Source organism: Callithrix jacchus, chromosome 1 (genome assembly GCF_049354715.1).
Source record: "Callithrix jacchus isolate 240 chromosome 1, calJac240_pri, whole genome shotgun sequence".
Classification (NCBI taxonomy): domain Eukaryota; kingdom Metazoa; phylum Chordata; class Mammalia; order Primates; family Cebidae; genus Callithrix; species Callithrix jacchus.
Genome location: NC_133502.1, coordinates 104,692,253 through 104,764,341, shown reverse-complemented (window position 1 = coordinate 104,764,341; position 72,089 = coordinate 104,692,253). Strand labels below are relative to the sequence as shown.

Sequence of the window (72,089 nt, the reverse complement as noted above, 5' to 3'; positions counted from 1 at the left end):
CCCCATACCAAATAAATCTGAATACTTGAGGTGGGATCCAATAATCAGTACATATTATTACAGCTATGAAAAAAATGAACATGATTAAGTAAAACTATCTCACTACCTCTTTGGGTGGCGGGACTACACATTACTTTTTTCCACTTTTTAATTTTCTTTGCAATTTGAGCTTTTTGTGATAAATGTGTATGGTTTTTATTATACATAAGTCACCAATTGACTTTTGCTTTAATAAATACATTATTTTTAATTTTTTGAGGGTGTAAGAAAAATAGTAACCATATCAACCAGTTTTTCCAATACTTTTATGCCTCTGTGGATGAGCCCAAGAGGCTTGTGAAGGAAGTGGAAAAGCTGATTCCTACCTTCAAAGATTTAGCAATGACCATATCAATAAGAAATAAAATGAGGATCCGGTTTCCATAGGGCCACTGATGAATAATATCTCAAGAGCAGATGAATATTGTGGGTGGCTAGTAAACGGCAGCTGCAATAATATCCCCTGCAAATCCTTCAGGTTTATACCTGATGTGAAATTATGATTATGTGACAAATGAAAATCTTTCTTTCTTTTTTTTTTTGAGACAGAGTTTCGCTCTTGTTACCCAGGCTGGAGTGCAATGGCACGATCTCGGCTCACCGCAACCTCCGCCTCCTGGGTTCAGGCAATTCTCCTGCCTCAGCCTCCCGAGTAGCTGGGACTACAGGCGCACGCCATCATGCCCAGCTAACTTTTGTATTTTTAGTAGAGACAGGGTTTCACCTTGTTGACCAGGATGGTCTCGATCTCTTGACCTTGTGATCCACCCACCTCGGCCTCCCAAAGGGCTGGGATTATAGGCGTGAGCCACTGCGCCCGGCCAGCAAATCTTTCTTATGCTGTTCCTTGACAATTTTGACTGAAGAATCAAGATACACTATCAACTGCATTTCAAAGTGAGTTGCTAAAACAAAATACAAATTTTCAAAAGAAATATCTGAACACCAATGACAGAACTCATCCCTCACACACATTTAAAATATAAAGAAAATGAAGTCCATGGTGAGACTAGGAGGAGGATTTTGGAGATAGATATGGGAGTGCTAGATACCTCAACGAGGGTGAGGAATAGAAAATGTTTCCCTCTTAATGGTTTTAAGAAGCCCACATAGAGAATTCAAGATGTGCTACATTCAGTTTAAGGCAGCAGTGCCCAATCTTTTGGCTTCTCTGGGCCACACTGAAAGAATTGTCTTGGGCCATACATAAAATACACTAGCAGTAGCTGATTAGCTTAAAAAATCGCAAACAAATCTCATAATGTTTTAAGAAAGTTTATGAATTTGTATTGAGCTGCATTCAAAGCCATTCTGGGCTGCATTCAGCCCACAGGCCGCAGGTTGGACAAGCTTGATTTAGGGGACTATACTGGTGTCTGATTCCCACTGAGAAACATAAACACAGTGAGATAGAAATGTTTAGAAGCTGATCTAGGAGAGGTGGCTGTGACCAAAGAAAGTGTATTTCCTGAGAAACAGGTTTGTATCATTACTTGAGAGGCAGGCAGTCTGGGAGCATGAAGAATCTTTCTGAGGCTGTCTGAAGACTAATTGAATGCAGCAGAAGGAAGCTAGCTTTGGGTCACTGGATGGTGAGAGGTTGCAAGAGGAGTTGCAAACGGAAAGAGACGCATCCCCAACAATGGCAGCTTTCATGAGAACCCACAGAAAATTCTCATAAGAGAAAAGAAACAGCTTCATGCTCCGGCAAGCAGAAGCCATCCACTGACAACATCAATCAAATAAGAACTTTCTTGCCCTTTTCACTTCCTTTCTCACCTCCCAGTTCCAGCCTGAGGAAGCCAAGACAGCCTTGATGGGCAGATGGAGGAAAAGTGCTGTGGGTAGGACAGAAAATTCGATCATGTCCTGAAACAGTGCCATAGTGGGAAAGGCAGGATGATTTACCTTTGAATGAAGATTAAAGTTTTGATCATCACGTGGGACTGTAGGAGTTTTCAATCAGGAGAGAGGAAGAACAAAAGAGTTAAGGGAGTGCTGGGAAATAAGGAATTGTTTTACAATTCCATCACATGAGTTGTGTTTATTCCACATAGCGGTTACACAAAAGAGGGCTTTTCAGATGCCCATATCCCTTGCCTCAATCATTTCACCACAAAGAGTGTCCTGCTGTAGCTCTGTAGTCGAAAGGAGTTTTTTTTGGTTTGTTCATTTGTTTTCAGAATAGATGTTCATCTTTGCTCTTGGAATGTCACTCCAAGGTTTTCTTGGTTAGGCAAATCTAAGGAAGGAAGGAAGACTCCACTGTCTTGTAATTAAGATATACTAGGACTTTTATCTCCAGAAGGAAAATGGAGCAATACTGTCCCCATGCCAGCCTACCCTTATGAATTAAAGAGGTCCATGACGCTGGGTTGAGAGCCAGTAGCAGGCTAGCCAATAGAGTCATTGAAATAAATTAACCACGGTACATCTGGAGAAGCAGCTTATCCCTAAAACCCAAAGTGCTGAAGCCTGAGACTCAGGTCTATTCCAGCCCATAAGCGTGTAATATATATAGTGGGTCGCCTTCTCTTGCAAGAGTGCCAAGGTTATGGAAGGGCTCTGGTCCAGCTCAAGGAGCTCCGGCAGCTTCAGAGACACCTTACCTGTGTAGCTGTGTGTGTGTGTGTGTGTGTGTGTGTGTGTGTGTGTGTGTTTAAGATGGAGTCTTGCTCTGTCACCCAAGCTGGAGTGCAGTGGCGTGATCTTGGCTCATCACTTCTGCCTCCCAGGTTCAAGTGATTCTCCTACTTCAGCCTCCTAAGTAGCTGGGATTACAGGTGCGTGCCACTATGCCCAGCTAATTTTTGCATTTTTAGTAGAGACAGGGTTTCACCATGTTGGCCAAGCTGGTCTTGAACTCCTGACCTTGTGATCTGCCTGCCTTGGCCTCCCAAAGTGCTGGAATTACAGGAGAGAGCCCGGTCCCTGTGTAGCAGTTTTTACCTTCATGAGGCCTGGACTTTCAGGTGGGGAAATTTAATGGAGGGCCTTGGAGCTTCTGCCTTAGTGACTCAACCAAGTTCCAGTGCCATCTCACCCAGCACTTTTTTCAGCTCCAAGGGACAGCCTTACTGTGGTTCCATCCCCTGATCTGAGGCCAGGGTGCCTTAGATGCTTTAGGAGCGGCCAGATGAGCACTTGAAGGGCCTTCTGATGGGCATCATGGGTGCCTTGTCTCTAAATACAACCTATGCCTTCTAAGATACTTTCTCAGCACCACAGCTGCTCCATGGGTGTGGGGCTTCGCTGCAACATCTACACTTCCCACCCACAAAGCTAGTGCCTAGAAGTCAGCGGCCCTGCCATAGGGTCAGCACACCAAGGCCCTCAGTCCCACAGTGGGACTCCTCCCTCTCAAGGCATCTGCAAGACTAGTTCTCACTGACTGTAGGAAGAGGAGAGGCTGGGATATTTGGAAAGAGACAGGCTGGGACTCCTGACTGACGCTGTAACTGCCATTTGGGGGCACTGGCATTTCGCTCTAAAAACAAATTGGGGCAGTCACTCTTCAAAAGCGGGGCTGAGAGGACTGAGAATGCTGGCCTTTGGTACGGTCTTACTCTCCTCATGGGCACTATGGACATTTTGAATTCTGGACATTTTGATTCATTGTTGCAGAAGGAGAAGAGGAGAGTGCTCCTGTGTCTAGTAGGATGTTTTACAGCCTCCTTCACTTCTACCCACTAGATTACAGTAGCACCAACACACACACATGCACACACACACAGTGGCCACAAGTAAAAATGTCTCCAGACATTGCCTAATGTCCCCTGGCTGGGGGATAAAACTGCCCTTGGTTGAGAATCATAGAGTTAGGGTGAGAACCTCTGCTTAATAACCATCTTCAAGTGTATGAGCCTGCTATTTTACTTTAACTACAGTATTTCTTCCCTGCCTTATGCAGGTGTAAAATTTCAATCTCCTTGCTACTCTTTTATGGCTTGATGAGCATTTAAGATGACCTCTCTGTGGTTCAGCATAGCCCTGAATTGGTTACTTGCATCACTGGTGAAGATGAATTTTGTTTACATCTTCCAGGCTTCATTCAGGCGGACCCTATTTCAAAACCACCCTTTTACAGAGCTAACCGGAGGCACTAAAGGAAAAGCATGTCACTTAAATAGGGAACTCAGACTGTTACAGGGAATTATTTCTTGTGGAAAATGAAAGAAAAAAAAAAAGCTTCTTGTGCTGAGACGTATTGGGAAGGACAAGGAGTAGGCCAAGTGGGAGGGCTCGGAATGAGCCTATTCTCCTGTCCCTTCTGTGGAAGACCTAAGCTTTAGTAAACCACATGAGATTACCGAGGCTAGCGCTTAACTTGGGGTTCACAGGGTTTGTAGGCTTCAGCCAATCCTGAATTTCAGTTCTTTCACTGAAGTTGTGTGAGAGTGCTGAGTTTATATGAGTGTTTTTCTGGGAAAAGACATGATTCTCAAGGAGATTCATAATCCCACAGCTTCAGATTCTTGCTATTTGAAAGTGTGATGTGAGAATCATCTGTATTGAAAACGTCATAAATATTTGTTAAAATGTAAGTACCAGGTCCACTCATTCAGAACTTTTTTTGATAAATAAACAACAAAGACCTTTTTTAGTATCAGTAGGTTGCAAATTATAGCATGGGTCATACTTATAGTAAGAAATGTATTCATTGTTTATCTGCAATTCAAATTTAACTAGGTGTCCTGTATTTTGATTTACTAAATCTGGTAACCCTAACTGATAATGGGATGGAAAAAACTCCTTTTTTTTTAAGAACCTCAATGCAAGGGCTGTTTTTCCATTAATAAAATTAATATTATACAACTGATGATTGGACAAGTGAGATTATATCACTTGCTCACTAAGACCTGGAATAGACTTCTAGTTCCAGCATAGAGAGGATTTTTACAGTCATTGGAAGCAACCATGTGCTTTATACTCTAGAGTTTTGCAATGTACAGTGTTCAGGGGAGTAAGTTTTTGTTTGCGCACTCCAGCCTTGCAATTTCTGACATTACTGATGTCTCTTTGTGGTCTTAAGCCAAGAAGTCTGGTTAAAATGTTGCTGAGGAAGGGTCAAGAAGGCAGTGCTTTCCTTTCTGTTTTAGAGCAGACGCTAATAACCACCCTTTTGGTAAAGGAACATTGCCACCTAGCAACAGAATCAAGTATTTTCCTGTGGGCTCCAGGCAAAGGATTGACTCCAATCGCACATTTTCGCACATTTTCAAGTGCACAGATTTGTGAATTTGGGTTTTGGTTGCCTTCCACTTAGCATTCAGCATTTGTAAGCTTTCCACAAAATGCAGGGAGAAAAAGCCATTTGTCAGTAGAGCGTGAGTTTGTAAGAGGCAAGTGGGAAAATCTTTTTGAAAGGCCAGCAATATCAGTAAGAATGGATTCTCTGTAGTATATACTGGCAAGTAGGAGAGTAAAACAAGGAAACTGAGTGGACTTTGTTGAAAGAAATGTCTTTCTGCCAAAAACTGTGTGGATGGAATTCCTATTTATGTTGTAATTTGTAAAATGACTGAGTTTTAGATGCATGCACGAGGCTGAAAAAAATTACTAGTAAATAGTACACAGAATCTCAGATATAAAAATAACATGACTCAGAAGCATTAAATTTGGCCCCCATTTGAGATGCAAGGATCAACTAAGTGCTCCTTAAGTCCAACTAATTCTGCAGTCTTCAAACTCACATCAGGGATTCACGGTCTCATGGTCTCACGTGTGTTTCTCATGTAAAGGATAAATCTTACCATCACAAAAAAGAAACTATTTAGTTAGAAATTTCTAAGTGTTTGATGAGGGCCTTTTTTCTTCTTCTTTTGCTTAATAAGGGGGCTGTTACTAGTAAAAAATAATTCTTTTCAACTTGCAAATTTAATAGGCATTCTTGGCTTAGTGCCACCTGTTTTAATAAATAGGCCCGTGTGAGCTGTGGCAACAAGGATTATGTTGCTATTATAAATATTTATTGTCCCTTATTTGATGCTGAAAAATCCAGATTCCAGAGTAGCGTAGTCTTACAGTTGGTTACTAAGTATGGATATGTTTTGCAAGTTCATACAACCTCCATCGGTGAGATTATTTTACATAATAGAAAAAATTTTTGAACATTTTAACTTTCAATTAAAACAGTCACCTATTACTTCTTGAACACTTAAAATAAGTCAGACATGGAGCTACAAGCTTACATAAATGAGATGGGTATGATTATGCCCATTTTACGGATAGAAAATAAAGTTTGGAGAATTTAAGGAATTTGGCTCAGATCATACAACCGGTGTCAGAGGTACACTTCTGTGCCACTGGTTGGTCCTCCAGAGGGTGGGAGAGTTACCTCACCAGCAAAGGAAGTAGTTCAATTCTTTCAGTACTTAGCTACATCTTTACTTAAGCCAGGCTGAAACTTAACACCTATGTATCTAGCCAATCTGCTTCATACTGTGTCCAGAGAGAAGGACGGTTGAACTCAAAAGAAATACACAGCAAGATCCCCAGGTCATGATCGAATTACGAAAGGGGACCCTACCACAGGAGATTCCAAATGTCTCAGGCAGGATAGTGGACACTGGATAATGTTCCAGTAATTGAATGTTGCATAATAAACCACTCTAAAATTTAGTGGATTAAAAGAGCAACTATATATATTTTGCTCACAAATCTGCATTTTGGAGCAGGGGTGAGTAGGGGTGGTTCCTCTCTGCTCTACTCAGCTTCAGCTGCCACAGATGAACGGCTGGAATTGGAATCACCTGAAGGCTGTTCCCTTAAACGTCTAGCTGTGGGCTGGACCTTCACTGGGGCTGTCAGTCAGAAGTTTTATATGTGGCCTCTTTATGTGTCCTAGGCTTCCCCACAAAATAGTATCTGGGTTCCAAAGGTGATCATCTATTAAGAGAGAGATTCAGGCACAAGTGAGATTTTCTTTTATGACCTAACCTTACTCTCACTGTCAAGGGTAACCCCTGGAACCTCTGAAGGTGACCTTATTTGGAAATCACATTTTTGCAGATATAATCAAGTTGAAATGAGGTCCTACTATATTAGAATGGGCCCTAATCCAATGACTGGTGTCCTTATAAGAAGAGGAGAATTTGAACACAAGATATACATGGGGGATAATGTCATGTGCCAGCAGAGGCAGAGATTGGAATGATGATCTACAAGCCAAGGAATGCCAAGGATTACTGACTACTAACAAAAATGAGGAGAGAGGCATGGAAAAGATTCTCCCTTGGAGCCTTCAGGGAAAGGGGGAAACTCTCTGCAGACACCTTAATTTCTGACTGCTGGCCTCTTGAACTCTGAGAAAATAAATTTCTGTTGTTCTAAGCAGTTCCAGAAGGAGCCAACCCTGCTAACACCTCGATTTCAGATGTCTAACCTCAGAAACTAAGAGAATACATTTCTGTTTTGTTTTGTTTTTCTTTTTTAAGGTACCCAATCTATGGCACTTTGTTGCAGGAGCTCTAGGAAATGAATGCATTCATGTTACATTCCATTCACCGAGACAGCAATGGATTCCACCCAACTCTAAAGGAAAGGTAATACATCTTTAACATTTGGTGGAGGGTAGCAAAGCTCTGGAAGACAACGAGGAACTGGGAAATAGCACTATGGTCATTTTTAGAAAATACAAGCTATATCCCAGGACATAGAACATGATTGCGTACATGTATACATGCTTAAAATGGGGGTAGGATCTGAGACATGCATCATTAAGCAAGTTCATCATTGTTTGAACATAACAGAGTGCACTTATACAAACCTAGATGGTAAAGCCTACTACACACCTAGGTTATCTGGTACAGTTTATGGCTCCTAGGCCACAAACCTGCATAACATGGTATTCAACCCAGATGAGTGAACAGTTTGCATCTGGGACAAGATCTGACATATTGTCCTTTAGCATGGCTAGAAAAGAACCTGCTCCAAACTGGTCAGTGCTTGGTCTGACAATATCCATGAATGCAGATGTTGTGGCTGCATTCACGTATAAAGCCATTCACGCTCCTGTCAGGACAGCACTCAGGTGATGCACATTGATTGGGTCAGGCACAAAGTCATGTGGCCTGGATCAAGTTTGGTGGGGAAGGGAAGACAAAATGGGAGACATGTTAAATTTGATGGTGATATTCTCATTTCTTCCCTCTGTTGCCTCATTCTTTCTCTTTTTTGCCCCTTTTCCTTTCCCCCTCAACCCATCAATCTTTCCCTTACTCTCTCATTTTCCTGCAGGTTCTGTGTGGCTGCTCCAAGAATGCTCCCACCATAGAGAGATGGGTGATCCCTTTGTTCTGCATGAAGTCACCAATCCAGGCACCATGGAGGGACTCAGCAAAGAGGGCCTCCCCTTTGAGAAGATGCCTAGCCAGCAGGGACCTCATGCTTGAATTCAGATGGGGTTGCCAGACAGATGGACACTCCAGACATGACAGCTCCTCCTCTAAGGCTTTGCCTGGTCTTTCCCAATCACACCAGAACAGCACCCCACCCACAACACACACCCTCACCCAAGGCCAACCAAATCTGTGTCCACTGCACACTGGCTATGTTCGCTAGCATACAAAAGCAGGGGCAGTTTTCAGAAAGATATTCTTGTTCCTGACACCCTGCAGGGCTATTGTCATAGTTGCCAAGGATGGATGATCAAGTGATCTGGCAGAGGCTAGAAGGAAATTTTTGTGTCCCTGGCTAAAGAGTGACCTGGGTGTCACTTGGGGATCTGTAAAGATTTCTTGCCCAGGAATAAAAATATAATGTCCTGTTTCCCTCCCAGCTCTGCCAAGACTTTCATCTGCCTCCCACATCCTCTGCTGCTGTTTTATTGACTACATACTATTCCATAAAATGGAGATAGCATAATTTGTTTAACCATTTTCCTATTAATTAAACACTGATTCCTAAAAGAAAATACTTGAGGAGAAAATGACACAAAAACCTTCTTTATATATTAGCATGAGTATATTCTCTGAGGCAAATAAAAAGAAGGTTATTATTTTAGGATGAAGATGTGTAGAGATAAGTAGAGCAATCTGTCCAATGTTGAACCTAAGAGAACATTTCAGGGATATTCTATCTAAGTGTGGATGAACAAAGGTCTGGGAGTCAGGCCAACATGAGCATGAAGGTTGAACAGATGTTGCAATTACAAATCAGTACAAATCTTTGGGGGAACTTCAGGTTATTTTACAATGTGTATGTTGTATGGTTTTCAGCTGTCAGCTTGCTATGCTGGCCTCTGATGCACACCAATAATACAGATGAGGAAAATGAAGACTAAGGTTGCACAATCAGCAGGTGGTAAGACCAGAATTTGAATCAGAGTCTGACTTCTTGTATTAGTATGTTTTCATGCTGCTGATAAAGACATACCTGAGACTGGCCGATTTACAAAAGAAAGAGGCTGGGGAAGCCTCATCATCATGGTGGAAGGCAAGGAGGAACAAGTCACATCTTACATGGATGGCAGCAGGCACAGAGGGAGAGCTTGTGCAGGGAAACTCCACCTTATTCACTATCATGAGAACAGCACAGGAAAGACCTGCCCCCATGATTCAATTACCTCCCGCTGGGTTCTTCCCACAATATATGGGAATTCAAGATGAGATTTGGGTGCAGACACAGCCAAACCATATCACTCCTCAATCCATATTTTTTTCAAAACATAAGCAGTGCTGCCCTGCCTGCACTTTTGCTAAATTTATTAGATTTTTAAGAGGCAGGGTATAAATTAGGATTGCATTTTACTGCCTGGCCCAGAAGAGGGGAAGTGACTAATGAAAAGGAGCAATTAAAGTTGCTTATCAGCAGGATGGGCCTCTGCAAGAGAATATTAACTCTTTTTTAAATTTAAAAACACAAAACAGCCTCAGCCTCCTGAGTAGCTGGGATTATAGGCATATGCCACCATGCCTGGCTAATTTTTGTATTTTTAATAGAGACAGGGTTTTGCCATGTTGGACAGGCTGGTGTCAAACTCCTGGCCTTAAGTGATCTGCCTGCCTCCACCTCCCAAAGTGAACTCTTTATTTTTAAGTAAATTTTTGTTTTTATTTATCTTATTTTTTTAAGACAGGGTCTTGCTCTGTCATCCAGGCTTGACAAGTGTGGCACAATCCTACCTTACCATAGACTTAAACTCCTGGGCTCAGGATCTTCCCACCTCAGCCTCTCCAATAGTTAGGACCACAAGTATGTGCTATCACGCCCAGCTAATTCTTTACATTTTTTTTTTTTTTTAGAGAAGGAGTTGCTTTATATTGTCCGGGGGGGTCTTGAACTTCTGGCCTTAATCAATCCTCCCACCTCAGCCTCCCAAAGTGCTGGAATTACAGGCATGAGCCACCATGCCAACCTATGTTTAAGTAAGTTTTTAAATAGAAACTGGCCGGGCGCAGTGGCTCAAGCTTGTAATCCCAGCACTTTGGGAGGCTGAGGCGGGTGGATCATGAGGTCAAGAGATTGAGACCATCCTGGTCAACATGGTGAAACCCTGTCTCTACCAAAAATACAAAAAAATTAGCTGGGCATGGTGGCACATGCCTGTAATCCCAGCTACTCAGGAGGCTGAGGCAGGAGAATTGCTTGAACCCAGGAGGCAGAGGTTGCGGTGAGCCGAGATCACGCCATTGCACTCCAGCCTGGGTAACAAGAGCGAAACTCTGTCTCAAAAAAGAAAAGAAACTTAGCATTCCAACAGAAAACTACAAAAATCAGAAGTAATTTAAGTCAATGCATTTTTATAAAGTATACTAGTGTGACCAGACCTTAGCGCTCCAAACTCAAAACATTACCAGCAACCTGAACCCCACCAAGATTCACTATAATCCCAACATCTATCACCATGGATTTATTTTACCTATTTCTGCACTTCAAAAATAAAATCATGTCATGCAATAGGCAGCTTTTAAATGAGTCCCAATGATGTTTACCGCCTAGTACTAATGTCCTTGTGTAATCCACACCTCTTGGTGTGGGCTGGAACTAGTGATTTACTTCTACAAAAGAGAATGTGGCAAAAGTGACAAGATGTCACTCCCAAGATTGGTTTACAAAAACCCATTTCTTGTTCTCTTGCTGCTGTGATAGAAGATAGCTACCATGTTATCAGCTGTCCTGTGGAAAAACCCATATAGCAAGGAACTGAGGGAGGTCACCAGCCAACAGCCAGTGAGGATATGAAGCCCTCAGTCCAACAGCCTGGGAGAAACTGAATCCTGCCAGCAACCACAGCAGTGCACTTAGAAGCAGATCCTCCCTCATTTGAGTCTTTAAAGAGACCTCAGCTCTGGCTACCATTTTGATTATAGCCTTGAGAGAAATCTTGAGGCTGAAAAACCCAGCTAGCCCACACCTGCATTTCTGACCCACAGAAACTGAGTTAATAAAAGTTCATTGTTTTAAGATGCTAAGTTATATGGTAATTGGTTATAAAGCAATAGACAGCTAGTTTACAATATATATTCACTTGTGTCTGGTTTCTTTTATTCAACAGTAAGATTGAGATTCAGTCATATTTTTGCATATAGAAAGAGTTCATTCACTTTTGTTGTATTCTATTTTATGAATTAGTCACAATTTATTTATTTATACTCCTCTTGACAGATATTTAGGTTTTCTTCTAGTTTGGGGTTGCATGGCTAGTGCTACTATGAACATTTTTCTATGCACCTTTTCGGATGCACATATTCACACATCTTCTGAATATATACTAAAAGTACAATTGCCAGATCATAGGCTATGCACACTTCTGGCAGCATCTAAAGTGATGACACCAATTTACTCTGCCACCAGAAGTTCATGAGAGTTCCAGTTGCTCCATATCCTCCTTAGCTCTGGCATTTGCATTTTAGCCATTTTGATGGGGATGTAGTGGTGTGACGTTATGGTTTTAATCTACATTTCCCTGATTAATAAATAAATTTTCATTTAAAACTTCAATTAATTACATTAATTAATTTGCATTTCCTTTATCAGGAAAATGCAGATTCGCACCTTTTCATGTCTTTTGGTTATTTTGGATATTCTCTTTTGCAAAGTGCTTATTCAAGCTTTGCCCATTTTTTTGTTATTCAGTTGACTGTCTTTTTTCCCTAATGGATTCTTACATAAGGTAGAATCAATTTCTTGTCACAGGTAGGTATTGAAACAACCTCCTGTCATTCTCTGCTTGCCTTTTTACTCTTTAGTGGTACTTTAATCATTCTTCATCTTCTTGTTTTTGAAACAGGAGCTTGCCCTTTTGCCCAGGCTGGAGTGCAGTGGCACAATCTCAGCTCACTGTAGCCTTGATCTTCTGGGCTCAAGTGAGCCTCTTACCTTAGCTTCCCAAGTAGATGGGACTATGGATGTTGCCACCACACCTGACTAATTTTTTTTTTTTTTGTAGAGATGGTTTTTCACCATGTTGTTCAGGCTGGTCTAGAACTTCCAGACTCAAGTAATCTGCCTACCTCACCCTCCCAAAGTTCTGGGACTATTACAGGTGTAAGCCATTGTGCCTGGCTAACATTTCTTCTTTTAAACGCACTGCAACATATGTATATTTTCCATTATACTTAAGATTTATTTTCTGCTTGAGAAATATTTGCCTACCCCTAGGTTATTAAAATGTCTCATGTGTGTGCTTTTAGAAGTTTTATTATTTTACTTTTCATGTTTAGATAAACAACCCATCTGGAGTTGATTTTTGCGTACAGGATAATAGAAGAATCTAAATTAATTTTTTCCATGAGAACACTAACAACACATTTATTGAAAAAGCTATGCTTTCTTCACTGTAGTGTCAGCTTTCTCATAAATGAAGTGACCATATATGTGTGGGTCAGTGTCTTAACCTTCTATTCTGTTTCATTGCTTTGTTTCTGTTCTTGTGCCAATATCACATTGTTTTAATTATTATAGCTTTGATGAATTTTGCTGTTTGGTAGTATAAGTTCTCTAGATTTATTCTACTTTTTCACAATGTCTTAATATTCTCTCAGAATTTTTACATACGTTTTACATTCGGCTTGTCAATTCACACACACACACGCACATATGAGCTAAAAAACTTTTGATTGCTCTTTCATTGAATTAACAGAAGCTTTGAGATTATTGACTTACAATATTGAATTATTCAATAAATGACCATGATGTATCTGTCCATTTTATTAAGTCTGATTTAATTTTTCTCAAAAAAGGTTTTTAGTTTTCTGTGTAACATTTTTGTAAAGAATCTTTTTGTTGTTATATTTATTTCTAGGTGTGGTTTTCTTTCTTTTTTCCCTCCCTCCTTTCTTTCTTTCTTTCTTTTTTTTTTTTTTTACTGGGGTTTCACTCTGTCACCCAGGCTGGAGTGCAATGGCACAATCATAGCTCACTGCACCCTCAAACTCCTGGGCTCAAGTAATCCTCCTGCCTCAGCCTCCCAAGTAGTTAGGACTACAGATACATGCCAGCATGCCCAGTAATTGTTTTTGTAGGGACAGGGTCTCCTTATGTTGCCCACACTGGTCTTGAACTTCTAACCTCAAGCAATCCTCCTGCCATGGCCTCCTAAATCACTGGGATTATTTATAGGTGTGAGCCACCATGCTGGGCCACATTTTAAAAAACAATCTTATTGTAAAATAAGACACATTCAAAAAACACAAAAGGCAAATATGTAGGTTAACAGTACGGTAAGACAACCACCCTTGTCATTTCCACCAAGATTAAGAAAAAGGTTTGTCTGAAGTCCCTCCATGTGTCCTGATTCAATCATAACTCCCTCTCTCTTCCAAGAAGCAATAATCTTCCTAACTTTTGTAATTAACTGTTTCTTAAATTTCTATATAAACGTACCACATGAGTTTGCCTCACTAGACAGTATGGTTTGCCCAGTTTTAATAATGACTTTCGAATTCTTTTTAATCTATAGCTCAGTCTTCAGCCTTTATTACCCATAAATTTGTCAGGTGAAGAATTCAGGCCATTTGACCTGTAGTTTTCCATAACAGGGATTTTGCTGAATACATATGCATGATGCAGTTCAGCATATTCCTCTGTCCTCTGTACTTTACAGGAGTAGCAACTGGATCCAGAGGCTTGATTAATCCTTAGGAAAGACTATAGACAGTGGCATATTATTTCATCAGGAAGCATTTAGGATGGATGCTATGGCTCATGCCTGTAATCCTAGCACTTTGGGAGGTAGAGGTGGGAGGACTGCTTGAGCCCAGGAGTTTGAGACCAGCCAGAGAAATACAGCAAGACTGTCTTTACAAAAACAAAACAAAACTAGTCAGGTGTAGTGGCACACACCTATAGTCCCAGCTACTTAGAAGATTGAGGAGGGAGGATGGGTTGAGCCCAGGAGATGAAGGTTTCAGTGAGCTGTGATCAGCCAGTGCACTTCAACCTGGACAACAGAATCAGACCCTATTTGGAAAAAAAAAAAATCCACACACACACATGAACAACTTTTTGAATAGACATAGGATTATTAGATACTATTTTTTCCTTTGGGTCAGTTTTGTTAGGTTGCTTTTCTTTTTTTTTGTTTTTTCGAGTCAGGGTCTCACTCAGATTCCCAGGCTGGAGAGCAGTGATGTGATCACATCTTACTGCAGCCTTGACCTCCCAGCCTCAGGTGATTCTCCCACCTCAGCCTCTCAAGTTGCTGGGACTACAGGTGCCCACCACTACTCCTGGCTAGGTTACATTCTTCTAAGAATTTGTAATTTTGGATGAATTTTCCAATTGAAAAGCATAAAATTTATAATTTTAACAGTTTTATTGAGTTTTAAGTCACATACCTTTATTTATTTAATATATACAATTTAATGGTTTTTAGTATATCCAAAGAGCTGTGCAACCATCACCATAATCCAATTTTAGAAGATTTTTATCCCACTCCCAACAAAAACATTATAATCATTCCCCATTCTTCACAACTTTCTCATTCCTAGACAACCACTTATCTACTTGTCTCTAGAGATTTGCTTATTCTGAGGATTTCATATAAATGGAATCATACAGCATGTAGTTGTCCATGAGTGGTTTCTTTTACTTTGCATAATGCTTTCATGAGTCATCCATCCTGTCACTTATATTAACATTTTATTTTCTTTTTATGGCTGAATAATTTTCCATTGATAGATTTTGTTTATTCATTCATCAGTAGATTGATATTTGGATTATTTTCACTTTTTGGTATTATAAATACACTTCCATGAACATTTATGTACATGTTTTTGAGTGGACATTAGTTTTTATTTCTTGTGAGTATAAATCTAGCAGTTGAAATGATGGGTCAGGGGAAGTCTATGTTTAATATTTTGAGGAACCCTTAAACTGTTCTGCAAAATGGCCGCCCCATTTTACATTTCCACCAGCAACGTATGAAGATTTAAATATCTTGTTTTAAGACCAAGCGTATGACTTATCTTGGAGCAAGTTTTACATGCACTTGAGAAGAATGTATATTTTGCTATTGTTGGGTTGAGTGTTCTATAAATGTTTGCTAGGTCTAGTTAATTTATTGTGTCGTTCAAGTCTTTTATAACCTTGTTGATCGTTTGCCTACTTGATCTATCCTCTATATACAGTGGTGTATTTTTAATTTTTATTTTATTTATTTACTTACAGACAGGGTCTTATTCTGTCGCCCTGGCTGGAGTGTAGTGGCAGCCTTGAATTCCTGGGCTCAAGTGATCCTCCTGCCTCAGCCTTTCTAGTAGGTAAAGGTGCACACTACAAATGCTTATGCTTTTTTAAGAGATGAAATCACACTGCATTTTCCAGGTTGGTCTCCAAATCCTGGCCTCAAGCAACCCTCCCTCCTCGGCCTTTCAAATCTCTGGGATTACAGGTGTGAGCCACAGTGCCTAGCCCTAATGGTGCTACTGACATTCTCAACTAATATTGGAGGGGCATGGTGGCTCATGCCTATAATCCCGGCTACTCAGGAGGCTGAGACAGGAGAACTGCTTGAAACTGGGAGGCAGAGGGTGCAGTAAGCCAAGATTGCCCCACTGCCCTCCAGCCTGGGGGACAGAGTAAGACTCAGGGGGGGAAAAAAACAGAATAAAAAAACAGACATGAGCCCTTCCTCACAGACCATATGGTAAACATTAATTTCAATATGAATGAGAAACATAATGAAGGCTATTAACAAGAGTTACATAGTATTATGAGAGCTTATGATAGGGGGGATGTGATGAGTCAGGGAGGAAGGGAATGCTTCCTCGACAAAGTGACACATGAACTGAGATGAGAAGGTGTGGAGGCACTAATTAGGTGCAGAATGAAAGGAAAGATATTTCCTGCAGATGGGACAGCATGGACAGTGGTTTATTGTAAGTATGCAGGCCTGAAATGAAACTACTCTAGGCTGGACTGCTGAGAATGAAAGAGACTAGTGTACAAGACAAAGCTGCAGAGATCCTACTCCAACATTCCCCAAGGATGCAGCACTCTGCAGACTAGTGCGACTCAAAGTGCCACTGGACAATGAGATAAAGAACTTGTTCTAGAATGTAACTCCACATAATGCTGTTTTCATGAAGGAAGTCTCATTCTGAAGAAAACTTGTCTACCGATCTAAGCAGTATGTTTAGGGCACATGTGATTTACATTCTGAATTGAGCTCCTCATCTTATAAGAACAGTAACAGTTCTAAAACCAAATGCCAGTGTGTGTACTCCACACTGAGTGGAGTACCATTTGAGACCACTGTGAAGTCTGTCTTTATCCCCAGAGCAAAGGGAAGTCAGAAGGATTTGCAGAGGAGGTGGTGGTGGCTGCAGGGTGAAGCATGGATTGAAAGGCAGCTGAACTCAGAAGACAGAAGGCAAGAAAGTTTGCATTTGGAACTTGTCTGCCTGGTGAAGTAAGAGATGTCCTGTTCAGGTGACAGAGCAGGGATGCAGAATGAAGTATAGTGCTGTATTAGTCTGTTCTCATGCTGCTAAGACATACCTGAGACTGGGTAATTTACAAAGGAAAGAGGCTTACTGGATTCACAGTTCTACATGACTGGGGAGGCCTCACAATCATGGTAGAAGGCAAAGCAGAAGCAAAGGCATATCATACATGGCAGCAGGCAAGAGAGTGTGTGCAGGGGAACCCCCATTTATAAAACCATCAGGTCTTGGGAGACTTATTCACTATCACGAGAACACTATAGGGGAAACCACCCCCATGTTTCAATTATTTCCACCTGGCTCTGCCCTTGATGTGGTGATTATTACAATTCAAGGTGAAATTTGTGTGGGGACACAGCCAAGCCATACCAAGTAGCAACATGAAAAGAATGAAGGAGATTTGGAACAGTCATTGTGAGTCACCATAAGGAAGGTAATGGGAAAAAGAAATGAGGACCACATGTCCATTAAAATAAGACAGCTTATGTTGTTGACCAGGTTGACATTGCTCTGTGCCTGGATCCATCAAATCTCATTGCTCTGGAAGCAAGTACAGACAGGATGAATGTTAGAGATGAGCAGATAACATTAGCATTGTGGTTCTATGGAAAGGTAAGTCGGCTAGGAAGTCTAGGTTTAACGTTGCCTGGATTGACTGGGAGTAGAGTACAGTGAATAAGAGCTTAAATGATACCATTTTCCTGTATTCTACTCAAACACTCATTCAGCAGATTCCCCTGAAGGAGGAGACCCCATCTCCTACACGACCCCATAGAATATCCCTCCCAAGTCATGCACCTGCAGGGAAGCCAAGGCATTTCGTCTTGGGCCAGGTGTGAGCCTGGTTGTTGGAGGATCCCAGAGGTACCTCAGAAAGGCAGTTTTCATCCAGTGTTCAGGGAAGCATGTGCGTGAACCCACCAGATGCTGAAAGATGAACTGGAGCCACTTTTTCTTGAAGCAACTATTAAGTCATAATTTAACTGAAGCAGAGAAGAGATTATCAGGCAAGTCTTGAAAGAAATCTTGCCACACTAAAAATAAATAAGCACAGGAAACATAAATCTTAAATTAATATGTTAAATATTATTAATATGAGGAAGTCTTCTCAGAGCTGCATGCATAGGCAGTGGCCACAAGATGCTAGCAAAAGTTTGTGGGGATAATAGGGAAGAATGTTCCTATAATTAGTCGTTATTCCACACTTGTGCTAGGCATAGGGAATGTAAGCATGAATGTGACATGGTCCTTGCCTTCAAAGGGCTTACAGACTGGAAGGAAAACGATCTAAAAAGATGCTTATCATTGGATGTTCTAAGTGTTATACTACAGGGATGTCAGGGAGCACAGCACTGAGGTACTAACCAATTAATGGAGGAGAGATGAGGGTAAAAGAGAAACAGGCTTTCTAGGGAAGGTGCCCCAAACCAAGGCTGGGAAAAGAATGGAAGTTAACCCACTAAATAAAGAAGCAGTCTATGGAAAGACCCAGATAGCAATAATAGGACATCAGAAACTTCAAGCAATTCTGTGTGTCTAGAGAAGACATGTAAGGAAGAATATAGCAAGGAGAGAGAGAACAGAGGTAGTCAAATTATTAAGGAACCTGTATGTCAAGCTACAAAATATAGATCTGATCTGACAGCAATGAGAAATCTTGGCTTTCTAGGGGGCAATTTGATGGAGGAAGAGAACTATCTGTATTAGAAGTCATCTGCCTAAGGTGGATAAGTTAAGGCTGAGCAGAATACAAGAATACCCAGAGAAACTATAATATGTCAGAATGGGTGAAAGCTGAGAGGAGAAACCTGAAGAACAGCAACATTTAGAATGGGTAAGCAAGAGAAGCCAAAGAATGAGACTAAGAAGAAGAAATTCCAGAGGTAAAGAAAAAAAAAATCAGGTGGCTTCATGGGAAAACAGGGAGGAGGGAGTTTTAAGGAGGTAACAGACACTAACTACATTAATTGATGCTGGAGACTAGAAAGAAAATGGACATAGAAACAAAGAAACCATAGCTAAGGCCAGGCGCAGTGGCTCATGCCTATAATTCCAGCACTTTGGGAGGCTGAGGTGGGCGGATCATCTGCGGTTGAGAGCTCGAGACCAGCCTGACCAACATGGAGAAACCCGGTCTCTACTAAAAATACAAAATTAGCCAGGCATGGTGGCACATGCCTGTAATCCCAGCTACTCAGGAGGCTGAGGCAGGAGAATCACTTGAAATTGGGAGGCAGAGGTTGCAGTGAGCCAAGATCACACTATTGCACTCCACAGTGGGCAACAAGCGAGAAATTGTCTCAAAAAAAAAAGTTATAGTTACAGTTGGAAACAATTTAAATTTCCATCAACAGAAAAATAGACGCATTATTGTATGTTTCTACATGGAAATTCTATATACAACAAGGAAAATAAATGAATAGCTCTATATGTCAACATGGATGAACCTAGTAAAGGTAACAATAAAGTAAGAAAAGAAAACATAGAATGTTATATACTTACTTACATATATAGCAGAAGTATTAAGACATACATTGGAATGATGAATACCAAGTTCAAAAGAGCAGTTATCTCAGGGTCAGTTAAAGAGTAGTTGTGATTGGGAGGGTGGTTACACAAGGCTCCTCAACAGGAATGGTAATGTTTCATTTCTTAAGCTGGTTTATGAATATACAAGTGTTTACTATATTATGATTTGAGCATGTCGCACATAAAAATCACTGGTGACCATATCTCCATAATTTTAGAGGCACGTGCATGTGTGGGTGTGTTGGTAGTAAGTTAGGGTATCCAGAATGCAGTGGGTGGAAGAGGAATCCAATAAACACAATGTCTACCAGAGGACTATCATTGTTCTAATAATTGGATACAAATAGAGGGAGGGGTCCATTATCTAGATACTTCCACTTAACTTTCCTTTCCCTCAGTTTCCTCTATTGTAAACTAGAATGTAATAGTATATTCCTTGAGGAGATGTTAGGAGAATGAAATGAAATTTCATACTTAAACAGTGCTTAAAATAATCCCGAGGACATTATTTCAAGTAAGTACTAGTTATCAGGGAGTTAGCCAACATCATCAGTACAAAACAAACTGATTCACGCAAACACAATGAAGTCCTGAATTCATGAAACACTCTTCAATTTGCCAGGAACAGTGTGAGATATGCAAAAACTACGGAAATTAAGGCTTTTTTGTAGACATTAACACAGACACAAAAGATTCAATGGACGGCAGTTCACGTTCAATCAGCAATTGCTACATTCCTTGAGTGCAGTCTCTGTGCTGGTTGGATGCTGCGAGCAGACACATTCCTCAGATGTTTAAATTATTTTTTAAAAGTGTGTTGTTATATCCGTATTTCACTTTTCTTTCTTTCTTTCTTTTTTTTTTTAGATGGAGGTTCACTTTTGTAGCCAGGCCGGAGTGCAGTAGCGTTTGCGCTACTGCAGCTCACTGCAGCCTCCGCCTCCCGGGTTCAAGCGATTCTCCTGCCTCAGCCTCCCGAGTAGCTGGGATTACAGGGCACGCCACTATGCCCGTCTAACGTTTCTATTTTCAGTAGAAACAGGTTTCACCACGTCAGCCATGCTGGTCTCGAAGTCCTGGCCTCGTGATCCGCCCGCCTTGGCCTCCCAAAGTGCTGGGATTACAGGCGTGAGCCACCGCGCCCTACAACACATTTTGCTTTTATTCGGATCGATCGGTAAACTTTCACAAACCCTCAAACTCACTCGACCACCATCTCAGGTCCCAGCCAGCTCACCCGTCCTCAGGAGGCGGGGCCTGCGTGCAGACGCACAGCGAGCGCGTTGACGTCTTCGTGCACCGCCTCGCGGCACCGCCCACCGGCTTGAAACCCGGCGCCTCAGAGGACTATGCTGCGGGCGCCAACCGCCAGGGCCTCTGGGCGGGAGGCAGTGCGGTAGCCGGGAGTTGAGGGAACGGCCTAGCCTGGAGCTCCGACCTTGCGTCTTCCGACCTAACAACTCCGGCTTCTGAGCCTGGTGTGGGGCCGCCGCCTCCGCCTGGCCGTGGAGGCCGGAGCGGCCGGGCGGAGACCTCGGACTCCTGGGTGGGCGCGGGCGGCGTCTCTGCTGCGGGCATCCCCCGAGGCCGCGCTCGGGCCATGATCGACTCGGTGAAGCTGCGCCGCGACAGCGCGGCGGACTTTTTCTCACACTACGAATACCTTTGCGCGCTGCAGGACTCGGTGCCGCTGCCCGCCTTGCGCGCCTGCCTCCGGGAGGGCGTGCTGGACTTCAACGCAGATCGCCTCCGCGGGGTGGACTGGGCGCCTCTGTTGAGCACCCTCAAGATCAATAAAGACCTGCCCTTGATCTCCATCAAGAGCTACTTCCAGCCTTGGCTGGGGGACACAGGTTTGTAGTTCCCGCCTCCAGGGCCCCTCAGTCCGTGCGGCGAAGCGGGTTTTTAGGTGGGTGGTGTCCAGTGCTGGGGTATGTGTGCAAAGGACTGGGTGTGTGGCCTGGACACTCACGAGCTAGGTGAGTCGCTTAAGGTCTCTAGGGCCTCAGCGTGCTCATCCGTAACATGAACTTAATAAAGAGACCTGGGTATGTGCCTATTGCTAGGATTCCCTGCGCTGCTGATGCCTGCAGAGCTCTTAGCACAGTTTGGGACGTCATTAAACATTGGACAGATGTTACCTATTTTATTGAATGACCTTAATTTGCCTGATAGAGAACTAAGCAGGTAGGAAGTTAATACATGTCAGCCTTTGTCTTTTTTTTTTTTTTTAAGATCTGTGTCACTGTCGCCCGGGCTGGAGTGCAGTGACAGGATCGTGGCTCATTGCAACCTCCGCCTCCCAGGTTCAAGCGATTCTCCTACCCCAGCCTCCCTGGTAGCTGGGACTACAGGCACGCACCACCACTCCCGGCTAATTTTTGTGTTTTTATTAGAGACGAGATTTCACCATGTTGGTCAGGCTGGTCTCAAACTCCTGACCTCGGGGGGTCCGCTTTCCTCGGCCTCCCAAAGTGCTGGAATTACAGGCGTGAGCCACCGTGCCCGGCCTGTCTTCATTTTTTAAGGTGTATATAAGAAATGTGTAAAGTGCTTTACAAATACAAGCCATTTATAAATGTAAGGTGGTATAATTAGGGATCCAGATTCTTTGATTATTCGGAAAATATGTTAGGTCAACCATGATATATAATAAAATGCTGTTATTCCATCGAGCACTTAGCAATTTTTACATAATGGAGGCAGCTTCCTATAGAAGCTAGCTAGTAGGTAACAGGAGGGAACAGTTTATGCAAAAGTTTTGGAAGTAGGAGAGAGTATGGCAAGCTGAGGCACAGGACCGGAATATAAGGTTGGAGAAAGAGCAAAGAGAGTTGAAGCTGGAAACCTCGTGGGGGCCAAACAGGGAGGGTCTTTGTCCTATCACGGAGTTGGATGTTTATCCTGAAGGTTTTGGGAAACCATTTTAGGATGATGAGATGGAATTTCTATAGGAGCTCACTTTAGCCTCCATACGGAAGGCAAATTAAAATTGGAAGGAGAATAAATTGTTGTAATCCAATGGCCCAAATTAAGGTACAGAAAAGAAGGGCTGGGGCCGGGCACTGTGGCTCATGCCTGTACTCTCAACACTTTGGGAGGCCAAGGCAGGTGGATCACCTGAGGTCAGGAGTTTGAGACCAGCCTGACAACATGGTGAAACCCCATTTCTACTAAAAATGCAAAAAAAAAAAATTAGCTGGACGTGGTAGTAGGTGCCTGTAATCCGAGCTACTTAGGAGGCTGAGGCAGGAGAATCGCTTGAACTCAGGAAGTAGAGGTTGCAGTGAGCCTAGATTGTGCCATTGCACTTTAGCCTGGGCAACAACAGCGAAACTCCATCTCAAGAAAAAAAGAAAAGAAGGGCCAGATTTCAGGTATCTAAGAGAAGGTAGGGGCCTGGTGACCAGTTAGAAGAGGAGGGCAGCAAATGTGGGTGACAGTTTACAGCAGCATCTGTAAGTGAAACACAGCAGCATCTTTCCATGACACACAGCTGAGCTGAATGAGATTGGGGGTGGGAAGAGGATCTCAGTTTGTCTTTAATGTTTTAAGAGGGGCCTGTGGGGCATCCAAATGTGTCTGCTAGGCAGATCTGGACCCAAGATACAGGCTTTGTGGGAGGACAGGTATTAGAAAACATGGGAGGGACCTAGATTACCCACAAAGAAGATGCAGATAATCGTAGGTCTGAAAGGTGTTTTTTAAATGGATGTGGATGTGAATATGTTTGTAAACTGAGAGAAAGATGGAGGATGTGTGATATAGGAGAGGAAATGATTGTTGATATATTTAAAAACAACCTGACCACTTTGTCTTGTGCCTAGCCCTTTTCTAGGTTCTGGGGTTAGCACCATCTCTTCTACAAGTACAGTTCAATACATATACTTCTGAAAATAAGTTAGGTTATTCTCTACATCTCATTCAGCTGTAGGAACTGTTCTTTACCTCTGAAGGGATTTTACTTAACCTAAATAATAACAGGAACCAGGCCAGGTACGGTGGCTCACACCAGTAATCCCAACACTTTGGGAGGCCAGGAGTTTGTGACTGATCTCACAACACAGTGAGACCCCTGTCTCTACAAAAGGTAAAAAACATTAGCTGGATGTGGTGGATCTCTTGAGCCCGGGAGGTTAAGGCTACAGTGAGCCATGATTGTGACCTGTACTCCAGCCTGGGTGACAGAATGAGATCCTGTCCATGACACACACACACACACACACACACACACACACACCCCAAAAGAAGTTAAAGATGGGAGAGACCTTAGAGTCAAGGCTAGCCTACTAGATCTTGCCTATTATTTTTCACTGAATGTAAGAAAAATGTATTATAGACCATTTCTCTTCAGATATTCTTCACTGAACCTTCTTTATCTCTTGCATCTGGTTGGTCTAGTTTGTAGACTTTAACATTGTTAAAAGGATTGCTGTGCCTCCTTAATTACATTTTACCTGGACGATTGCAGAAGCTCCTAGCTAGTTTTGCTGCCCCTCAGTTCATCTGCTTTCTTTGGTTCAAGTGATCTTTCTAAAAAGAAAAGATATGCTTAAAGTGGCATGCCCACACAGGACCAGTGTGTATTAGTTTCACAGCTTGTGTTCTGCACAGAGGCACTGAAATCCCAGCTGTGTTCTGTCAAATCTCCTGGGGTTAGTTCATCTTGAGGAAGAGGAGCTTTTTCTCATTTCCTTGATCTCTTTTGTCCTCCAGTAGTGAGGTACATTTTTCTAACCTGCTAGGGGTACCCTTAATGTGTCAGTGGTAGCCCTGGTCTTCATCACCTGTGAGGTAATAGCCAACTCTGCCAGGCTTGCTTCTGCCTGCCTCTGTATGTTTGACTCTTCCTGCTAAACCTCTGGGCTTTAGTCATCTCTACCTGCAGTTTTCCAGTGCCCGGCAGGTGTCAGGTTTAGATGCCTTTGCTCATGCTGCTCCCTCTGGTTAGTGCAGCAACCACTCTGACCCCATGTTGTCATTCTCATCTTTCTAGATTCAGCTTCAGGGTTATCTTGAATCCATCCCTTCAGTGCAACTTCTTTGCTTCCATAAGAACCTCTATGTACGTAGTTTGTGTGTATCTCATGTGGCTTGAGTTTACATGTGTCTGTCATTAAGAGGACTTTAAGGACATGGGTCATTTCTATATCTTAGCATAGAGAAGATGTTTTTGAATAATAAATTGTAGGATTGAAGTCACTAATTTTCCTTTATGTTTGTTTTAGGTTCTGACATAAATAAAGTTTGCAGAAGTCGTGTTCCTGTGATAAGATGCAAAGATGTGAGCTTTCAGTTGTGTAAAGCTCTTAAAGGCTGTTTAAGTATATCAAGTGTGCTAAAGAACCTGGAGCTAAATGGACTGATTCTGAGAGAGAGGGATTTAACTATTTTAGCAAAGGTAAGTGTTCTCTAATTTGGCCTGTAGACATTTGATAGTTGCTTTTGGAGGAAAAAAACCTCAGTAACATTTTTAACTTTTCTCCCTCATTAAAGGGATTGAATAAATCGGCTTCTTTGGTGCACCTGTCTCTTGCAAATTGTCCAATTGGAGATGGAGGTTTAGAAGGTGAGTTTAAATCTCATTTCACTCTTGTCCTATCAGGCTGGTTTCATCTTTCCCTACATGCCTTGCTAATTCCCATCTGTACCTTTCTCTTACTACTGCCTCATGTGCTTGTTCAAACCTTGGTCCAGTCTCAAGTCTACCATTAAAGCTTGGCATGCTGAATATAATCTGAACTAACTTTACTTAAGTTTGTGTTAAACCACAGACCACACAAATACATACCATCTGGTATTCTCTGCTTTTTGTGTTTGTTCACTGTTTAGGGATTTTCTTCAGGAAATATTTATGGGGAGGAAATAGCAAGATATAAAGAGAAAAATCATTATTTTAAATAGTTAAAACATATATACAATCAACTTTAATGTACTGTGATATGTTCCAAAATAGAAAATATAAGCAAAGTGCTATATAGGAGCATATAAAAGACTGGCAAACTCAGGGGGGAAGGGGGTGGGGGTCATGAAAATAATCACAGAAGGTGACTATTGGTTGGGATCCTGAAGTCTTGATTTGTGTTCATTGTGTAGAATAGTGGTCTGGAGGGGTAAGGAAGCCTGTATTTCAGTTTGAGGGAGCAGAGAGTTTGAAGTCCTCTGTCTTCTATTCTAGCATGTTAGATGCTCAAGTATAGCACCTAATAAATTCTGTGTTTGTAGTTGACACCAAATTGTTAATTGATAACATATTGAGGTCTGCTGTTGGAAATGAAAATAGGAAGAGTTTTATGTTTTTTATGTTTTTCTTTCAGATGTCTCAAAACATACACAGAACTGCACTGTGTGGTTGAGAGTAAGGTGGCAATATTCAGGCTATTCAATTTTAGCATCTCAGTCGAATTGAACTATTGCTATAGAATGGAGTAGCTCTTTGTTACTGACACATTTTATGGTACATAGAATGTACCAATCTGTCAGTTTCTTTGGTAGATTGTAATAGTGATTTTAAGACTGCACCTATAAACTAGAAAAGATACAAGATGAGCAAATAAATCAAGATTGACTGGATTGTATAGACTCTTCATCTTATTCTATGTGTGTGTGTTTTTTTTTTTTCATTTTAGTTATTTGTCAAGGTATAAAGAGCTCTATCACTCTTAAGACAGTTAACTTCACAGGATGTAATCTGACATGGCAGGGAGCAGATCATATGGCCAAGATCTTAAAGGTAACTTTATGTTCCAACTTTCATGAAAGTGTGTTATATGATTGCCACACATTAATATTTTGTTACAAGACAGCAGTTATTTTTGTCTTTTGATACATATGAGGATTGCAGCTTTGTTTAAAGAATGTGACCAATTTTCAGCCTTGGATTCTACCATTTAGTAAAGGTAGTATGCTTAATCTTAGAAATAGGAGACTTAAAATATAATAATGTTTTTCTGTAAATATGGTTTGTAAAACAGTAATTTTAAAGGTGCCTTAACAACTTTATAGTGGTTATAACTACTATATTTAGGATAAAATTACATACTAATTTGACATGAAGCCTTTTTTAGTAATTTGATGGTACAGATCAAGGGTCGTCAAACTGTGGCCTGTGGACCAAATCTAGCCTATCACCTATTTTTGTAAATAAAGTTTTTGAAACATAGTCATGCCCATTTGTTTACATACTAACTATTGCTACTTCCACCCTACACTAGGAGAGTTGAGTAGTTGCAAAAAAAACTGTATGACCCACAAAGCTGAAAATGTTTATTTTGGGGCCTTTACAGTGAAAGCCCACTCTCTATGGGATAGATAATGGTTAAGAATGTGGATTCTGAAGCCGGATGGCCTAGTTTAAAACCCAGGCTCTCTCCCATTTAATAACTTGTGACCATGGGCAAATTACTTAACCTCTCTGTGCCTCAGTTTTCTCATCCATCAAATGTGTATAATAAATAAGAAAACCTACTGTCTCTATCATTCTGAGGATTTATTGAACTTATGTATATAAAATAGTGCCTGGCTATCTTAAGTGTTTGCTGTTATTTCCTCTTATTGCTTTTATACAGTTATTCTGAATAGAAAATGGCACAATTTTCATTTGACAGAGTCAATAGGAGCTTTAAATCTTTTGTTGTTTTAGAATGTAATAAGATTTTTTTTTTCTGTTAAAATCAGTATTCCCTGTTACCAAAATTTACTTTATGGATATAGAGAATCGATTATGCCTTTAAGATAACACCTGTGGTTTAAATTCAACCCACCAATTTCTTAAGGCATATCAACCTGGCTTTGTATATTCCAGGCCTCTAAATTTGGTGTGTAAAAGCTTAGAAATATGTGAGATCCCTTAGGTTAAGAGAAGAAAATATTAACCTCTATATTTGTTTTTATATCATTTAAAAAATCTTTTGTTTCTGTTTGGCTTATAATATACATAAAATATGTATATTGAACTCCTTGTTTATAGTTTATTAATACATAACATACATGTTAAATGTTTACTTGCAGGATGGCCCGTCAAGTGTTTAGAGACCACTAGAGAACAGAATGATATAACTTAGAGGCTTAGCAATGATAGAATTTAGAACCAGTACCATCACTTGGCATAAAGCAAATAAAATTATTAGAAGTTAATTGAGTTATCAGTTTACATAAAGTAATCAGTAACAGGTTATTAGTGGTTAGGGTCACAAAACTAGTCAGTGGCAGACCAGGGTCTGGGACACTGGACTCCTTAATCAAAATCAATTTCATCAGTCTCTCAGATTAACCCTCCTGGCATAGGTACTTGGTTTGTGTGTAAAGCTCTGATGTAATCAGCTGTATTTAGTTCCTTTCAGTGTTCCTGTTTATCCAAGTGTATTAATTTCATCTTATTAAATCTTTGAAGTATCAGACTATGAGAAGGCATGAAGAAACCTGGGCTGAGAGTCTTCGCTATAGGAGACCTGATCTTGACTGTATGGCTGGCTTACGGCGCATCACCTTGAATTGCAACATACTCATTGGTGACCTAGGTGCGAGTGCTTTTGCAGACTCTCTCAGTGAGGATTTATGGCTGAGAGGTAAGTTAAATGAAAATATTGAATTTTTTGATATTAAATATGCTTAACTCTTGGCACAATAATGTTGTCTTAAGGTTTTTAAAAAGCCTCCTTTTTTCTAATAGGTTTTATTTTCCTTTTAAGCCTTTATAAAAGTTACATGTATTTTTTTTATACAAAATACCATGTAACCAAAAAAAAATTACTGCCCATGAACTCAATGCCTAGAGATAAACTATTCATTTTGGTGTATATACGTTCAGTATTTTTTTTCCCTGCAGATATATTTGTGTGCTTAGAGTTACAAGAACAGAACTGTAGTGCACTTACTATTTTGTAACTCTGCTTTTTTCATTTAATGATGTATCATGTCATACTCTATTACACTGACGCATAATAGTTTAATTCCCTACTATTTGATATTTAGACAGTTTGTGCTTTTCCCCTATTATAAACAACTCTGTGGTAAACTCCTTATGCATACATCTCTGTGTCCATTGAACTTACTTTTTTTTTTTTTTTTAAAACAGGGTCGGGCTGGGCGTGGTGGCTCATGCCTGTAATCCCAGCACTTTGGGAGGCCGAGGCGGGTGGATCACGAGGTCAAGAGATCGAGACCATCCTGGTCAACATGGTGAAACCCCGTCTCTACTAAAAATACAAAAAATTAGCTGGGCATTGTGGCGCATGCCTGTAATCCCAGCTACTCAGGAGGCTGAGGCAGGAGAAAATTGCCGAACCCAGGAGGCAGAGGTTGCGATGAGCCGAGATCGCACCATTGCACTTCAGTCTGGGTAACAAGAACGAAACTCTGTCTCAAAGGAAAAAAAAAAAAAAAAATACAGGGTCTTGCTCTGTTGCCCAGGCTGGAGTTCAGTGGTGTAATCATAGCTCACTGTAGCCTTAAACTCTTGCTCAAGTATCCTCCCACTTCACCCTCCTGAGTAGCTGGGACTACAGGTGCACACCACCATGCCTGGCTAATTTTTTGTATTTTTGTAGAGACAGGGTCTTGCTGTGTTGCCCAGGCTGGTCTCAAACTCCTGGGCTCAAACAATCCTCTTGCCTTGGCCTCCCAAAATGCTGGGATTATAGGCACAATCCACTGTGCCCCGCCTGAAGTTAATTCTGTAGGATAAATTACTAAAGTTGAGTAACTCAGTATAATAGATCTCTTAAAAACTTTTGATACATGTTACCAAATTGCCTTCCAGAAATGCTGTGCCATATAGTCTCATAAATACTGGATTGTGTCTGTTTTAAAACCTTAAACTTTACAAAAGTTTACCTTTTGTAAACTTTTTTTCTTTTTTAATGCAAATGGGATTGCTCTCTGAATTTTACAATTTTTTTCACTTATTATAGCATATCTTAAATCAATAAATTTACATTTACCCTACAATTTTTAATGCCTGTTCAGAGTTCCATTATGTTAATATGCCATAGTACACTTAGCTTATCTATTCCTTTAAGATATATAAGCTGAGGTCCAAAGTGGCTCCCGCCAGAGCTCATGGCGCTCGCGAAGGCGAGGTCATCAGTTCAAGGCTAACCTGAGCAACCTCATAAGCTCAAACTGATTGGCAAAAAAAAAAAAAGATATATAAGCTATTTCCAATTTTTCATTGTTATAAACAGTACTTTGATACATGTCCTTACCCATGTCTCTTATTATTTCCTTTTGGTAAATTCTTAGGACAGTTGCTGTGTTAACAGAGCCTACACATTTTAAAGGTTTTTTTTTTTTTTTTTGGAGGAAGGCAGGAAGGGAGGGAAGGAGGAAGGGAGGGAGGAAGGAAGGGAGGAAGGGCGGAGGGAGGGAGGAAGGAAATCAAGCAATGAGAGAGACATTGCTGACCTGGATCTAGAGGTTTACAAGTTGATTTCTTTTTTTTTTTTTTTTCTTTTTTTGAGAGAAGGAAAGAAAAAAAAAATGAGTAAAGGAGAGGAAGAAAGAGGAAGAGAAAGAGGGAGGGTGAACAGAAATATTGCTTTATTCTGAAAAAAAAAATGGGTATTAATAATGGCCAATCAATGTTTCATTTAAACCTATATGAGTAGGTGTGATGTGGTATTGACAAGAATGTATATTTTGTGTATTTGTAGTGGAGAGCTCTATAAATATTTATTAACTTTACTTGTTTCGGATCTGAGTTCGAGTCCTTGATATCCTTATTAATTTTCTGTCTTATTGAATCTAAGTCTCTACGTATCTGGGTGTTAGGATCGTTAGCTCTTGTTGTTGCATTGATCCTTTTACCACTATATCTTTGTTGCTTTAAAATCTATTTTATCCGATACGAGAATTGCAACTCCTGCTTTTTATTTATTTATTTATTTATTTATTTTTGCTCTCCATTTTGTTGGTAAATCTTTCTCCATCCCTTTGTTTTGGGTCTTTGTGTATCCTTGCATGTGAAACAGGTCTGGATGTAACATGCCGTTGGGTTTTGACTGTGTCTTTTGATTGGGGGATTTAGTCGATTTAAATTTAGGATTACTGCCATTTGATGTTAACTGGCTGTTTTATCCATTCGTTGATGTAAATTCTTCTTTATGTTGGTGCTCTTTACTTTTTGGTATATTTTTCGAAAGGCTAATACTGGTTGTTTCTTTCTGTGTGTAATGCTTCTTTCAGAAGCTCTTGTAAAGCAGGCCTGGTGGTAATAAAATCTCTGAGTTCTTGCTTGTTCATAAAAGATTTTATTTTTCCTTCAGTTGTGAAGCTTAGTTTGGCTGGATATGAAATTTCTGGGCTGAAGGTTCTGTTCTTTGAGGATGTTGAATATTGGCCCCCACTCTCTTCTGGCTTGTAGAGTTTCTGCTGAGAGATCTGCTGTAAGTCTGATAGGCTTCCCTTTGTGGGTAACCTGACCTTTCTCTCTGGCTGCCCTTAGTATTTTCTCCTTCGTTTCAACCCTGGTGAATCTAACGATTATGTGCCTTGGGGTTGCTCTTCTTGAGGAATATCTTTGTGGTGTTCTCTGTATTACCTGGGGTTGAATATCAACCTGCTTTGCTAGTTTAGGAAAATTTTCCTGAATAATATCCTGATGGGTATTTTCCAGCTTGGATTCATTCTCTCCGTCACATTCAGGTACACCTATCAAACGTAAATTTGGTCTTTTCACATAGTCCCACATTTCTTGGAGACTTTGCTCATTCCTTTTTATCCTTTTTTCTCTAATCTCGTCTTCTTGTTTTATTTCATTAAGTTGGACTTTGACCTCTGATATCCTTTCTTCTGCTTGAACAATTCGAGTGTTTAAACCTGTGCATACTTCTCGGAGTTCCTGTATTGTATTCTTCAGTTCCATTAATTCACTTATATTCCTCTCTAAGTTGTCTATTCTCAATAGGATTTTGTCAAACCTCTTTTCAAAGTTCTTAGTTTCTTTATGTTGGGCAACAACATGTTCTTTTAACTCACAGAAGTTTCTTATTATCCATTCCTTGAAGAGTGATTATGTCATTGGGATGCGCTCGTTCTCCATCAAGCCTTGTTCCATTGTTGATGTGGAACTGTGATCATCTTTAGAGGGAGAGGCGTTCTGACTTTGAGTATTCTCAGCCTTTTTATGCTGGTTTCTTCCCATCATTGTATATTTATCCTCCTGTCGTCTTTGAAATTACCTACTTTCAGATTAGGTCTCTTGAGTGGACGTCCAAGTTGTTAGTTCCCAGGGCCAGAACAGCGGCATTAAGATTGATGGTGCTTTTCTGCCCAGGATTCTCCTGTCTGGCTTCCTTCTTGTGTTCATAATAGGCGACTCTGCCTTCCGGGGACTCCAAACCTCGGTCAGAAGGGGAACCAGTCTTGTTTACTCTGCGCCGAGAGCTGCCGCGCCGAGGTGCCATCACAACCACTGCGCCGGCCTCAGGAGTCGTGCTGGGGACCCGTGTGGGTCCTCCAAACCTCGATCAGAAGGGGAGCCAGCCCTGTTTACTCTGCTCCGAGAGCTGCCACGCTGAGGTGCCGGAGAAACCGCTGCGCCTGCCACAAGAGTCGCGCTGGCGACCCGTCTGGCTCCTCCACTGGGGTTCTTCTGCTCCGTGAGTGACCAGAATTTGTCTGAAAGTGTGGCATCCTCTGGTTCTCTGCGCTTTCGCTGAGAGCTGCAATCCCGAGATGTTAGCGATTGGCCATCTTGGATCGTTCTCCTCGTTTTTTGTTTTAAATGTGACCTTCACCAATCTGATAGCATAATCACATTTAATTGTTGTAGTTTATATTCATTTGATTTACTAGTGAGATTTACTAGCTATTTTTATTAATTTGACTAGTTGGATAATTATATCCTATGCTCATTCTTTGGCAGTAAGAATTTGTAAAGGTTGTACCATATTCTATCAGTTCCATGTATCTGACTTATTTCTGTGTCTTTTGGTGTCTTAGGGCTTCATGGTATATTCTCTGATATTCTGTTACAGAAGCATATAACAGAATTCTATTCTGGGTGACTTAAAGAGAAGACATTTATTTCTCACAGTTCTGGAGACTGGCAAGTCCAGAATCCAGCTGCCAGTAGACAGGTGTGAGGTGAGGGCATTCTTCCTAGCTTATGGAAGGCTTTTGTATCCTGAAATGGTGGCGAGAGGGAGCTCTAGTATCTTTTTTTTCTTAGAAGGACACTAATCCCATGATGAGGGCTCTACTCTCGAGACCTCAACTGAACCTAATTATCTCTCAAAGGCCCCACTTCCTAATACTACCCTGTTTGGGATTAGGGTTTTAATTTATATTTTGGGGAATACAAGCATGTAGTCCATAACATGATAACATGGGGTTTTGAAACACTTCAATTATTTGAATGTAATGGTATACATGGTGCTTTTGCTCTGATGTAATCTTTTTTTATACCTGTACTTTTGTGATAATCCTTTTGGGTTTAAATGAGTAGATTGTTTAACCTCAGTGTTACTAGTATTTATGAGCATTTGTTTAGTTCTTTGACTTTTTATTTGAGGGAGAGTTCATGACCATCATTTTTTCCTGATAGGTTTTTAGTGTGTAATCTCTATTCACACATTCTTTGGATTCATTATTTCTATCCCCATAGTGTTCTTTCTTTGTTATTTTTATTCTAAAACTAACAGTTTTTACATTTTTCTATTTTCTTTTCCCTTTTTAATGTAATGTTTTGAGTCATTTCGAGTTTGAATTTGAATTTGAAGATTAATCTAATGCAATTTCTGAGTTCCACCCAGAACTCAGAAATTTTTTGCCTATGAGGTTTATACTGTCACTAGCATCCTTCCTAATTGTGAACAGATATTCTGTGATGTTTTATATAGAGCTGTTTTTCAGCTCCGTAATTGTAAAATGTGTTGGATAATTTATTGGTACTCAAGGGAAGATAATCATGGCACATCCAAGAAGAGGGTTTCTTTTTTGGACTATGTGTGTGCATATGCTTTTCTATTTTCATTTTGTCAATACCCAAGATTAAAAACTGGCCATGAGTAGTCTTGGGCAGTAGTCTTCCAGGCATTAATAAATGGGAGTTGTCTTGTATGTTAAATCTGTATGGAATTAACAAGTGACCCTTTGTCTTTCATCGAAAGCTCTTGACCTGCAACAGTGCGGCCTTACCAATGAAGGAGCAAAGGCTTTGCTACAGGCCCTTGAAACCAACAGAACTCTGGTCATTCTGGATATAAGAAAAAATCCACTCATTGGTATGTCGCTACAATCTTGCACTTTTGTATGTTTTTAGTAGATATTTACTGATGAAAAGAGTTATACTTAAGTTGCTCTTGATTGCTACTCTGAATGGGAGTGAACCTAGATAATAAATTTGCTTCCACTAAATGTGTTATTTTCTTCTTGTGGAACTTCTGAATTCTTGGAAATAGTATTTCATTCATTTGTTGATTTAACAAGTAATTTTTGAATACTTTTATCTGCTCGATACTGGTTTAGGCACTAAACATATAGCAGTAAAAAGCCTAGCTCTCATAGAGCTTACATTCTAGTGGGGGAGTGATATCAGAGCTCAGATTGGTAATGTAATTTATATGGTAGGAAGTGCAAAAATACCTTAAGGTAAGAAAATAGATGGGGGCAGGTGGGGCTATATTAGATAGGTTCGTTAGGGGACAGCTTCACTAAAAAGTGACCTTTGAGCAGAGACCTGATTAAGAGAGGAACAAGCCATGGTAGATGCAGATAAGTACATTCCAGGATGAGGAAGCGATGAATATGTAGATACATAGGTGGCAGGGTGAATGGAGTATTTACAGAAAAGCAAGAGGGCCAAAGTGGTTGGAGCACTGAGTGTGAGGAAGAGCCTGGTATCCTATGAAGTCAGACAACTAGCCAGGGGCCCGATCTTGTAAGGTTTGAAAGTCACAGTAAGGACTTAGAGAATTCTAAATGAGATGAAAACCATGGGAGGATTTTGAGCTGGTAAGGGTTATTTTCCAAGTAGTAATTCAGACGACTTGGTGTGGAAAATAGACTTGTAGGCGCCTATAAGAGAGAGGGAGACCAGTTGGGAAACTCACACTGATCCAAGTTAGAGATGGCTGTGGCTTCGCTTAGGGTGGAAGGTTGGAGGTGGTAAAAAGTGGTTGAAGCAAGGTGCAGCTAACAAGACTTTTGGGATATAAAGGAAATAGTAATTTTTTTAAAAGTCTTAGATGATTTTGCATACAACTGGGTGGTACCATTTGTAGAGAAAAGGAGGCTGTGGAGAAGAGCAGCTTTGGGGAAGCATCATGACTTTGATTTGGGTATATTAGGTGCCTTTTAGGCATCTAAGTATCTAAGTATCTGGACGGGTGTCTAGGCTTTTGATTTCCTATGTAGAGGTATCTAAAGCTGCTTTAGTTCCAAAGCATTTAGATTTGATCTTTGCTGCTGCCAAAATAGTAGCTACTAGGCACAATATGTGTGTTGGCATACTTTATTTTGTTTTTGAGGAAGAAGTTCGAATACTGAAAGGAGGAAAAGTTATATAATTACGTTATATGGAATTTATATTTAATTTCATGGGAAAAGCAATAATTAGTTGGCTTTTGTTTTTAAATGGGAATAGCCACTCATTGTGAAACAATTACTGTAATTTCAATTTTATTTTACTTTAGATCATTCTATGATGAAAGCAGTTATCAAAAAAGTTCTCCAGAATGGAAGGAGTGCTAGATCAGAGGTATATCATGTTTTATTCCTCCAGAAAGAATTTATCTTTTATTGTTGTTTTTCTTCTGGGATCTCACTACTGTCTTGCCCAGCCTGGCCTCGAACTCTTGAGCTCAAGCAATGTCACCCCTTCCCAGCCTCCTGGGTAGCTAAGATTATTGGTATATACCACTGTGCCCAGTTTTTTGTCTGTTTTTAATAAAATGAAACTATTAAGGCACTTTTCTGCCATCTTAAATTTTCAGTCAAATCAAATGTCTTTTCTATTTTTGTAAATACCCTATGATTCTTTAATTTAGAGTCCCAGAATTGCTGATTGCAAACCTTTTATTAACTTAGAATATCTTAACAATTTCCATTTATGATCAAGCGCTCATGAATGACCTATAACTGAAATGGAGTATATTCTCTTCTAGTACCAGTGGATAACTTCTCCATCGGTGAAGGAACCATCCAAAACTGCGAAACAGAAAAAGAGAACTATAATTCTAGGAAGTGGTCACAAAGGAAAAGCTACTATTAGAATTGGTAACCTTTTCTGTCTTGGCTTTTTAATGCTACTAATGCTCTAGTGTGTTAAAATCTCTTCTCATCGTGTCCTATTGACAGTAACAACCAATATTGACTCCATGCATATTATGAGGGCTACAATTGTTCTGATAAGATTATGAGAATTTATGGAATGTAGAAATAGTAAATGAATCATTAGGAAAGTGATGCTAGTACTTCATTTTTTAAAATTACCCTTCTTTGTTTTTCATACAATATTCATCATTTTGGGTACGTTTTCTGATTGATGATTACTTTTGATACTTTGTAATTGAAATTTGGGATGCACTTTGATGACAGTGTAGCAGTGCTTTTGTATGATTTTTGTTGTTGTTGTTATAAATGAAGAATTACTCTTTCATATTATAGAAACAAAATTTTTCCCAGCTCCATTTTTTTCCCCCTTATTTCCTCCTCCTTCCTTGCAAACTCTTACCCAAAGTTGTTGAATCAGGTAATACCTTGCTTCTTTCGATGATGAAAAACCTTAAAATGTATGTAATCCTTATAAAACAATACTGCAGGTAAATTTATTACCCAGAGATAGAACATTTTAGACAAACATTCTCTAATTGTTTGAGATTTATTGTTTATTTAATCTGCCAAATAATATTTAGTCTAGAATTTTGAAATTATCTATAATTTTGTGACCAAGTGTAATGAAAAAAATCTTTATAAAACTTTAAAAAAAAAAGATTTTTAAAAAAATCTTTAAAAAACAGCTAATGGCATAAATTTCACATTCTCCTGAATATATAAATTTGGCATAATCTAGTTCTGATATTTTTGTATTGTTTTTAAAGAGTCTTTAAGTTTTGTTTTCTAGAACACATTATCTTTAGTCGTAAGTAGCCTTTTTTTAATGATAAGAATGAATGACAGTGGAATTAAGTTAAGCCAAATCTAATATGAAAGTGACCTTTTCTGGTTAGTAACTTTGAATTTTGAAAGAGTAAAACCAGGAACGCTAATACAGAGGAAACAAAATAAATTTTACATGTTTATAATCACAGAAAAAGGTTTGTGGTGACTTTAGTTACATACCCTGTACATTAAGATCACCGAACAATTAACACCAGGATAATCTTTTATTTAGATGTTACTTGAAATTTTTTAAAGATATAATTTGACTTAATATCACTGAACTATATGCTTAAAAATGGCTAAGATATAAAACAATATGACATAAAATATAAAACATATAAGAAATGTAATTTTAGTAGCTAGTAGTACATAATAGGAAATCATTGAGAATAAAAAACAAAATCTTTTTTCTTAGCATGATTAAAGAAATTGGAAATATGAAGTTTGCAAGCTCACTGAGGCATTTTAAGAGTAACTTTATTGCTTTTTTTGTATTTGCCTCAGTTATTTGGAGACATAGAGGTAAGCCAAATCAGTGTCTGGCTGTATATTTAATAGGTATCAGTGAGTATAGGGGTTATATAATTTATATAAATTATGTCACATTCATATTTCAGTTATTTGTGCAGATAGGAACTTTCACTATAATTTTTTCAACATCTCCTAATAAGATAAGTAAATTAGTTTGGTTTTAATTACAGTTTATATTTGCAGTTGGGTGCCGTGGCTCACATCTGTAATCCCAGCACTTTGGGAGGCCATGGCAGGCGTACTGCCTGAGCTCAGGAGTTTGAGACCAGCCTGGGTAACCCTTTCTCTACTAAAATACAGAAAATTAGCCAGCTGTGACAGCGTGCACCTGTGATCCCAGCTACTCAGGTGGCTGAGGCAGGAGAATTGCTTGAACCTGGAAGGCAGGGGTTGCAGTGAGCCAAGATTGTACCATTGCACCCCAGCCTGGGCGACGAAGCAAGACTCCATCTCCAAGAAAAACAAACAAACAAATACTTTCTACACATACAAACAATGCACAGGAACATTTTTTGAGGATAATTATATTAAAAACAGCACACGATGAACAGAGCTCCTGTATATTTTAAGAGGTATATAAATTTGTCTAGAGAAATTCCATAGCACCATGTGGTGATGATTATCAGTAAGTTACACTGGGAAATATTTGTCCTGTATTACCACATACACGTTCTTGTAGATGCTGTTCTAATGCTGCTAAAGTAGATCTTACATAGTAAAATAGATTGGAAGGATAAATATAACTTTTAATAAGCCTGTATTCTTTGTTCTCAGTGATATCAGAAGCAATTCTATATTTAAATGTGAATTTTAATACATTATTTGTTTTAAATAAAATATTAATAGGTAGGTCTAGCTTTTGCTACCAAGTATTTTGTACTAAGATACTTACTGAAATATAGGATAAGACTTTATATTTCATTCTTTTATCGTTTAAACAAATGATAAAAGATGAGCACTGAAGGTCGACAGAGTTATAGGCAGGCAACATTGACTCACCACCCAGCTACCTTCAGTCTTACAACTTTGATAATTTTTTACATGATAAAATTAATCTTAGATTGAAATTTGGGGCCAATTCAGAAGGTTGTTTGGTAGGAGTCATGACTGTATCTATGTTCTGTCCTTGAGATTCAGGAATGCCAAAAATGTTCTGAGATTTAATAACTTAATATTTCTGCATGATGCATAATGAAATGTGTCACATATAATTTTTCATTCTTTGGGTTACATGCTTTCTTTACTTTTTCGTGCTCTGCATGTCTCATATATTCAGCTTTTATTTTAGTTTAAGTGATAACTTGTTACTATAGACATCTTATATTTTTAAAACATTACTGGCCCATGTAAAAAGATATTTACAAATTGATCCTGTTTTAATGGCCTTGGTGTCATTGTCAAGTGCACATTTGTATTCTTTTAAGAGTATGCACATGTGCTAATTAATCTGTAGACCTTTAGTGCATCTTGATTCTTTTCTCAAGTAGGATTGGCTACAAAGAAACCTGTAAGTAGTGGCAGAAAACACTCCCTTGGTAAAGAATATTACGCGCCCGCACCTCTACCACCTGGTGTGTCTGGTTTCTTGCCATGGCGTACTGCAGCACGTGCAAAAAGGAAGAGGTAGGGTATTTTTATTTCCTATCTTTTAGGATAAAAATGGGATTCAGAATTACTTATTTTGTCACTTCTATTATGTGAGAGTTCTCCACTTGTATCTGTAGGGTAAAAATGACTCATATATGGCTTCTGCCTCATGAATCCTTTAAGGAAGAAAACCAAAAAATGATTCTAATTAGAGTTTCAAGTGATTTAGTGTCACAACAAGCTGTATCCCTGTGGGAGTCCAGAGGAAACTCTATAGTTGTGCGGGTGAGAAAAGGTTTCATTTAAAGCACATACAGTTAAACCGAGCCCTATAGGACAGAAATAGGAATTTGGATATTTAAGAATGTGGGCATTGTAAAGCACAGGAAAGAGTTCAATGCAAAATGGACGGGAAGTGTTGATTACACTTAATCTAACTCAGCTAACTGGCCTAACTCATTTTAGTGAATCAAACCAGATATAACTAGTTTTAGCCAGTTACCTAGGAGATAGTTATTCATAGTAATTTTTATCAAAAAAGTTTTAAAAAATTATTGTACTATAATTTTAGGCTTAATAAATGAATTAGGATTACTATAAATTATTTTTAAATGACTGACTTTTAGTATTCAAGAAATTGGGGATTAATGATTGCTTAAGGAAACAAAGAGGATTGATTTTACCTAGTACTAGAAATAGGTACTATGTAAAATATCTGTTCAATTGCTTGGATTAAATTGAATATGTATAATTTTTATTAGGCAACTGATGACTACTTATTTCACAACTGGTAATGTGAATTATTATTGCATTAACTGTAATGCTGAAGCCCCAGTCTTTACACCTCCATTTATGTGGTTTTATATCTTCTTGAAATACTTATTAATTTCAAGTCCCATCTTGGTCACAAGGAGTTATAAATTAGAGAACAATTAACATCACCAGATAAAGAAGTTAGATTGGAAATCTGAACCATCCTAAACATAAGAACTAAATGCATCTTCAGAGACTTATCCCAAATCCATTCTGCTAAATTGTTCAATTTTTTCCATAGCAGAGCTTTGCAGGCCCTTATTTTGAGGTTATTTATTTCTATATAGTTACGTATGGATAGTGTACATAATACTAGCAAGTGTTATTACCTAGTATTAGCTGGTGGTGTATTTACATCAAAATATAACTTAATTTATCTATATCTCTTTAGGGGTTTCCCATTAATCAAAGCACGTGACATATATAATCAGTTGCAGGTACGTAGTTACCATATTTATAATATGTAGGGGGTTGGAATGGGAAGGGTGGAAGATCATTCTCTGTGCTCTTTATATTGAATAGAGTCTTACAAAAACATTGCCCTCCCTGAAGTAAATTCATTTAAAATTTTCTGGGATTTCCCAGTGCCACAGTATAGTCATGTGGATATGTCACACAATGAAGGCCTTGTGGTTTCATCTGTAGACAAGGAAGTCATTTCTCTGGGTCCACAAATCAGCTGTTGCCCCCAGTGAAACAAATTTGACCACTGTTTCTCACCCAACACATGGAGCTATCATTGTCAAGAATGTCCTTAAGTTTAAAAGAAATGTTTTTAGGGGGATACATATTATATATGTTTAAATTCTGGACTCTAAAGCCTGAAGCAACCAGTCCTAAAACCTCTGCTTTCTTGGAGCTTTTCTTCCTCCCTCGTCAGGATCAAACACATGTCATTCTGCATCATGGTGTTAGAGCAAGCCAATTCTATTAGAGTATCAGGTTCTCCTTTTCAGTTGTTTTTAGAGACTGTCATTTCTCCGTAAAAGAAAGCATTACTGAGATGAAGAAGCACCTGTGTGTCCATACTGCCTCTTGCATAGCCAAAAGTAGGGGCATGCATCTCATTCTACCATTTAGAATTTTCAGGTGCTTCAGGATTTATTGCTTGCAGTAGATACTGCATTCTTGTGACTTCTGTTCTATATAGTTTTGTATCCCAGCACTCTTCTTTTTGATCTGTAGACTTTTTTTTTTTTTGTACTTTGGGCTCTGGGGTACATGTGTACTTCCTGCATCTTGCAGGATTATTGCATAGGTGCATACATGCTATGGTGGTTTTCAGAAGTGGGCGAAGGATATGAACAGACACTTTTCAAAAGAATACATATATAGGCCGCCAAGAAACATATGAAAAAATACTTGTTGGTCATTAGAGAAATGCAAATCAAAACCACATTGAGATACCGTCTCACGCCAGTTAGAATGGTGATCATTAAAAAATCTGGAGACAACAGATGCTGGAGAGGATGTGGAGAAAAAGGAACATTTTACACTGTTGATAGGAGTGTAAATTAGTTCAACCATTATGGAAGACAGTGTGGCGATTCCTCAAGGATCTAGAAATAGAAATTCCATTTGATCTGTGGACTTTTTAGGGGATTGTGATGCAGTCAATTTTGAAATATTTGGAAACATCATATTGAACAACATTCTAGTAACATTGAAATTTGACAGAATTGCATTGTTATTTCACTAGTTTTGGCTTAAGAATGAGGAAAAGGTGAGGTTTTTGATGTGTAGTTTTAGTTGTGTGTATGTATTTGGTTAATTTTTTTTTTTAATTCTTGTTTTCATTTTGTAGAGACAGGGTCTTGCTATGCTTTCCAGACTGGTCTCAAACTCCTGACCTCAAGCATCCTCCTGCCTTGGCCTCCCATAGTGCTGGGATTACAGTCTATTCTAGTGTTTATTATTCACAGTTTAAATTATTCTTCCAATTCTTTATGAAGCCTCCACTGATGGATTTTTCTCCTAATAATTATACTTTCTTTAAGACTGTGTGTAGTGGTAGAGAAAAAATTTCTCATCTGCACTATAAAGTTGATCTGAGAAAAAAATGTTTATACTGCCTCCTTGCTGGGTTTATGTGAGAAGAATGTAATAAAATAATAGGGGTTCTTTTTGGAAAGATTTTATGAAAAAAGAAAATAATATGGGCAATTCCAATATTAATCATAAACCTTGTATAAGAGAATTCTGTCAGTGACATGGCAAGAATAGGTGTCTTTTTACTTTGTTATTGATTGTGTTAGGCTAAGGTGTAGTGATAGACATGTATAGCTTAACACTTCAGAAAGATCACTTTGATTAGATGTTCTTTATATTTGGTATTTGGTTTATATTATTATGCAATCTTGTCCTCTTTCTTTAAGCAACCAGGTTTTCCTGTGACTGTGACAGTAGAGAGTCCTTCATCCTCTGAAACTGAAGAAGTTGATGATTCCTCAGAGAGTGTTCATGAAGTGCCTGAGAAAACTAGCATAAAACAAGAAGCATTACAGGTACAAAGCTGTCACTTTAAAGATATGGAGAAGTTTATTTCAAACTGCAGTTAGTTTTGGTGAAAGCTTGATTGTGCACTGGACAGCTTGCATGGGATTTTCCCTTGCTTCTTTCTCATATCCCTTGAATGGTTCTTTATCATACAACAAGGTAAAAGGGAGGACGTCTGAACTCTAAGAAATAAAAATTGGAACATGTCATCAGTAATATATTTTTTTCCTTAGAATCATAGAATATTAGATTTAGGGAAGACCTTAATGATCATAAGATAAACTCAAAGAAATTAAGCACTGAATGAATGTACCCAGCTGATTCAGGACCCTTTGGGAGGTCTTATCTTTTTTGTGTATGCTAGGAAGTCCACAATTTATCAAAATAAATACAATTTTCTTTTAGTATGAAACTTACAAATATAGAAGGAATTATCCCTTTTCTATATACTTGTATTTAGCTTATAAACAACAGGAATTTATGTCTCACAGTTCTGGAGGCAGGGGAGTCTAAGATCAGGCAGATTTGGTGTCTGGTGAGGGCCTGCTTTGTGGTTCACAGATGGCTTCTCACCATGTCCTCACATGGTAGAAGGGCAGTTATCTTATTTTTATGTGACGATGGAAGTCACTTTTTGATTTTCAAAAAATGAAGACTGATTTTTATTTCTAAAATTAAAGTTAATGATAAGTAATTAGAGATTTTTTTAAGATAACTAATTACAAAAATAATAGAATATTGGAAAAATCTATAATCTAGAATTGTTCCTTTTATAAATGAGCACCTACAGTGTGTAGCACCTAAGTGGTTTATTACCAAGTTCCAGAGGAAAAACAAAATCCTAGAATGTCTAAGTCATGTTCATTATTGTTTTAAATGTGTTATATTTATTTTCTTCACCAGAGGATTAGGAAATTGTATTCTAAAAGTGATTGTAGCCATTGGGAAAGACCAAGAAGGTTAGGAAATATAACTTGGGAAGTTCTGATTCAAGATGCACTGAGAATTCTCTCAGCTCTTTTCTATTTTAAGAACCCCATGAAATGATGTTATCAAAATTTCTGAAATACGTAAGCCTACAGTAGTCAAGAGAATTGAAGAAATTTCAACGTAATTTTGAAATACAAAAGACAAATGGAAATGAGTATGAAACCGAAGCAGTAGAACAAAGGAAAACAGTCACCTAAAATATGCATAGGGAAGCCTACAGCTCAGAGGGAATCTAATCCCCACTGCAGAAATAGCTCCATACTCAGATATGCATATAGGAGGAAGGAAAGGAACCAGAAATGTGACTAACATAGAGGGAGCTCCTTGACAGTTTGTATATGGAAGAGTTGACTCCCAGCCTTACCTTCACTCTCCTAAAATGAGATCATTTGATTTTGAAAACCAGCAAAGTAACTGGGGAGAACGAGGGTAGATAGTGTGGATTTTGCACCCTAGAAAATGGTAGCTGAGGATATCCTGCCCTACTGGCTACCCACTTCTTCATACATAACAGAAGCTAGTCATCAGCTCCCAATGATCTTCTGCTCCCTTACTCTTAAATAGAAAACAACCTTGGTTCACCTGATAGTTTGAATAAAACTCACAACATGACAAGGAAAATAAAAGATGAAAGATATGTCCTGGTAGGACCAGAGCTAATTAAGAGGACAAAAATACTTTAAGAAAAAACCCTACTAAACATCTTTAGGTTTGTTAAGCACAAGATCAAAAGGTACAGTACTGTAAAACAGAATAGGGTGTTTTTTAAAAAGGAATAGCAGAAAGCAAGGGTAGTCTCTTGGAAATTATAATGGTTGAAATAAATTCATTAGGAATTAAGGAAATTTCTCATTAGCTAGAACAGAAAGGCAAGATTAGAAAATATTTGACAAAAATGATATGGTAGCGAGGTTGCATCTAGGAGGTCTAACGTTACTGTAAGAAAACTCAGAAGATAGAAAAAAATGGATGGAAGGAAATTACAAAACAAAAAAATCAAGAAAATTTGCCTTAGATAGATGCATATAAGTGGAGTCTTTATTGTGATATTTCAAGATACTGAGAAAAGAAAGAAATTCCTGAGAGAAAAATACCAGTCGCCTAAAAAACAATAAAAACCAGACTTTATCATAGTTCTTATCAGCTATCATGGATCCTGGAATTAGAAAGATACCTCCAATGTTTTAAAGGCAAATAATTGTAATAATTGTCAGCCTGGGGTTCCCCCTCCAGCCAAACTGTCAATCGTAAGTTGGGGCTGAATAGAATTTTTTTGACCTGTTCTGTACCTTTTCTTGTTATTTGAAAACGTAGTCCAGCAAAATTAGGGAATAAACCAAGAAGGAAGATAATAGGATATCAGGGATCAGTGGTTTCAATGCAGAGAGCACTGAGTCTGGATTTGAGAGGCTTCCATTGGTTGTGTGACTGCGAACTTAAAAAAACCTTGAAGCATATTACTATGTATTAGGCAGTGTTAGAAAGGAGGAGGAAAGAGAAGAAAAGAGGGAGGGAGAGAATCAAACTCCAGAGGAGGAGAAAGCTTTGTTGGCACAAACATAAAGCAAATTAAACTACTGAAGCAGGAGCAGTGAGAAACAAACCTCTTGAACACCGAACTGAGGAAGGAAGTGGCTTTTTGTTGGCTGGGAATTGGGGGGGCTACAGCTTCATTCACTGAGCTCCCTGAGAAGCAGCAGCTTTCCCTTTTTAAGGGCTCACAACTCTAAAGGGGGAGCAGAGGTGAAACTGTGTCATTGCCCATCAGCCAGGCAGCTGACCTCACAGTCTTTGGCTTTCATAGATTTGCTAATTTATATTTGGCACACACGAGAGGGAAAGAAGGGGAAGGGTTACAGGAGCTGAACAAAGACAGAAAATTACTTGGTGGCAGATGCAACTTAAGGGCAGGGGGTTTGGATTGTGCAAACAAGGAGGACGTGACCCAGTTCTGGGCTCTGGCCGGTAACAATAACGTTCTTTGCAACACTTTCCAGGCTTATAGATAGCTTAGATGTTGGGAATCGAAAAGGGAGTTATATTCCCAGTCCTTAGGCCTTATTATGGTCTGGTCAGTGATGTCAGCAAGCTGCTTGACCACAGATTCCGATTCTTTGATTTTTTTTTTTTTTTTTGAGACGGAGTTTCGCTCTCGTTACCCAGGCTGGAGTGCAATGGCGCGATCTCGGCTCACCACAACCTCCGCCTCCTGGGTGTTCAGGTAATTCGCCTGTCTCAGACTCCTGAGTAGCTGGGATTACAGGCACGCGCCACCATGCCCAGCTAATTTTTTGTATTTTAGTAGAGACTGGGTTTTACCATGTTGACCAGGATGGTTTCGATCTCTTGACCTTGTGATCCACCCGCCTCGGCCTCCCAATTCTTTGATATTTATTTCTTTTTACCCTCCTCATTCAGAGGAAGAAGGTGGAGGTCTGTGAGGAGAGAGATGAGGTGGGGGTCTCCCCTCTCACGACAGATTTTTGAGCTACCACTGATGTACAGAAGGGAAAAATCCACTTGAACTTGTCCACCCTTTTCAGTGGCACAGCAGTAGGTGACCACCTATCTAATTTATTGTACAAACCAGAACACTTTAATAGTGTGAGCAGGTGCTGTTAGCACTAACATCAAGACAAGGGTTGTAAACTGGAACAGTCCAGGGCAACTTAAGATATGTGGTTACTCTGTACAAGGGCTATGGTACTGAAACTGTTTAGAAAGCTGTGTAATCTGTTTGTATATGGAGAGACAATATAACTCTGCAGTAGGCAGTATTAATTTAATCATATTAATGGAAATACTGCCGTGGTCTGCAGCTTTGATTATCAATTTGCATATAATAGCAATAATAATAACTTGTATCAAATGTAGCACATATTTAACACTGTTCTAAGTGTTTTGCTTATATTAATTTATTTGATCCTCAGAATAACCTGTTTTAGGTGTTATTACTAGTCCTACTTTTCAGAAAAGAAGCTAAGACAAAGAAGGAACTTGACCGAGCTGTACTTAAATTTAGAGTTGGATCAGGGGTTTGAGCTTAAGCTTTCTGCCTGTTCTCTTAAACACTGATTTGTCTGTCCCTCAAAAAGTAGACAATTCTGCATATAGAACAGAATGTAAGTATTATTAACTTGAACAGTGTAAAAGCTAAATTTGGAAGGTGGACACAGGTGGAAAGAAGGGACAAAAGTATGTCCTTATTTTACAAAGCAGGGCATTGAGAGAGTTGAGATTTTTAAGTAATGTATATCACTAGAAGTTGATGAGATCGTGATCATTGGAAAAACTAACGGTGATACAACTTCATTGAGATTAGTGGCCATAAGTAAATAAATAAGTAAGAATGAACTGAACTCTTATTTAGTAAAGCAAGGAGTTAGTAAATGTCTAAAATTCAGTCATGTAATACTTAAACGTTATTTAGAAATAGGAAGAATTAAAAAGAATGGTTGATTTAAACCTCACAAAGAAAAGAAATCCAAGTAGCCCATAAATATGGAGAAGTTTTCAACCATATAGATAATAAGAGAAAAATGAACTGTAATCAGTATGAGATGTACACTCTTACCACATTGGCAAAAAATAAAATTTTATAGTGGAAGGTTATTGTAGACCTGGAGTGTAATAAGAATCTTTCACTCTACTTGTACCAGAAGTATAAGTCAGTAAACTTACTTTAGAAGGCATTTAGCATTGCCTATCAATTGAAAGTTTGTAAATATCTTATGACTCAAAAAGCCATGTGAGGGTACATGCACCAGAAAAACAGGTACAATGGGGTCCACGTGCATTATTTGTAAAAGCCCAACCTGAAAACAACCCAAATGTCCATTAATATTTAAAAATTAGATTGTACAGTGAGAAAACTATAGAAGTAATAAAATTGAATGAACAAGAGATACAGGCAACAGCAGATGAGTTTTAAGAACAATGTTGAAAGAAAAATAAGATATAGAAGTCTGCATTCACTATGATTGCCTTTACATAAAGTTAGAAGTAGGCAAAACTAGATTGTTAGGGATGTGTGCATATAAAGGAGATAATTATTAGGAAAATGAGGATGGGGTTTACTTCTGGGAGGAGAGGAGCTTGTGATGAGTAGAAGATATGGGGGATTTCAGAGATGCTGGCTGGTTGTACTTTCAAACTTGGGTATATGGTTACATGAGTGTTCCTGGATAGTGTGTTCTGTGCACTTTTCAATATGTGAAGCATATTTTGCACTTAAAAACCTGCTTAAAGAAATGCCTCTGGGAAGCTGGATATGTGAGTGAGGAGGAGATGATTAATTTTCATTTTAAGCTCTTCTCTACTAATTCCATTTGTATGTTTATTCATTTTGCATTGACTGAACATATTCTGTATGCCAAGCACTCTTCTCAGTTTTATATGTGTGTTACTTTACTCCTTTCAAGGGCCCTATGATAAATGAATTTATCTCCATTTTATAGAAGAGGAAATTAAGGCCTAGGGTTACTAACTTACCAAGGTTATACAGCTGATAGGAAGGGCCAGAACTGCCTCAGAGAGTCTGAATTTCCAAAAAAATAACCTAAAAGAGAAATGTACATTACTAATTAGTAAGCAAAGAAATGCACATTTAAAGAAGACAGTAAGCTTTTATCTATTAGAGGAAAACACATATTCGGTTTCACACACACACACATAAATCTTATATTGGCAGGGATTTTCTTTATTCAGCAATTATTTATTGGTTGTCTGTTTTGTGGTTGGCACAGATGCTGGGGATAAACACTGATTAAAATATACTCCCTTCTCTCAAATATCTTGCACTTATTTAAATGGGAAGATAAGCCAACAATTAGAGTAGAGATGATATATCCAAGTGATAGACTCTTTCATTGCCCATAGCGGTATAAAATCTTAGAAATCTTTTGGAAAGCAATTTGGATGTAGGTATCACAGAGCCTTAAAAATGTTTATTTGCCTAGACCTAAAATTGGTTTTTTATTAATTTATTACAGGAAAGTTATTCTAAATATGGGAGAACAAAGCCTTCATACTTAAAAATGTTTTTTTTATCTTAATGTTGAAAAGTTGGAAACAGTCTGGTTAGCCATAAAGGAATGATTACATGAATCAATAAGCGGGCTCAGTGGAATATTTTGTAGCCCACTACAAAAGTCAAAGTTATGAGCTCTCTTATCAGATGAGAAATAATTGATTCAATGTTAAGTGGAAGAATGTCTAGCATAAAATTTGATATAAAGTCACCCCTCAGTATACTCAGTTTATTCCATGACCCCATTCTCCAGCATATACCCAAATCCATGCACACATGCTCAGATCGCACAGTTGGCCTATATAGAACCAGCATGCATAAAAAGCCAGTCCTTTTTATGAGGTTCTACATCAGAAAACACTATTTTTTATTTGCATTTGGTTGAAAAAAATCTGCATATAATGGGTCTGTACACTTCAAGCTTCTGATGTTTAAGTGTACAGGATAAAATTTGATATTTCTGGGGCTGCGCTCCAGAAAAAAATCAACTTGTCCAAGTACAGAAGGGAAGAAGGGAGCAGCTGTCAGGAGGGAAAGTTACTACAAAACTTTGCTGTTAGTCATTTTTAAGTAGTGGAATGTTAAGTGATTTTACTTTCTAATTGTTTTGTTTCATATTTCCTTATTTTCTTTAAGGAGTGTGAATTACTCTTTAAAGGAGTAATGAGGAGAGCACTTTCATAAAAATGTAACATTATGTTCTCACTTCCTCCACTAGAGGGAGAAAAAATTTCATGTAATTGTGCTTTGGTGTGATTTTTTTAGAACCAGTTAGGAATGGAGGATTTTAGTCTTTCTCCAATTGTGATAAGTTTTTTGCTTGTTTGCATGTTTGCTTAGAACTTCTTTGATAACTTTCTAAATATTAAAACCAGTATGTAAATAGTAAGTAGAGGAATTTTGCAATTTCTTTTTCCTTTTTCCCATAAAAGCTTGGTTGGCTTTAACTGATAATGAAACATGAAAGAATTTGTAGTTATTAGGGAATTTACTGATTTTTCAAACATGTGTTCTGAGTATGAAAATATACGCCCTTTGAGAAAATGTTTGAAAATTGTGAAAAACATTGAGGGAAATAAAAACCACCTCTGCATGATACACACACCTGGATATTTTGTAATTTGCCCTTTTATCTTAAAAAGGTATCAAAATATTTTGTCACATCATTGAATGCTCTTCCGTATCAGAGAATCTTACTTAGCTTATGGACCATCTTCTAAAAAAGTGGCCATTCACTAACTCTGGTTAAGACCCATATCATTGTTTTTAGTGGCTTCATAGAGCATTTCATCATATGGATGTCCTATTTTTTTAACCAATCACAATTTGGAGGCTTTTGGCTTCTAGGGATTCGTTATAAATAGTCCTGTGACATTATGTTGGTAGACAAATCTTTGTCCACATGTTTAATGATTTCCTTAGGGTAAATTCCCAGACACAGAATTGGTAGTATTTACTAAAGATTACTCCAGAAAGCGGTACCAGTTTCCTTTACTAATGTAAGTATATAGGAGAGTTCCTTCCCTCAACAGTCTGGAGGGAATTGGAGAATCTCCCTCATGTCTAATTCCTTTTATACTTCAGTCTTTATCAAAAAGAGCCCTGTCCCTTTTAATTGGTTACTTGATTTTTAATTTGCTGTTACATAATTCAGGTGTGTTCAATGTGTTAATAGGGCTTTCTATTATAAGGGATCCACAAATGAGAATAGAATTTATTTTTCATCGCCTTAATTTTTATTTCTGACTCAATAAATATATGCATGCCTTCTATAGTGAGCTGTCACAAATTTATTTTGGAAAGAGTGGGATTTAAATAAATCTGTAATGTGAGAATTTGATATGTTTTTGGTAATTAATTTCCCTAGTATGGTATGATATTATACAAGCAGTAGGCTATAATCCTGATATCTGAATTCACTTCTGCCTCTGTCCCTAAACACTTGGTGAGATCAACAGCTTGAAGAGTTTTGGGGATCATATTGGGAATTAATTATAATATTTACTTTATTACTTCACTAGGAAAAACTGGAGGAGTGCTTAAAGCAGTTAAAGGAGGAAAGAGTGATAAGGCTTAAGGCTGATAAACGAGTCAGTGAGGTAAATTAAATTTTCTTACCTTTTGAGAGCTTTTTGTTTTGGTTTTGGTTTAACTTTAAGCCATACATACACACACTTTATGAACTTTAAAATGAGAAAATATAGTATATTGCAAATTGGTCACACTATGTTAATGTTTCTTTTTACTTATATTTGATGATCGTATGATCTATCTTCCAAAAAGCATGTTTTTAAAAATGTCAAAATTGGAGTTTGTTGTCTTTTCCTGTGCTTTTATGTGACTGGAACTTATTTTCTGTTCATGATGCTTCAATTCAAGAATGCATATATTAGGCTTATACTGTATATACAATTATGTAAAAGATGAGGTTGAGACTACCTACGGAGGGTAAATTAGGAAAATGAATAAATAAGATGAAAGATAATGGAAAACTGGTAAGAATACAGTGAAAGATAAAAATCTGTACCATGAGGACTAAATTAGGTGAATGTGCATAAGAGCAGGGGATAAGCTAGAAAGTTCTATATAACTATAATTTATTATTACAAAGTAAGTTTAAGGAGGAATTTTTGGAAGTGTTGCATTGGATTGGAAGACACGTAATCATTCAGCAAAGGTTGAAGACCTGATGGTATAAGGCAAAAGGTAGATTGTGAACACGTGGCCTTTCAGAGAAATACTAGAGTTAGATTTCTGTATAGTATTAAATAGATCATAAAGGTGGATGGTGTGCAGGAGAGTACATGTTTTCAAGAAGCAAAGGGGGAATATTGGTAATTGTGCAGTTAGTAAATTGGGTATGATTTGAGACTTTTAAATTTATATATTAAGTATCTTCGTGGCAAAAATTAGTCCTTAACAGCCAAATTGTAATATGCTTACTCTATATTTCATTGTCTAATTTAAAGGAAACCTTAAATAGCTATTTTTAAATATAGAATAATTCAGGTATGAATTTAACCTGTTAGAAATGTGATCTTTTGAAATATCATTAATTAAGTAATGTTTATGTTATTTATGTAGGAAGTTTTGTCAAGTGTCTCCAGGTTTTGATTGTTATGTAATATGGTCTGTCTTTACAGAGAGATCATATTACATAACAGAGAGAGTTAGATTAATTGCAAATTAATTACATTTTTTAAATGTTTTATTTTAGTTTCATAAAAACTATTTTGGCGATAATGAGAGAAAATCATGTCATACATTTTCAATCTTCTTTTACAGCTGGAACATGAAAATGCCCAGTTAAGAAATATAAATTTCTCTTTGTCTGAAGCCCTTCATGCACAATCATTGACAAATATGATCCTGGATGATGAAGGTGTTTTGGGCAGCATCGAGAATTCTTTTCAGAAGTTTCATGCTTTCTTGGATCTCCTTAAAGATGCTGGGTTAGTTAATTTCTCCCTGTGACATTCTTCCCTCCATGACTTCAGTGGTAGTTTGCTGAGGAAATTGAGCAATTTTTATAGCTTCCTTAAGTTATATTTACTGTGTAATTATAAGTAATACACTTGATTTTTTTAAATGTGGAATTAATTTTTAAAGAAATGCAAAATGACACACCTGCCTCGGTTGAGGGCCCAATATGAAAGAGTAAACCTATTTGGCTTGGTGGTCTGTACCTGTAATCCCAGCTACTTAGGAGACTGAGGCAGGAGGATCACTTGAATCCAGGAATTCAAGGCTAGCCTGAACAACATAGCAAGACCCCATCTCTTAACAAGAAAAAATGAGTAACCTGTAGATAGAGTAACTGGTAGGTGTAATTCTTGTTAAAGACTAAATTGAAGGTAGTTTTAATTGAAAACATTCAGGAATTTATAGGAATTTTTCTTTTATTCACTTTGCTTGTTAAGTAAGTTCGAATTAAAATTGTCTTAGACATTACAATTGTTATTAATCTACAGGGTAGATAGAGATATAGATCAGTGGTCCTCAATCAAGAATGATTTTGCTGAAAGAAGATACTAAAAGAGAGAGTTCCATATAGATAGTTGACGGAGTTATGATTTATAGGTAAACAGTTTGGTAAGGGAAGGAACAAACTTATTCTTGAGAACTGGAGGAAAGGTGGTAGTGTGGGGATGAAGGTGAGAGGCACTAGGTATGTGGTGGAAATTGCAGCTTTTACCGAGACAGTATATAAAATAGGTTGGGAATAAGTAAGGGAAATGAAGTCAAGAGGTATCTACTACATTGCTGGGGGAAGAGACAGTGTTTAAAGGATTGGATGATCTGATATGGTTTGTCCCAAAGCACCAAATGTGGGAAGGTCTGAGAAATTGGGAGGGTTGGGGGTGTGGTCTGGAGTAGGACAATGGGTTTTAAGATTTTAGAAGTATTTCATGTTTGTAGATTCGGAGAAATGTAAGCTGTCCTTGTGTGATTCTAGTAATCCTTGCCTTTTACTCCGTTTCTTCTCTTGACCAGGCTTGGGCAGCTTGCCACAATGGCTGGGATAGATCAGTCAGATTTTCAATTACTAGGTCATCCCCAGATGAATTCTACTGTTAGTAATCCACCTAAAGAAGAAAAGAAGACACATGAAGAAGAAAAACCAGAACCAAAGCAGAATGCCCTAGGGCAAATGCAAAATATCCAGGTAGGTGAATAGAACAGAACTTAATGATTCTACAAGTGATTAGCAAAGAGGGAATTACTAAGTCAGAGAGAAAAGAATAAGTAATCTGTTCACATGCTTGGGGACCAGAAGCATCTTTGGGGTCCTTTCCAAGACAGATTAGTAAGTTTGTGCCCATTTCATCATATTATATTGTAAATAAGAAATAAGAAAGTTGTTTCAAAATTTTATGATTTAAAGCAGACTATCCTCAGTGGAGAAATGAAAGAGAAAATATTTTAAATTTTAAATTTTGTAAATGTCTATTCTATTCATATTTCATTTAGGTTTCTATTTGTATGCAGTCAGCTTACAATGAAGGAACACTAATGAAGGTACAAGTACTGATATAGATAATATTTCAAAATAAGTAATCCATATGTAACCAACAGGCAATATATTATAGGCATCATTTAGCTATGGGAATGGGATGGGAAAACCTGTCTGCCACAGGAATCCCCTGCTGCTTTTCCTCTGGCCTTACATGGAGCCCCCATCTCCCATCTCAGCCAGTCTCAGACTGGTCTTGGCAACTGATGACTTGAAAACTCAAGTCTACTTACAAACTGGATACTGCTTACATGTGTATGGAGGATAGGAAAGAAATTAATTTTCTTCTAGAATGAGGTTTTATTTTTTTTAATGAGGGAGAGAGAAATGAGTAATAATTACAAAAATACAAAAGTCTGAAAATGTGCTGGACCTACCGCTGGATATAGCTAAGTTGGCAATCACTTGGCAAGATATAATTAAGGGAAAAATGACCTGGAAATCTTCTAAGGTCACAGAATAACACTGACGTTTTAAACTCAACTTTTTAATGCATGGCTTTATTCGTCACTAAATTTTTGTTTTGTTTTTCCTTCTAGTTTCAGAAAATTACAGGTGATGCTAGAATTCCTTTGCCTCTTGACTCCTTCCCTGTTCCAGTTTCTACTCCAGAGGACTTAGTAACTTCCAAAGACAACCTGGGAGTCCCAGCCACTGAGCAGCAGCAGGAGTCTTTTGAAGGATTCATTGCTAGAATGTGTTCTCCTTTAGCAGATGCAACTTCTGGAACTGGAAATCAAAGAAAAGAAGAGGAGTTGTCCAGAAATAGCAGATCTTCTTCAGAGAAAAAGACTAAAACAGGTGAATATACCAAAATACACTCTGGTAAGAAACACCCTGGAAAGGACCTGCATTCCTACTCTGACTCTTCTGAAAACCGGAAAGGCAAAGGAATTGGGGAAACTGGTTCTTTGGTTAATGAACCAAGTAAAAGTGGGTCTTTGAAAAAATATGTTTCTGTCAAGAAAGAACGTAAAATAGTGACTGTATCATCCAAGACAAATAAAAGTAAACCCAGTCCACTAGAACATTCTGGAAGTGATACTCTTGGATCTGATTTTGAATTTCAAGAAAGCATCCATTCTCTATCACAGCTGATATATGACTAACTATTTGAAATTATGTTTTTGCCTTTAAATTTTAATAAATTTTCTTATGTTTTTATTATGGCATATGGTGTCTTAAAATATAGGATTGGAAGCCATTAAAGGAGGATTTCTCTATACTTCTTATTTTAATGAAACTTTTAGTCTATTTTTCCCTTTAATAGTTTACAGCATTCATTCATCAAGTGTTTACTGAGGGCCTAGTATGTACAATACCATTCTGGGTGCTATGGCTTTCAGCAGTGAACAAAACAAAACCTTTACTCTCAAGGAGCTAATACTCTCTGGAGGGAGAAAACAGAAGACAACAAAGCACAGTACAATGACTAGAAAAGGATAGGAGTGAGTAAATGGAATAATTGTACTATTTGGTTGAATGTGGAAATAAATATATATCACATGGCCAGAAGCCATTGACATATTTGAATATATAACTAGAGCAGCAAACATATCTAGATGCTTACCCATGTTCATGGATTACAGCAACCCTATAAGATAGGGGACTATATTAATATTATATGCCCATTTTATAGATAAGGAGTCTGAGGAGACAGCCTCTGTGAATTTCTCAAAATTGTACAGCTGTAAATATGTGGTAGGGCTGGGATCTGAACCAGAACTCATGCTTTAATCAGCTATCCTGTTTCTCTGTTAAGAGAGGAACCACTTAAGGAAGATTCTGAGAAAAAAGCCAATGAACACCATAAGTAGATAAGAATGGGGCTATCAAGAAAGCACACCTGGGTCGAATTTTTTAAAGGCAGAGTTAGAGTATGAACATACATCTTTGGAGCAAGTATCCCTTCCTGGAATAACATGCATATAGATTAGACCTTTCCTACAACCAGACTGTGACTTGAGAGATGAGATGAGATGAGAGAGAAGCTGGAGTGTCAGATTCCTTCTGGATGGTCTTGCCTGATTGTTATCAAAAGGGCTACTACAATACTACTGAGTTCATTAATCATGGATTGACTGTTAGGGAATGAAACAATGAACAAGATGTAATCTTGACCCTTTAACAGTCTAGTGAAGGGGAGACACACAAGCAGATGTTGTAATATGATGGTGGGAAGGCTGAGGGAGTTTAGTCAGTGTTTGGGGAAGAAGGAGGAGAACCATGGGGCCAAGAAAGGTCAACTAAAGAGACCAAAGGTCATGTTAATTCCTAAGCTGAGTCTTAAAGAATGAGTTAGAGGCTCATGGATAAGGAGGTAAAGGGGAAGGATACTCAGGGCAGAGGGAATAGCATAAGCAGAAGTACAGAGCCATGAATGGGAGTTATGTGTGTTTTAGGAACCACAAACACAAGTAGTTGAGAGTTACCAAAACGTCATCAGGCACTGGCAGATGTCACTAAAGGAGGCAGCTAGGGGAATGAGATGGGCTCTTACAGTCCACATTGCATGGAACTGGTTCTTTTTTTTTCAGTAAATAGTGAGCTAGTAAAGAATGGAAATTATGTGCTTAGGCTTGCATTTTAGATCATTAGCTTTAGGCTGATACATTAAAGAAGTATGGAGATCACATTCTTCTGAAGAGTGTTTGCCTTTGATTTTTAAACAGGACTTATCTTCCCACTTTCTCTCCTATGCTACTGAAATAAATTTTAGACTAAACATAAGGAGACCCTGCATAAATAGAATTAGGCAGGTTTCTTTACAGTAGTACTTCTCAGGGGTGCTAGAGGCTAGTGTTCATTCTGAGTCTTCAGGACAGGTATATATATGGTATGCAGACATTCTCAAATATACTTGATTATAGAATCCTTTTTTAATAGGAATGCCTAACTGGTGCCACGAAATGCCGATTTGGTAACTGATGACTTAGCAAGACAAGAAAGGGATCTAAAATAAGGTATAGATGAAGGGAGGGAATAAGTTTTAATCTAATTTAGGCAATTAAATAAGATTTGGTTATGGGAAGGAAAAAAGAGGCAGAGGGTGGATCTGTGTTTCCATGACTAAGGTTGGGTGGTGGTATCAGTGAGGCTGGGAATGTGGGAGAAAGAACTGCTTTGGAAAGAAGAGTTTAGTTTGGGACAGGCTGAATTTTACAGCACCTGTAGATTTCAGGAGGAAGTGACCGGTAGATGATTGGATGTGCATGTGAAGACATGAAAATAAAGAATTTGAAAGTCATCAGCACATATAAGCAGTAGTTAAAATCATAACGTTGATGAGAACACAGAATTGTGGAGACTGTCAAGGTTTAAGTGATAAGCAAAAAAGGATTCTGAGAAAGAGACAGTGAAAAGAGTGTCAGGAAGAAAGAAGCAGAATACAGAGAATAAGTGTCCTCAGGATTTTGGCAATTTGGTCCCAGGTAACCTTAATGAGAGCAGTTCACTGAATTGGTTGATAAAAATGCCAGATTGCAGTAAATTGAGGGGCAGGAATGCCCTGAGGGGAGATTGAAGACTGGGTAGAGGCTACTCTTTGAAGGAGTTTGGATGATAAGAAGAAATGAAGTTAGCTGAGGAGGAATTTTTTAGAGTAAGAAGGACTTAAATGTTGGTAAGGTGAAAGGAAGGAACCAATTAAAGAAGGAGAGGCTCATTTATGCAGCAGGATTTCAGACAAGGAGGGAGCATGAGATACTTGTTCTTAAGACTGAAAGAAACAGATCTGAACAGATGGGAGTGTACATGTTTGATTTCTCAATGAACTTGAGATGGCTCCCATACATGTAGTGCAAAATGGTTAGATAAGTAACTTAGAGAATCTGGGAAAGAAATATAGATTAAAAAAATAAAATCAGGGATGGGGGTCATATTGTAAAAAATTTAAAAGTTATTGTAGAGTTAGGGGATCCTGGGAAGTGTGGACAGAGACAAAGATGGGAAGAGTTAGAAGTTAAATGAGCTTTTACCTGAGAACCCCAGTTTTCTTTACGGATTTTTAAAAGACATACACACATACACATAATTATAGTTTTAAATTTCTTCCATATTTTACAAATATTTTATCAAACATTTAAAACCATACCACTGGAATTATAAATGTGGATATTTTGCTGCTAAATATGTACAATTTTAGCCCTCTAAGTGATTGTTAAACTTTCAATATACCTGAAATAATATCATTTAATTTTGAAATACAGTATTTTCATTTGATTGAGAGAAAGATGCAAGCATGTATTATGCACTTTTACTTAGCAGAACATATACCATCTATGCAAACAGGGCTTTTTAAAGAAAATATCAGATGTGATAATAGCAAAGAGCTTGTCATCCTGCCTTAAATCCATACATAATTACTAGCGGTCAAAAAATCACTCTTGCTTACCCATCCAGTTCTATGTCCAACAATGAGTTAGTCTAATTTCTAATGGGTTTTTACAGAATCTCTAATCTCAAGACAGTAACACTTGATTTTCAGAGGATCAGCAAGATAGGAGATGATTGGGTTTTTTTGGAAAATTCTGATTAAAAGCTACATGTTAGAACATTAACATGGATGACTGAACACATTCTTTTACTCTTCTAGAATCCCTTTGAAATGACTGGAGAAATATTAAAAATGATAGCAGAGTTGGAAAACCAGAAATTGAACAATGTGGAATTTCTGGAAGATTAAAAGCAGGTATTTGAAGTACCAGTTAATTAAAGGTAGAACAGCTAAGCCATTGCACTCATCTTTGGAGCATCTGATTCTGGAGTTTACCACCAGGCTAAGAAAGCAGCTGTCTAAAGTGGGAGCTCTGACCCAGGAAAGCTGGGATTGGAGAATAAGGAAATTATCCAAAATGGCTACAAGGAGGAACTGAAGTTAAGCTGCCCACATGATCTCTCTCTGACTACGGTGACCTGCCACTTCCGTTTATAATCACCGTGTAAGTGCCTGTAATCATTTGTGTTCATTGAAAGTGAACCAGAATTCCCATTTGGATGAAAAAACAACACTTCAAACTTTAATCTTAGGCCCTCATTTATAAATATGGGCAGCCAAGAATCATCAAATTTGAAGAAAACCAGTAACATTAAAGGCATAAAATTAAAACAACCTGTTCAAGAAGATAGTTACTAGAAGAAACATGAAAATTTTAAATGAATGAATCAAAATCTTTAGCAATTCATAAAGATACTGTGTCCTTAAAGACTAGGATGCTATGAAAAATAAATATTTAGAGTTTCTGGAAATTAAAAATATGATCACAAAACTGAAACAGTCAGAAGGTGGACTGCATTGCAGAATGGATTCAGTCGAAGCTTAAATTATTGAAATGGAAGATATTAATTGGAAGATGTTTCATCAGCAACTAAATTACTTAGAAATCTTTCTCAGAGTAACTAAACAAAACGAACAATGAATCCATTAGTGGTTTTTTTTGGTTTTTTTTTTTTAGTCAAGGTCTCATGTTGCCCAGGTTGGGGTGTGGCAGTGGGATAACAACTCATTGTAACCACAATCATTGGGCTTAAATGATCCTCCCAGCTCAGCCTCCTAAGTAGCCAAAACGCACCACCAGGCCTGGCTAGGTTTTAAAAATTATTGTAGAGATGGGCTCTTTGTTAGGCTAGATTTGAACTCCTGGTCTCAAGTGATTCTCCCACCTTGGCCTCCCAGAGTGCTGGGACTACAGACCTGAGCCACTGTGCCCGGCCCAGTGAAAGATGTTTAAATCAAATAAACTGATAAAGATATGAGGCAAACTACTTTGGCTTTGTGACCTGCAAATCCCCTTTATAATCACTAGAGTTGCCTGCAATCAGAAAGCGTCTAAATAAATACTAATGAACATATGAAAACAAAGTCCAGCTAAAATTCTAGGTTTTAACATGAATGGAGGCAGGGCAGGACAGAAAGTGAAAGCTTGTCCCAGATCTTGTCTTATTCAAGGGAAGGATATAGGTAGTGTTTGATTCTAGGTGTTGATTGAAAAAATATATTAAAATATATATAAAGTTAAGGGTATGTTAGTAAGGATAGGTTAGGTGATGATGCATTAACAGCTCCCAAATTTTAATTACTTTCAACAACATAGGTTTACTTGTGCCCATGCAATTTGCCTTTGGCAGATTGGCTAGAGGCCCCTATTGAATACCACTCTCAATCTGGGAGTGAGGCTGGTGGAATGTCACTATTTGGAACATTGCTGGTTGCAGTGTCCAAGGAAAGAAAGACTGTGATGCAGCATATATTGTGACTTAAAGCTTTTGTCTAGAGGTGACATGTCACTTCACATTTATTTGATCAAAAAAAGTCACATGGCTATGCCTGTGTTCAACAGAGCAGGGAAGTGCATAATTGCCATTTGCCATGAGACAAGAGGGAAGCAAATATATATCAACGACTTTAACAGCTACAAAACTACCTGGGAACAGGGAATGGAATTTTTAGATCCAACAAGACAGGAAAGAAAAAAGAAACAAGCTACATAGAAATTTGTAAAATCCATAATATAGCAAGATCAAGTTATTTCCTCATAATAAGCACGAACAGGTTAAATTCTGGAATCCCTAGGCTTGAGTAAAAACACGAAATCCCATTTTGCTATTTGCAAAATCTAAAACACTGTCATAGATTATGAAGAGATGAAAAAAAATATACCAGGCAAATGGTAAAGAGTAAACGTGGCTGTGTTAACTTCAGACTAAATAGAACTCAAGGTGAAAATCAGTAAACGGGACAAAGATTCTTTTGGCTGATACGTACCGTGTTGCAGAAGATTTTTAAAATATATCTGCAATTTGATATGCTGATAAATATGCAGAGCAACTGGAGTTCCTCACAGCTAGAAGGAATGTAAAATGACTCAGTCACTCAAAACAGGCAGTTTCTTTAAATGCTAACATACACATACCATATGACCCTGGGTATTTAGAGATGAAAACTTATGTTCACACAAAACCTATGCATGGATATTTATAGCAGCTCCATAGTCACCAAGATGTCTTCCAACAGGTGACTGGATAGAGATGCATCTATATTACGGCATACATGTCACAATTTGGATGAATCTCAACATCCTATGCTGAGTGAAAAAGCCAGTCTCAGAAGGCTACATTCTGTATGATTCCGTTCATATGACATTCTTGAAAAGACAAAACTATAGTGACAGAACAGATTGGTGGTTGCCAAGTGTTGGGGTTGAGGGGAGTTGATTACAAAGAGGCCGTGAGAAGGAGGGTTTTTTTTTGTTTTTTTTGGTGATAAACCTTTTTGTATTCTGAATATGGTGGTAAGTAACATGAGTCTCTATGTTCAAATTTATAGAACTGCACACTTTCAAAAAAATCAGTTTTACTGTATAATATTAGAGCTGAAAAAAACTCAGACCCCTCTTGCCCGTTAGTAGACCAAGATATGAAAGATACCGTCGAACTTAAATAATTTTGTATCCGTCATGAATACAAAGCGTATTCTCTTGGAAAACCAATGGAACATTCATATAAATGATTCATATGAAGGAAAAAAACCTTGCAAAATTCAAAGATCATACAGATCATGTGTTCTTTGTATAATGTAATAATAATAACAAAGGGGCTGTCCACTTGGAAACTTTCAAGTGATCTTCTAAATAACTCAATTAAAGGAGAAATTCAAACAAATTGCAAACTGCTTAGAATTAATAAAAAATACTTCTCTAAAGCTGAGGAATTCTACCCAAATAGGTGTTAGAGGAAATTTTATAGAATTTGATTTACTTCCCAGAAAGAAGATAAAAGAGATGAATTAAAAGTTTAAAACTAAGGAAAAGATAAACCAGGCATGGTGACTCACACCTGGAGTCCCAGCTCTTTGGGAGGCCGAGGCAGGTAGATCACCTGAGGTTGGGAGTTTGAGACCAGCTTGACCAACATGGAGAAACCCTATCTCTACTAAAAATACAAAAATTAGCTGGGCATGGTGGTGCATGCCTGTATTCCCAGCTACTCAGGAGGCTGAGGCAGGAGAATCGCTTCCACCTGGGAGGTGGAGGTTGCACTGAGCCAAGATCACACCATTGCACTCCAGCCTGGGCAATAAGAGTGAAACTTCATCTCAAAAAAAAAAAAAAAGAAAAAAGAAAACGAAGAAGATAAACCAAAAGAAAGGTGAGGAATTGGTAAAAAGCAGAAATGAGTAAAATACAAAGCAAATTTTGATCAGTGAAACAGGATTTTTAAAAGACAAACCATTGTAAACTATGATAAAGAATAAAAAGCAAGAAGTAACTAACAAAAATTGCCAGCATTGGGAATAATTTTAGAAGGATACCTACAAATATAACAGATATTTTTAATTATAATTGATAATTTATTACAAATAACTGTATAGCATCAAACCAATAAATTTGAAAGACTAGATGAAATGTGACTTTTAAAAAATATGGATTGTAAAAATTGATAAAAAGTAGAAAAAGTAAATAAACATCTTAGGAGAAATTGAAAAAATAGGACAAGAACTTATTTTTAAAAAGAGGCCGGGCATGGTGGCTCACGCGTGTAATCCCAGCACTTTGGGACGCCGAGGCAGGCAGAGCACCTGAGGTCAGGAGTTCAAAACCAGCATGGCCAACGTGGTGAAACCCCATCTCTACTAAAAATACAAAAAGCCAGGCTTGGTGGTGGGCACCTATAATCCCAACTACTCAGGAGGCTGAGACATGAGAATTGCTTGAACCCAGGAGGCAGAGGTTGGAGTGAGCCAAGATTGCACCACTGCACTCCGGCCTAGAAGACAAGTGAAACTCTGTCTCAAAAACAAAAGACAGGCAATTAGAAAAACTTTTAAGGGGCCAGGTGTGGTGGCTCACACCTGTAATCCCAGTGCTTTGGGAGGTCAAAGTGGGATGATCACTGAGACCAGCAGTTTGACATTAGGCTAGGCAAGCTCTTGTCTCTACAAAAATTTAAAACATAACAACAACAACAACAAAAACTTAGCCAGGCCTAGTGGTTTGTGCATGTAGTCCCAGCCACTCAGGAGACTGAGATGGGAGGATCACCTGAGCCTGGGAGTTCAAGGCTGCAATGAGCTGTGATCATGCCACCACTGCTCTCTAGACTGGGCAACAGAGTGAGACCTTGACTCAAGAAAAGAAAAAGGAAAACCTTCCAGGGTCACATTTATTTGTAAACCATTCCAGAGGATAGAAAAGTGATGTAAAACTCTCTAATTCATTCCATATGGTTAGCATAATCCTTATAGCAAACTGCACAAATAAAGCACAAGGAAAACTAAACCAAATTCAATTAATGTAGGTGCAAAAATCCAAAATAAAACTAGCAGTTTGCATTCAGCAGTGTAGTAAAAGAGACATCATTTTCAAGTAAGATTTATATGAAAACATGCAAGATTGAGTCAAGAGTAACTCACTGTAGCTCACGAAATTAACAGAATTATACAGTCATCTTCACAAGCTGAAAGAGCGTGTGATAAATTCCATGTCCTCTGGTACTCTTAACAGTCTCGAAATAGAAAGAAACTTCCTTAGCTTAGCTTCTTGGCTTGATTAAATATACCTCACGGAAATCTACAGGAAACAAACGGTGAAAAGTTTTTGCTAAGACAAAAACGGTACTAAAAGGTATGCATTTTGGGAAATGAGACAAATGGGTTTTTTTTTTGGACAAAAAATTCCCCATGATGATCTATTGAGATGCTCTTACAGCTAATAAAGCCTTGTAAGGAGGCTGTGCACAACACCAACACACTGGTATGAAAAGCATAACCGATTGAAACAGCATAGAAAACATATGAGGAAGTAGACTCAAATCAACAATAGCTGCAAGAAGTATTATCTAGAAGTAAGGTTAACAAGAGAAATGTAAGGCCTATAATGAATAAAATGATAAATCTATGCTAGAGTATATAAAAGAAACACAAAAATAGAAGCATGCCATTTATAAGACCCAACATAATAAATATATCAGTTCTACCAAATTAATTTATAAATTCAAAGCAATTTCATATAACCACAGCAAAACTTTTTAAATGGATGTAATAACCTGATTGTAACGTTCATCTGAAAGGCATCAGGCATAAAGCAATTTTGATTAGATCTCAAAGCCATCCATGGAGCTAGAGTAAATGTGCTGATCACACAGAAATAATCACAGGTATGTAACCAAGAACCTAGGAACAGAACACTTTATATGTAGATATAGATATAGATATAAAATGGCATCACAAGTTGGTAGAGAAGGGTTTGAACTATTCAGTAAATGATATTGAGGTTATTTACTACTTGTTATTATATCATGGATGAAAAAAATGAATTAAACATGGAAATGTAAAAGTAACTAGAAGAAAATACTGGAAAAAATTGTAATAAATTTGGTGTAAGAAAGGCATTCCCAACCAATACACAAAACCCAGAAGCCATGAAAGGAAAAGAAATGATAGATTTGATTACATTTTTAAAAAGTAAAACCTTTTACTTTTTACAAAACTTTGACAAAATTAGATTTTATAAATAAAAGAATGGGAAAATATATGTAATAAAACAGAAGATTTAAGATGCTTAATATAAAAACACCTACAAACAAAATGAAAATTGGGCAAAGGACATAAAAATATTTTGTAAATAAGGAATACAGACTACAAACAAAAATAATTCAACTTCGTAAGCAATCAGGAAAATAAAGTTAAAATGAGATACTGTTTTTCAATACATTGAAATGGCAGATATTAAAGATTGGTGATAGTGCTGGAGATAATGTGAGGAAAGGAGTACTCTCAGTCATTGTAGAAATTGATCCAGCTTTCTGGGTGGACAGTTTAACAGTGTTTATCAACACATGAAACGTCTCCAGCCTTTGATCTAATGACTAATTGTAGGCATCCAGCCTAAAGAAATATTCACACAAGTGCTCAAAGAGTCAGATACAAGACTATGTGAAGTATTTTTTAAGATAATAAAAAATTAGAAACAGCATAAATGTACAGAACCGCAGAAATTGTTGAATTAGTACGTACCAACGTCTGACATATAATACTCTGCAGCAGATAAAGACAATAGCTCTCTAATGTGGACAGAAAATATTTCTAAGACATTGACGGGAAGAACAAGTTGGACAGCACCCACACACTCCTGTTTACATTTGTGTAGTTAAAACCTATTTGTAGCACATAAGCGTGTGTGCACCTGAGAAAACAATCTTTGGTTATATGTATCAAGCTGTTGACAGTGATTTTGTCCGCTGAAGGAGGAATAAAGGGGGGCTTCTCACATTTTACTCCATTTGATTCTAGGATGTTTGATTGAAAATAAACATGTTTTTATGTAAAACAGATAATTTTTAAAATTCTTTTTCATCATAGTAAATGAAAAAAATGTGTACTCTGTTATCCTTCATGCTCTGTGTCCATTTTTTTCTTCAGCAATTTGTCTGACCTATTTCCTTATCAATCTGAATGAAAAGGAGTTTTACTACATAACCTTTTTTCAGAGCTTTGTATTCCTGAAGTGTTGTAATTGCCTACATAGCATAGTCAAAGGTTTTTAACTTAATCACAACCCACAGTAAAAATGAAGTTTTCTGCAAAGTAAAAAGTAGTGGTTGTGGCCCCAACCTTCCTTGTGTGCACATGTCATTAATGGAAAATTGCACCAAACAACTCTTATTGTACTTCTAGTGACTCATGCATGTGCTTTCTATTCCATGCCTTTAAAGAAAATTACGTTGGCAACCCACTAAGTATGTTTCGCAATTCACTAATAGGTCATGTCCTACCGTTTGGAAACACTGCCTAGCGTTTCAAACATCTGCTCTGTCTACCTCTGACAAACTGCTACTGGTAGGACAACACAAGTCTTTCCTGCATTTGTTTTATTTTATGGCTAAAAGCCATTTCTGCATTTGCAAATTACTTCCAAGACCTACCTTCCTTGAGCTCTTTAACTTTCAATAGTCTTGTGGTAATTTTCTTCAGAACCCTTTTGTGACACCGAAAACCTGAGTCTTCTTCAAATTCACACTCTACCTGAGAATTTTCAAATATAATTTGGTCAAAAAGTTAAAAAACAAGAAGATTTTGCCCCGTGACTGGAGCACTGGGTTGGTACACCTGGTTGCTAACAAAGGCACTTAGTGAGTGATTGGGGCTGAAATGGCTCAGAGAATGCCCAAATTCTCTTAGTGCAGTTTGTACATTTTAAACCACTGTGAATTGGGGGGAAAAAAAAGGCCACCCTGACAGTTTAGAAATATATAAGGACCCACTTATAGATTAAATAATAATTAGCTTGTTCCAGAGAGATCAGTGAAAATTAGTTGGTTTATTTAATGTCTTAGAAAGATGTTCCTCAAAGTCCTTCAAATGTGAAGGCAGCTTTTGTCTCTTTAAGAAAACAAGAAAACTCCACAAAATCTTAAGAGCTAGATAATCCTAGTTTGGCATCTTAAATGCTAAAATTTGAGTAGGGTTTGAAAACACTAAAATCAGTACGCCAAATAACCAGCTCTAATTTCTTTATGCCAAAGCCAAACTTTACCTAAATCTTACCTAAGAATCGAGTTCCTTATTGTAACTGGATAGGAGACACTTTTATATATTATTCCAAATCTCACAAACCTATAAAGAGTAAAAGCTGTTATTATTTTAAAGAAGAAGAAATGAGATCCAAGAGGTGTAGATTAACTTGGTTAGGGGGCTTCAAGTAGCACATGGTAGAAGCAGGATTTGCTGACTTCGAAACCTGTTTTCTTCCTTCACCGTGTTGCCTTTGCATCTTTCCTGAACAAATATTGTTCCACAAACATTTACTGTCACCGAGTATAACAAAAGAACAGAGCCATATAACAGAGAGGCCGCAGCATTGAGTCATACCCAGGTTCACACTGCTGCTCACGGGAGAGGAAACTGCAAGCTCTTTTTGTGATGCATGGCTGGAATGGCAAGTGAGGCTAAGAAACATGGTATTCATTTTCTATTCTTTATGGACACCTAGGCTTATATCACTTTCTACAGTTGCTCTCTTTTCCAATTTAGTTGGTATAACGACTGCAAGTTTAAATTGGCTAATGCCTCAAAATGTTTTGTTATAGCTTTCCATTTCATTCATTTTTGTTTTTGTAAAAATTGCTGGGCGCAGTGGCTCACGCCTGTAATCCCAACACTTTCAGAGACTGAGGAAGGCAGATCATCTGAGGTCAGGAGTTCGAGACCAGCCTGACCAACATGGTGAAACACTGTTTCTACTAAAAATACAAAATTGGCTGGGCGTGGTGGCTCGTGCCTGTAATTCCAGCTACTCAGGAGGCAGAGACAGGAGAATCACTTAAACCCAGGAGGCGGAGGTTGCAGTGAGCTAAGATCATGCCATTGCACTCCAGTTTGGGCAACTCCGTCTCAAAAAAAAAAAAAAAAAAAAAATTAAATATTGAAAATTTTAATTTAAATAAATTTTCTCTGAAATCATTCACCCTACATGTGAAGTCCATAGTGGTTAAGCCCTAGATGTTGAATATAAAAGACAAGATAGAGTGTGGTGTTTTTTCTCACTAATAAGAGTAGATTTGTCCTGAGTCTTTTCCTGGGGTTAACATTTTAGACCTTTCACTTTAAAACAGAGCTTCAGGTCTAAAATCATCAATTGCCTGTGATTTTGCTGTGCTTTTCAAGTGATTGCTTTCTTCAAGAGGACCATGATGAAACTTTCCACAAACCTGAGTTAAATCATCTTTGCAGTTTACAAAGATTATAATCATTTAGGATTTCTCCATGTTTCTTCTCATCAGGAAACCCGTGATTTTTCTCTACAAACACAATTCTTATCCATCTGGCTATTCTATCTCACCTGTTCTCCATAAAGGAAAGTCTCATGCCTTTGGCCTCTGTTGGAAAAGTCCTTGGCCTCCTATATCTGCCATAGCCCTGCAGGCTGAAGCACCAGTGGGCCTCCTATCAGGAGAAACTCCCAGGGAAATGAGAAATAACTTCATTTCTCCAAGGACTTCACAGTTCCATGTGGCTGAGGCAGGGTGCTTGCTAGAGCTGGTAAAATCTTACCTTAAGAGATGCCTCTTAGAAAGGGGTTTACTTTTAATGGTTTTGAGAAGCAGCAGCTTCAGAGGAGAGCTACCCCAGCAGGAACACAGGCCTCAGGCAACCCTGGACTTCTGCCAGGCTTGGGGAGGGCCCCATGGCAGCAATACTGACTTCACAAGACTGGATTTCTGCCAGTTAAGTTCACAAGTCATGGACTCAGGACAGCTGCACAAGAGAGTGGCATTTTGGAGAGCCTGAAGCCAAGGTCCTTCTGCAGGGGACTGCAGCTGTGCAGGAGCCAGACTTCATCACCATTGCTAAATGAGCCCTCTGGCTGACCCCAAACCAAAAAAAAAAAAAAAAACTGGAGAGGAAATAATTTTGGGACTTTTAATTTCTTTAGACCTCAATTTTCAAGAAAAATTACATTTTTTTAGACCTTAATACCTCCCTGAGAATTTAATAATGTGAAGTATTTCATATATTTCAAATCAGGGCATTTTAATATTGCTGGCATTTATTATTTGGAGAAGTTTTATGCCTTCATTTGCGTTCACTGCATAATCTCTAGTGAACTCTATCGAATGTCCTACCAGAGAAAATGTAAGATGGTAGGGGAGTGAATTTCCAGCCTAGGGCATTTATGACCTTCAGTAAATGCAACCAATGTTCTATTCTTACCCATTTCAGAACCTCCAGATTCCAATCACTGACCTCAGGAGGATTCCTGAAGAGTCGTGATTGACAGCCGGGATCAGTCTCCCGGATGAGGGGGAAGGCTCAGGGACACTCAGCTCCCTTGCCCAGGGTGAGCAGCTGCATTTGGTTATGCTACGCCCTACAGGTTAAGAAAGTCAAATGAGGCCCGCACCCTGTGGCTCATGCTTGGAATCCCAGCACTTTGGGAGGCTTAGGCATGTGGATTGCTTGCATCGAGGAGTTTGAGACCAGCCTAGGCAACATGGCAAGACTCCATCTCTACAAAAAGTTTTAAAATGTGCAGTATACCTATGTAACAAATCTGCACACTCTGCACATGTATCTCTGAACTTAAAGTAAATACAAATCTTCAAAATAATAATAAATAAAAATTAGCCAGGCATGGTAGCACACGCCTGTAATCCTAGCTAGGTAGCCTCCTACCTAGCTGAGGTAGGAGAATCACTTGAACCTGGGAGGTGGAGGCTGCAGTGAACCCTGTGATAGTGCCATTGCACCCCAGCCTGGGCAACAGAGAAAGACCCTATCTCCAAACAACAACAACAACTAAGAAAGCCAAACAAGAAACACTGGGAGGCAAGGGAAAGGGACATTTCCCTCTCTCTTCAGATGTCAGCCTAAGTCATAAAGTCCTCAGATGTTTTGGGGACCAAGCTTTCTTCTTTTCAGACTACCTATATCCTCCCAGGATGAAGGAATGACTCATTCAGGCTGCTGAGGTTGGCAAAAGGCTCATTATGCAGGCTGGCCTTCTCCCTCTGCTTCTCCTTTGGATCTTGCCTGTCCCCAAGTAGCATGCGGTTTTGTCTTTGGTCTTGTTCATTTTCTGTAGTTGATTCACAGGGGACTTCTCTGACTCTGTTGCAAGGCAGGACATAGCAGGCCTGCCACTGCATTGTAAGTAAATTCCATTTGCTGGGGAGGAGGAATGGGAAGACCAGCTTGCACCTGGCTTCCAGTCATATCTCCAATCCACATTGAAAAGGACTGAAGCTGAGATTACCATCTTTACTGGAGTCTATTGTGCTTCTGTGAACAGGTTTAAGTTGGATTCAGAACTTTGGAGGGGAGAAGGATTGTAGTAATAAAAAAACACTCAATATGGATCATCTTCCTTCACATGTCAAGAAACATGACTGTGGCTGGGCATGGTGTCTCACTCCTGTAATCCCAGCACTTTGGGAAGCAGAGGCAGGTGGACTGCTTGAGCCCAGTAGTTTGAGACCAATCTAAGCAACATGGCAAAATCCCATCTAGCCAAAGAATACAAAAATTAGGAAGGTTGGGTGGTACACACCTGTAGTTCCAGTTACTTGGGAGGTTGAGTTGGTTGAATCTGAGGAAGTCAAGGCTGCAGTGAGCTGGGTGTGATCGCACCACCTTGGGTGACAGAGTGAGATGTTGACAAAACAAACAAACAAACAAAACAAAAAAAAAAAAGGAAAGAGAAAGAAACATGACAACTCTAGAGTTCCACCCCCACAGCATAGCTTCTGAGCTTCTGTCATAGGAAAGACCAATTTTCTCAGTTCTAGTTAAAAATCCTGGGGAAGTATCTTACATCTATTAGGACAGATACTATTAACAAAACAAAACAAAACAGAAAATAAGTGTTGGCCACCAGTTAGAATGGCGATCATTCAAAAATCTGGAGACAACAGATGCTGGAGAGGATGTGGAGAAATAGGAACACTTTTACACTGTCGGTGGGATTGTAAATTAGTTCAACCATTGTGGAAGACAGTGTGGCGATTCCTCAAGGACCTAGAAATAGAAATTCCATTTGACCCGGCAATCCCATTACTGGGTGTATATCCAAAGGACTATAAATCATTCTACTATAAGGACACATGCACACGAATGTTCCTTGCAGCACTGTTTACAATAGCAAAGACCTGGAACCAACCCAAATGCCCATCAATGATAGACTGGACAGGGAAAATGTGGCACATATACACCATGGAATATTATGCAGCAATCAAAAACGATGAGTTCGTGTCCTTTGTGGGGACATGGATGAACCTGGAGAACATCATTCTCAGCAAACTGACACAAGAACAGAAAATGAAATACTGCATGTTCTCACTCATAGGCGGGTGTTGAACAATGAGAACACATGGACACAGGGAGGGGAGCACTACACACTGGGGTCTGTTGGGGGGAATAGGGGAGGGACAGCGGGGGGTGGGGAGTTGGGGAGAGATAGCCTGGGGAGAAATGCCAGATATAGGTGAAGGGGAGGAAGGCAGCAAATCACACTGCCATGTGTGTACCTATGCAACTATCTTGCATGTTCTTCACATGTACCCCAAAACCTAAAATGCAATAATAAATAAATAAATAAATAAATAAATAAATAAATAAATCTGGGTTGTGTTATTAACAAAAGAAAATAAGTGTTGGCAAGGATATGAAGAAATTTGAATCCTTGTGCACTGTTGGTGAGAGTGTAAAATGGTGTAGCCACTATGGGAAAAAGTATGAAGGTTCCTCAAAAAAATCAAGGTAAAACAGGGCAGGGAGCGGTGGCTCATTCCTATAATTGTAGCACTTTGGGAGGATCACTTGAGGCCAGGAGTTTGAGACCAGCCTGAGTAAGAAAGTCTGTTTAAACTTTTTTTTTTTTTTTGAGACAGAGTCTCGCTCTGTCACCCAGGCTGGAGTGCAATGGCGCCGTCTCAGCTCACTGCAACCTCCGCCTCCCAGGTTTAAGCAATTCTCCTGCCTCAGCCCCTCAAGTAGCTGGGATTACAGGTGCCTGCCACCACACCTAGCTAATTTTTGTATTTTTAGTAGAGTCAGAGTTTCACCATGTTGGTCAGGCTGGTCTTGAACTCCTGACCTCGTTATCTGCCTGCTTCAGCCTCTCAAAGTGCTCAGACTATAGGTGTGAGCCACTGCGCCTGGCTATTTAAACTTTTTTAAATGTAAAAACTAAAAACCAAAAATAAAATAGAGCTACCATATGATTCAGTAATATCAATTTTGCGTATATATCCAAAAGAATTGAAAGCAGAGTCTTGAAAAGATATTTGTACACCCGCATTTATAGCAGCATTATTCACAAGAGTCCGAAGGTGTCCACTGATGGATAAATGGATTTTTAAAATGTGGTATATATAATACATGATACAATATTTTCAACCTTTAATAGGAAGGATGTTCTGACACATACTACATGGATGAACCTCGAGGACCTTAAGCTAAGTGAAAGAAGCCAGTCACAAAAAGGCATATCCTATATGATACCACTTATGGGAGGTGCCTAGAGTGGTCAAATTCATAGAGACAGAAAGTAGAATGGTGGTTGCCAGGGGCTGGAGAAAGGAGACATGGAGAGGTGTTTAATGGGCTTCAGCTGTAATGTTTAATGAGTTTCAGCTTTGCAAGATGAAAAAGTTCTTGAGATTGATGGCACAGCAGTGTAAATATGCCGAACACAACTAAACTATACACTTGGAAAATGTTTAAGTTTGTAAATTTAAAGTGAAGTGTTTATTACCACAATTTTTAAAAATCCTGGGGAAGATTTTTGATGACTACCCCCTGGATCAGGAGATCATCCTGATGCAACCAATTGTGGCCAATTAGCAGTGAGCTCAGAACACAGGAGCCTCCATTTATGTGGAGAGAAGAGCAGTGAACATCCACGACTGCTGGCCTTCATGTAATTTGGAATTAGTGAGATGTGGGGAAGCTCTGGAATCCTGTGGCTGAAAAATATCCGTGACAATGCAGTTCATAAATGGAAATGAAGAGTCATTGAGATTTCTGCAGAAGAAACAATTCTGTAGCTTTCCAACAAAAGAAAGGGGTGAAATATTTATTATTTTTGAGTTGTCTTAGAGAAATACAACTAATAAATCTCAGTAGTTCAATCTGAGATGACAGGACAGGGTGTGCAGGAAAGATGGGCTTTTTGCTAAAGCTTAGATGGATAAAGAATTCTTGCCTGGTAAATATTTCTCAATGAGGTATGGTCTTCTGAGTTCAGCTATTTGAGATCATGTGCAATTCAGAGCAATAAAAATTCAGTGATTTTAAAATAAAAACTTTTTGCTTTTTATAATATTACCTAGCCAAAATACTTTGGTTTGGGATAAAATGTTAATCATTGACTTTCTGTTGAAACTTGGATTTCTGCCAGGCTAGTAACTCATTCTAAGTAGTCTACCTGTGTGGATGATGAACTAAACTGTATGGGAGACAGCGTATATCAGCAAAACATCTCAGGCTTTAGATCATTGATGAAAATGGAGATGGAGTCACTGGGCAGAGCCGTGTAGAGCAGGACAGAAGGGGAGGTGCATATAGTGTTTGCCT

The 72,089-nt window shown here is 38.6% G+C and overlaps 1 protein-coding gene across 14 annotated transcripts; it reads left to right on the top strand.

The window, feature by feature from the left end:
* The first annotated feature begins 20,778 nt into the window (after window positions 1-20,778).
* CEP78 (centrosomal protein 78) lies at window positions 20,779-59,497 on the top strand. 14 transcript variants are annotated; one of them, XM_017972725.4, is made up of 18 exons: window positions 20,779-21,310; window positions 24,686-24,858; window positions 24,954-25,026; window positions 26,087-26,190; window positions 27,850-28,024; window positions 33,569-33,682; window positions 35,093-35,157; window positions 35,564-35,675; window positions 37,065-37,082; window positions 38,579-38,714; window positions 39,883-39,928; window positions 41,867-41,995; window positions 50,028-50,105; window positions 51,292-51,458; window positions 52,501-52,672; window positions 52,978-53,025; window positions 53,560-53,821; window positions 57,615-59,497. In XM_017972725.4, the coding sequence occupies exons 1-18, from the start codon at window positions 21,058-21,060 to the stop codon at window positions 57,623-57,625; spliced, it is 2,136 nt and encodes a 711-aa protein (XP_017828214.3). In that variant the 5' UTR covers window positions 20,779-21,057; the 3' UTR covers window positions 57,626-59,497. The 14 variants fall into 14 exon arrangements, with proteins under 14 accessions (XP_017828214.3, XP_078205418.1, XP_035160191.2 ...); XM_078349292.1 differs by lacking the exon at window positions 37,065-37,082; XM_035304300.3 differs by lacking the exon at window positions 52,978-53,025 and having other exon boundaries at window positions 53,732-53,821.
* Window positions 59,498-72,089: the final 12,592 nt, after the last annotated feature.

Excerpts from the sequence above, each read along its gene's own strand:
- CEP78 (XM_008994909.5), top strand. The coding sequence starts at position 21,058 with ATGATCGACTCGGTGAAGCTGCGCCGCGACAGCGCGGCGGACTTTTTC. Across the intron at positions 24,859-24,953 it reads ATTTAACTATTTTAGCAAAG|GGATTGAATAAATCGGCTTC; the intron begins GTAAGTGTTCTC and ends CCCTCATTAAAG. Across the intron at positions 28,025-33,568 it reads TGAGGATTTATGGCTGAGAG|CTCTTGACCTGCAACAGTGC; the intron begins GTAAGTTAAATG and ends TTTCATCGAAAG.